The sequence below is a fragment of the Lactuca saligna genome, chromosome 6, assembly GCF_052625555.1.
Source record: "Lactuca saligna cultivar CGN05327 chromosome 6, ASM5262555v1, whole genome shotgun sequence".
Classification (NCBI taxonomy): Eukaryota; Viridiplantae; Streptophyta; class Magnoliopsida; order Asterales; family Asteraceae; genus Lactuca; species Lactuca saligna.
The window spans coordinates 33,410,777-33,482,865 of NC_136422.1; the positions used below are offsets into that span (position 1 = coordinate 33,410,777).

Consider the following 72,089-nt stretch of genomic DNA (forward strand, 5'->3'; position numbering starts at 1 on the left):
GGAGAAGTTAGCTGAGGTATACGTCAAGGAGGTCGTAGTAAGACATGGGGTGCCGGTTTCTATGGGTTCTGATAGGGACGTCTGGTTTACTTCCAAAATTAGGAAGACATTCCACGACGATTTGGGTACTCTTCTGCATTTCAGCACAAGATGGTCAGATCGAGCGGACCATCCGTACATTGGAGGATATGTTGCGGGTGTGTGTTATGGATTTAGGTGGTGGCTGGGATACGTATCTTCCATTAGTGGAATTTTCATATAACAATAGCTACCACGCCAACATCGATCGATCTCATTTTGTGATGCTCTATGGGAAAAAATGAAGGACCCCGATATGCTGGGGTGAGGTTGTTCAGCGAGTCATGGGGAGTACCGACGTGGTACTCAAGACCACCGAGTTAATACAACGGGTTTGTAGTAGACTACAGACAACTCAGAGTCGGTAGAAGAGCCATTCCGACAAGCACCTATCAGACTTGGAGCTTCAAGTTGGAGATATGGTTCTCCTGAAGGTATCATTCGATTCAGGAAGTGGGGCAAGCTGGGCCCCAGGTATATTGTTCCCTTTAGGGTTATATCTCATTAAAGGTAAAAAAAAAGTTTGAGCCTTGATCATTACAAGCTTAGATCTAGGTTCAGGGTAGAAAATTGTATCTTTTGGTCCTATAGTATGGATTCTTGGAGTATGAGCAACTTCAAGCCATATGAGTTGTCCTTTTCGACTCTTGGATGTGTCTTGAGTCATAAAAATTAGAGCTTAGTGGTTAAGACCCCACCGTGAAGTGCTAGTAACCATCCAAGTGAGTTAATGGACTTTATTCATGATGTGAGCCCCATCCTTGCATGCAAAAGCATAAAGTTTGCAACTTTATGGCTTAAGACGTTATTAGGGGACTTGGATCTAAGTTGTAGACGTTATGAAGTAATGGATTTAGTCATTGTAGTGTGTTTGGATTAGCAGACCAGTACGTTGTGCGTACTGGTTCAGCATCCCGACTCCAGGTCAACACCAGCGTACATTGGGCGTACACGCCAAGTACACCATGTGTATGCGGTCAGTGAGCCTAAAAGATTTTTGGGCTTATTTGATGTTAGGATTTGGACTTGTGTAAGTTAGGCCTCGGGCCCACCTGATTGTAGCAGGTCATTTTTGGGCCTAAGGCCATGTTTGTGGTTCTTGGGCCATATTGGGCCTTAGAGGCCTTATAGTTAGGCTTGATGCCCTTTTTGGACTTCGTTTGGATTTGGGCCTTGAGAGGAGGGAGGCCCAATGAGGCAAAAGTAAAGAAGCCCTTTTTCCTTAAGTCAAGAATTAGGGGTTTAGACTTTCGGTTAGAATGTGACCAAATTTCTAATTAGGGTTTTATGCTCATGCGATAAGGAGAGGAGTTCACGACACTCAATGCGATTTGATACCAACAGCATTAGGTGAATCTTCCTTCGCAATATCCGTGGGTCAAAGACACCAATGTTAACCCACTAGTTTATGATGTAGTGTGATGATTGTCTTTGTAACAATTGTCTGTTATGCCTGTATTTGCTTGATGACTCTACGATATATGTTAAGATATTATGTGATAGTAGCAAGGGGTGAAATAGACCAGGTATCCGGTTGAAATAGACCAAAAGGGATTGCAAGCACCCAAATATGCTTGATAGTATTCGGTTGAAATAGAATGAAGGGGTAGGCAAGCACCCATATATGCTTGATAGTATCTGGTTGAAATAGACCGAAGAGGTAGGCAAGCACCCCATATATGTTTCGCAGTATGTTTATTTAGTATGTGGTATTTTGGGGAAACTCATTAAGCTTTGTGCTTACAGTTTTTAGTTTATGTTTCAGGTACTTCCAGTTTGAAGAAGAAGGGCTCGGCTTGATCGCACCGCATCACCCTATGATTTCTACACTTAGTGATTTTGCGAATTTGTACTCTAATAACATGTGATTATTATACTCTTTTGACTATTTTGATATCAATTTTTTATGAATTGAACGAATTTAAAAACAAAAATTATATATGTATTATTGGAATGTTACTATATATATATATATATATATATATATATATATATATATATATATATATATATATATATAACAAATGTTATGAAAAAAGGATTTACGTCAAAAATATTATGATTAGAGCTTCCTCTAACATTTCCAAAACTACCTTGTCGAGTATTAATGTCTCCATTGCCTTGTAATGATGTCGATTCAGATGCCACTATTCTTTTTTGGAAGCTTGCATGTATTCATCAAAACATGAAAAAATAGCATCCTTAACCTTCTCCAGTTGTAACGAACCTTCACCATACAACTTTCTATAGCTAAAGTCAACAAAAGTGAACTTATTGATGAGTTTTCTTGGTTACAAAACAAATAATTGTGCAATAGAAAAATCATAAAAACTGTTTTATAGGCACATACAACCTAACAATCTATTTCGTTTCTCATTATAGCAACATACTATGAAAACTATCAACTAAATAGGTATAATCGAAAATAAAATATATTGAAATACATAACTTTTGTTATAATCATATATAACACTTCCTTGATCCTCAAGTCTTCCTTGGAAAGCTAGCATGAATAGTGTGTGGATGCTTCTAATGGCTTACACCTAAAACCATATAATGCTAGGAACGAAAAGGAAAGATGAGAGAATTTTTGGATTTTACTTCTCAAGAGGTTAGAGCAAAAAATTTAATGCCTAGGTTCTCTATTTATAGCTAGTGGATCACCAAGATAAAACCTAATTTGAATAATAAAATATTCTAGTTTTACCTAATTCAAAGTGGTTACCCTTATGAGATATAGAAGGCTTCCATAACCCTTCTGGAACTTCATAGAAACCATCCAAAGCCAGAAGGGCTCTATTCCTTAACAAATCATTTTCTCATTCTCCTAAAATCATTTTCCATAAGAGTAGACCAATTTAATTATGACCTTAGACACCTAATCCAAAACTTATATCATAGATTAAATACCACATCTATAGCTAACAGAAGATTGAAATCAACCTAATATTTGTTAAACTTAGTCCACATTTCAGAAGTTATGTTCTTCATATAATCATTTGGTCTATCTGATATCTTGAACCATATTTTTGCACACACAATATAGGGGAGCATTTGGTTTTTGTGGGAGGAGATCAAAACTCTTCCAAACATCTGAAGTTAGTTTTCTTTTTTTTTTTCTTTTACATTGTAGAAGTCCTCTCAATAACTTGTCATCCACTTACCAACACTTCCATCATTAACGTTAAAAAGGATTGGTGTTACTAGTATCTTCCATAACTCAACTACAATAAAAAACAGAGATTAAAATTTTACAATTCACATATACACATTATATTATACATATTACAAGTTTACAACAATCATCAGTAAGCATTTAACAATTAATAGAAAGAAAGAATAACATTTTACACATAAACAGAACCAATTAACAATTTGGAATTTACACATACACAAAACCATTTAACAACTTGTGATTGACACCCATATACACTAATACACATATTAACAATTTAAGAAAATTACCCATAGTGTACCTTTGAATAAATTACAAGCTGTGAATAGGGTGAAATGAGTGAAATAAAACATGTTAAAATAGTGTAACATCCCAAGTTCAGGAATATAAGTTCGGGGTGCTATGTGTAAACAAAGGAGTAGACTCGACGAGTAGGTGTCTTAACTCTTCGAGTCGGAGCGGGTGTTGGGCACGTGTTAAGTGATCTAACTCGCCGAGTCGGCGGCGGGACTCGATGAGTCAGCACTGGAAAGAGAAAACCCTAAATTTTAGGGTTTGCACCCTATTTAAAGGACATTATGTCCTCGCCTCATCCTCTTTGTTACCCCTTGAGAGTCAGTAAACCCTAAATCATGTAAACCTCCATTGCTGATTATTTTGAAGCTTTGGAAGAGGACTATAGTGAAATAAACTTGTATGTCAAGAGGCTAGCATCAAAGAATTCATGTAGATCCATAATCTACTTCATCTTGGGCACATTATCGAGGTAACAAGTCGTTGATTTGAGCTCTTTCCTTCTAGATCTATTCTTGGATGATGATTTGGGGCTATTTAGCATGTTTGAGACCCATTTCGGGTTTTGGGACTAGATCTGGGGTTGCAACTTCAGATCTAGACTTATCTTGGTCCATGAAGGCATAAAGTATCAACATTTTAGCTTTTTTGTGAGCATTCTTGTCTTGAACCTTCTCTCTAACTTTTATTGAGCCAAAATCATGTTGCATGCACGTAAAGTTGGAAAGCTTACGTGTAAAACTAGCCCTACGAGTCCAAATCTATGAGTGGGAAGCAGTAGGATGGACTGAAATCGTCTGAATAAGGATGACTTAAGAGAACTCGGCGAGTCTGTTCGTGGACTCGACGAGTCAGATCGCAAACCCTAACCCAGCTAGTTATGATAAGGATCAGTGAGTTGAGTGGTGACTCAGTGAGTTGGACAAGCTAGGACACAGGGATTCATGAACTCAACGAGTCATAAGGTGACTCGGTGAGTTGATTCGTGATATGAGGATTTTCTGAGTATAGGAACTCGGCGAGTCAATGGGCTGACTCGGCGAGTAGGGTCAATCAAGAAGGCTGACTTTGACCAAGACTTTGACTTTGACCAAGAGTTGACCAGTTTGACTTCTAAGGGTATTCTCGTAAATTGAGAACTTATAGATATGGTTTCATCAAGTGATAGGTGGTGGAGTTCGTGGCCGTGAGTAGAGGATTTGATCTTACCTCTTAAGTTAAGCATTTCAAGGTGAGTTATCCTCACTGTACTCAAGGGTCTAAGGCACCAAGGCCGACCCTTTGATTTGTTATTTGAGATAGTTACTATTGTGATATGATAGCTCGGTATTCTGGTGGATAGGATGGTTACGTGATAGTATGATCGGTTAGATCAATATCCTAGTAGATCAGATGTGGTTATGTTTAGTGACTTATAGTTAGGTCTGACTGCCTGCATGCTGGTAGGGGATTACCTGTTATATGTGCACATGCTTGTTATGGTAGTTGAGGACATTCCATCCCGAGGATGATAGGGGCCTAGTATGTTGTCTGTTAGACTGTTATATGATTATCTGATATAGGTGCACATGTTTATTTGATAGTATGTGGGTAATATAACCTGATGGTTGTGGGCCAAGAGTATTCCATCCCGAGGATGATTGGACTCATAGTAGGTGGGCGTTCCAACCCGATGGTTGTGGGCCGAGAGTATTCAATCCTGAGGATGATTAGACTCGTATTATGCTGGCATTCCAACCTGATGGTTGAGGTCCTACGATATTCCATCCTGATGGATGATTGGACCCATAGTAATTGTTGTATGTGTAGGAGTGTGGGCATTCCAACCTGATGGTTGTGGGCCAGGAGTATTCTATCCCGAGGATGATTGGACTCGTAGTATGTTGGCATTCCAACCCGATGGTTGAGGCCCAGGGGTATTCCAACCCGATGGTTAACTGGACCCATAATATGTTGTTCATTGATGTATGTGTGTGGTTGTATGTGTATGTGTATTTTAAGGGTAACTCACCAAGTTTTCAGGCTTACAGTTTCTGTTTATTTTTTCAGATACATCAGGAGATCATGGCAAGGCAAATGCGTGATTGTACCGCTACTCACTTTTATGATGTTAAATCTAGGATACACTGATAATAAACTATTTGGAAACCTTTTTGTAATAACTAATGGAAATTGGGTTGTTTTGAAAGTTTAAATTGGTTTGAAATTTTTGAGTGTTACAGGTTGGTATCAGAGCCTTGGTTTGAGTGAATTGGAGGAACATTCGTGTGAATCCAGTCTCAAACCAAGGGAAGTTTTCAAAATGATTTCAGAAAAGGGCTTTTCAAAATAAGTAAAAGAGGATGCAAGGTGTACGATCAGCCGGAGCCAGAAAGTAGGCCCCAAAATACCATACGATTATTTTATTTTGTGATATGATAGAATAGCATGCTAGTACTAGGTTAGGGATCTTCAAGAATTGCATGATAGAATTTCCTGATTACATGATGCCTACTAGCCTAGGGTTCTCTTTATATGGAATTGACATCATTACTGTAGTTATTTAGTGTATGCATCACGGTTATACATAACTAAGATCTTATAGCTTGAGAATGTTTGATTTGGCCTTATGTTCTGTTCTTGTCTGATTGGGAGCTTAGTGTAGGATTGGATATTCGAAAGTCTATAAGGACCAGCGTTACGTATGACTAGCATACACTAGTGTTGCAGGGTTGGTCGAAGTTTCATGGATGGGTAGGTTGTGGGACCGGTAGGTCAGTATGAGATATTTAGCACTCCTCTAGGAGTGAGGATTGAGTGCTCGCTATGTCTGTGTATGTTGTTAGGGTGTTGTGATGATACTTGAGACAAATATGGGTAGGTGTGGAAGGTAGTATGGGCCCGTACTACTGAAAGCACATGACCCATACGCGTATCAAGGAAGTCACAACCCCTAGGGTTTTGGTTGGGAGCTAGTTTCTTCTGGGCTGTTATGAGGAATGTCTAATGTCCTTTTTAGATGTATTTCATTATGGTGGTTACGAGATGCTTCAGGGCGGGATCTGGTTCAGGATCAGGATTAGGAGAGGGTGGTCATGATGGATCAGCACCACTTGAGGTCATTGGTCAGATGAGGACAGATGAGTTGGATGCCAGGGTTCGTGAGATCCTGCATGATGAGGTTCTTGTTATGTTCCGGGCTCAATTATCGGAAATGTTTGGGTCGATCAAGACTGCCATGGTTGAGTACTTTGATGAGTGTTATGTAGCTCTTGCAGAAACGACTACCGCGACAACTACAACGGCTGTAGCAGCGGCAGGGGGAGGAGCCAGTCGGGGCTTTCAGTATCGGGATTTCGATAATACGAAGCCCCCTAGTTTTGATGGGGTTCAAGATCCGATCGTTGCTATGAGATGGTTGTCGGATGTGGAGGGATGTTTCTTCACATGTCATGCCCTACTTATCAGAGGGTGAGGTGTGCTTTGTGTTGGATTAGTGTCTAAGTCCATAACTATTTTGGTATGTACTTGACCCGATGGTGCATAGTCCTTTTGGGTTGCCTTCACCAAAGCAACTTGATTGGAGAAATAAATAAAGAGAGAGAGATTATTATGATTTATTAATATGTTATAAGAATAATATATTAAAGGAGAAATCATATTTGCTTAATTAATATTGGTCAATAATTAATTAGGAATTAATTTTGTGATCAAGTGTAATTAATTAAACTAGAGGGGCTGAATTGTAATTATGTGATAGTTACAAAATATGGTAATGGTTATCCTAAATATGGGTTGAACGAATTCAAGGAGATAAGGATCCTTGAAATCGTCCAAAGGATAAAGGATAAGGGTTTTCAAGGCTTATTGTGACAACCATCAAATTCTGGTCAATTCAAAGTCAAATAAAGTCAACGAGTCAAACCGGTCAACTCAACTAACCCTTGTATACTAGGGCTTACGTTATGTATTTACTAAACAACTCGCTATTCTGATGAGAAATCATAAATCGAAAAGTACGTACAACTAGATCTCCTTAACCTAAAAACTGCGGTAAGTGGCAAGCTAAACCGATAAAACCATGTTGCATACTCATCGGGAGTGTGTAGGATCCTTAATCATGACTTAACGGGGCTCAAGAACCATGCATTGCGGGGCCAAACACTCATAATTGTCACATATGAAACATCTCCCAATCGTTTTCACTTAATCTCTCTCAAATATCCCTTTGTATGAGAAATCTCTCCAAGAATGTCAAATCTCTCCCAAATCTCTCCAAGTATGTGAAATCTCTCTCAAATATCTCTTTGTATAAGAAATCTCTCCAAGAATGTCAAATCTCTCCCAAATCTCTCCAAGTATGTGAAATCTCTCTCAAATATCTCTTTGTATGAGAAATCTCTCCAAGAATGTCAAATCTCTCCCAAATCTCTCCAAGTACGTGAAATCTCTCTCAAATATCTCTTTGTATGAGAAATCTCTCCAAGAATGTCAAATCTCTCCCAAATCTCTCCAAGTATGTGAAATCTCTCCCAAATCTCTCTCAAAAGTTCCCGTAACTTTTTAGAATCATTCGGGTCATTCCGACCCTTAACCGGGTCAAAAACGGCTTAAAACGGGGTGAAAACGAGAAAAATAGGCTTTAGGAACCGAAACCAAGAAGAGAGGCCTCTTAGGACCAGAACCGAGCCTCTGTTGGCTGAGGCATGCGAGACCGAGCCTCGGTCTCTGCCCCTCTCGGTCTCTGCTCCTTCTCGGCCTCCGCCTCTCTGTCTCTCCTCGGACTCTCGGTCTCTGTTCTCTTCCCTACTCTCAGTCTTTATTCTGTCTTCCGCCTCTCTGTCTCTTCTCTTCTCTCTGTCCCTTCGCGCCTCTCTGCTCCTTCTCTCCTCTCTGTCTCCTCGCGCCTCTCTGTTCCCTCTTCTCCCCTCTCGGTTCCTACTCTCTCTCTTCTCCCCTCTCGGTTCCTACTCTCCCTCTTCTTCCCTCTCGGTTTCTGCCCTCTCCTCTCTCGGTTTCAGCAGCAGAAGGCCGAACCTCGGCCAGACTTCGGGATTTTGTCACTTTTAGCCCATTTTTGATATTTTTAACATTTTAAGCCCGTTTTTCGTGATTTTAAAGCGGGATTTTCTCCAGAAATTATATTTTAACATAATAAACTCTAAATATTCATAATTTAACATATTTTGATGAAAATCATTATCTAAATAATAAAAATCAAATGGGTGAATTATTAAAGGTGGAGTGTTGACTTTGCCTTATCCAATGTCACAAGCAACCACCCCACACCCACTCTTTGACTAACCACACCTCCTCACCTTACCTAAGTCACATCAATGCCCCTTGCACTCATTTTCCACCCATTCCCACGTTTTTAGAGCTGGAACAAACATCCTCTCTCCTCATTTTCTCTCATTTGCCTCATTTCACTAAGCATCAAACACCACTATTCTCTCAAAATTTTTCTCTACCAAACTCAAGATTCAAGGTTGATTATCAAGTGTTCTTCCACATTTGGTAAGCATAATCCATTCTCCTTGTGATTATCTCACTTATTTCCACACAAATCAAAGATATCTTACACAAACTCCGTCATATTTATGTTAGATCTTCAAATCTTCAAGCAATCTTCCCAAGTGTTCTTGAGTTGAACACCCCTTCTCTCCATCATACATCCACTGAAATCACTCAAGGTTAGTTCATACCCCTACATTTTCATGTTTTCTCAAGTTTTCAGGGGGGGAATACAAGTTAAAACACCAAGAACATAACTAAATTTTTCTAACAGCCTTCGTCAGAAAATTTCAACTCCATTCACGGACTGTTTTGGGAATTTTAAACATTTTGGTTTTCAAAACTGTACAAGGTGAAAATAGTTCAAGTTCTTAGCTTTAAAATGACTACTTGCACATCTCCATACAATTTTTCTATAATTTATGGTGAATTTTACAAAACTGCCTATCATTTCAAACACCAATCCGGACCAGTCTGTGATTATGGACGTTTTCACCCAAATTTGAGGTCATTAAAAATCTTGATAAAAATTATGAGTAAACTAAACACATTTTGTGAACTCTCAGAATTTACGGATCTAGTTTTCGACTTCGTATGATTTTTCTATGATTTTTCTAAAACAGTGCTGAAAGACTAAGTATTAATTAACAGCTTCTAACTGTCAAAACACTTTGTAACATGTTGAGCAAAGTGTTAAATCTTTGATAACTTCATATATTACATGTATTTCTTGGTATGATATATTTATATAATAGGAAATTACTTGCTGAATTTATAAGAATCCTCCATCATAATCATTAGTACAAAACAAAGTAAGTTAATTATAGTTATATCGTGCTATACGTTTGACTTACATAGAGTGGGATTCTTAAACACCACAAAGAAATATACTAAACTATAATAGGTATAGTTAGGGTACATATACATTTCAAACATTTTAATAAACTATAATAGGTATAGTTTATGATCTTTTACATAACATACTCGTACAAAAAGGGGGGTACAAATACAAAGTACCGGGTTTTTATACAAAAGGGGGTACAAATACAAAGTGCCGGGTTTATATACAAAAAGGGGTACAAATACAAAGTGCCGGTTTTTACACAAAAAGGGATACAAATACAAAGTGCCGGGTTTATATACAAAAAGGGGTACAAATACAAAGTGCCGGTTTTTATATAAAAAGGGGTACAAATACAAAGTGCTGGGTCTTTATACGAAAAGGGGGTACCGATACAAAGTACCAGGTTCACTTAAGATAGTTATTATGATATTAAAACTATATTGCATCTAGAATTGTTAGACTTCAACTATAATCGCTGAGCGTACATGTTTGAGTCTTATAAGAATTTTGTCTTGATTGGCCTAGAATTGGTGGTGCCCGCCTCATCTCCTGTTCCTTGTTTGGTTGTGGACCTAGGGCAGACCCACTATATTCAACGTTTTATCTAATTTAAACCTTATATAACGTATATTCGCTGGACGATTATAGAGGAACTCTACGGGTCATTCTAGGGTTCATTAATGCATCATATAGGAATATTTCTATTCACACTTAACTAAGAAAATATTGGATTTTCTGGAAATCAAACTATATCGATTTTACAAGGAAAACGGTTTCTACCTCAAAGAAAACTCTTATGAACTCACCAACTTAATTGTTGACACTTTTCAAAATTACTTGTATTCTCAGGAAATCAGTGAAACAGGAAAACTTCATCGCTTTGAGGATGGGACGTTAAACCGTCAACAATTTATTTTTGTCATCATAATGTAATTGATTTTGAAACATGTAAACATATACTTTGGTGTAACTTTTTCAATTATATATATGATGGTTGTATTTACTTTGAGCACTATTATATACGCTGTTGTGATACTGTACATGAAGTCCTCCACCCCCGGACGTTTCCGCCATCCTTGGTTTGGGGGTGTGACACTTATCTTATGGTTGCTTTGTGGATAAGCAACTAGATAAGGATAATGACTGAAACCCTATCTCTACACCTATATAAAGACCCTAAGGCCTTAGAATTCGTGTACTTGTTCCCAAGGAGTCCTAAGGACGAATTCTAACCTCTCTCCTCTCTCTTTATACCTTCTCCATTTGCTCTTGGTGTTTGTAAGCCATTAGAGGAGTGACACTTGTGACTCTAAGCATTCCAAAGTCAATTCAAGGTGGAATTAGGATTGTTATTGCTACATAACAATCAAGGTAATATCTTAAACCTAATTATATGTTAATATCGATTTCCATATGCTAGAATTAGGGTTTATAGTCTTGGATTCAAAGCATGTACAATAGAGAAACCTAGATCCAAGCATTAGGGTTTGTATGAGCACATAGGATGTCTTATGACCAAAAACCCATCAGTGGTATCAGAGCCATTGGTTTGGTTTCAATTGTGTGAACTTGATATATTAGGGTTTATTGCCAATAAACCCTAAGAGGCTAGGGTTTTTCGAGATTAGGGTTTGCAAACCCTAATTTGCAAGAGTTTGAATAAGATCTTCAAATCCTTTCCTTAAACCCTTAAATTTCAAAATCTAGGGTTTGTTATAATCCCTTGTTTTTCGAAATTTGCCTCCTCCCCAAGATAAGATCCTAATTTTTTGGGATTTGGATTATCCCATATCTTGTAATTATCCTTTAATTGTTATATATGGTAATTCAAGATCTTGCATTATCCATCCATGTTTTCGAAATCTATATAGATATTTAAGGGATTAGGATAACTTAAATGTATAAATGGTAATTATCCTCATTATTTAGATAATCCCTTATGATTTAATAATTAAATTAATAGTCTAATTCAAGATAATTATTAAATCAAGAGTTTTAATATTTAAAATTTTAATTTAAATGTCATAAATTTGAAATTTTAAGATAGATTAAAACTAAATTGTTTTGAGATGTTTCAAAACTTGCCCTCAAGTTTTAGAATTTAAAAGTTGATTAAAAAGGTTTAATTAGGAGTGTTAAATTCTAAAACCCTAGTAATGTTTTGAAAGTTCAAATCACACCCTTATGGTTTTATTAATCAATTAAGGTGTATAATTAAAAGAAGTTTAATAAATCCATAAAAGTTTAGGTTTACAATTTAATTGAATTAAAAGTATAATTGTAAAATTTGATCTCCTAATATTTTAAAAGTGTAAAATGCACCCTATACTATATATATAACATTAAAAGTCTAACATTATATATATGTATGAGTAAAAGTCAGTCTTACCGTTAGTAGACCTCATTCACGAAGCTGGTCTATAAGGGGTGTTTAAGGAAATTGCCTATAATATGGCGATTGAATGGGTATCCACTCTTACCCACCGCACTCTTGACTAGTGGAGGGTCGTTAGCCGAACGGGTAGGATAGGACGAAACCTTCCATTATAAGTATAATCAAATACAAAGTAACTAAATGTTTTTCAAATTCCCAATCTTAGTTACTTAGGCAAAAGTGAATTGATGCAATTCCATGAAATTACACTTTGTGCCCTTGCAAAGACGTTAGTGGAGCGTGTGTAGTTTACCGGCACACTAAATGGTTCTAAGCAAAGGTAGCAAAGGGTGACTCAATGTTTGTCATAGTTCGGTGGAGCGTGTGTGGTTTACCGGCACATCGAATAGGTGACTGTAACATGTGAGGGCACCATGTAATTTTGCATGGTTATTCACACCCGCTTTGTGATCCTCGGCACCCCAGTCACAAACAAGAGGGGCATATCGAGATTTAAACATGTCATTGAAATGTTCAATGAATCTCAAAGGATCTAGGTGTTTTCATAGATTTAAAACTTAAATTTCTTTTTCGTTTTTCGTGGTGGAAATTAGTGAATCGTCATTCACTTACCTTCAAATATTCTGCAATTAGGGATACGACATCCCTCTCCCAAGTTGTAGAATATTGTGTTGGGTCCTAGCCTTAGTATTTCATTTGGGTGATTTACTAAGGACTCAATCTATCAACTAACTTGAATTTGTTTTTCTCCCGTTTTGTAGATGTCAAAGTTCGACAACTATGGTCTTCCCAAATCCCGTGGAACAAACATTCCACATGAAGATGATATTCCACGATTCGATCGAGGAACAAGAAATCATGCTTCACTTCCTCCTCCTCCTCCAATTATTCTCTCTAACCCACAAATTCAAAGGCTTGAAAAGTTCAAGATCGCTCAAGCCCTTTTGGCAAGTGAACATAAAGAAGGAAAGTCGGTGTGTGCACACATCCTAGGGATGAAGTCACACATTGATAGGTTAAGAATGTTGGGATCCATTGTCTGTGAGGAAATGGCTGTTGATTGGGTTCTTCAGTCACTTCCTAACTCATATAGTGAGTTCGCAAGAGAGTACTATGTGATAAACCACGACGTGGCCCTTATAGATCTCACCTATATGCTTATTGCTGCTGAATCAACAATGGTTTGGCGCAATAGAAAAGAAAAGTTGATTGGTGAATCTGCCTTCAAGACCTCTATGGATATAGACAATGGCAATGAAAGACATGCAATGATCGAAAAGTTTGATCACAAGAGAAAGGCGATGTCTGAAGTAGTTCCATGTGCTGTTCCAAAAGAGTCAATTTGCTTTTATTGCCAAGAGAAGGGGCATTGGAGACGAAGTTACCTTATTTACCTAAGAGATCTAAGAGATGGGAGAGTCAAAAGTATGACCACGCTTCAGGTAAAATCCACTATCTAACTCCGTTAAGTTCATATTCACTGATTCTTAATACATGATGTGATAAGATTGCATTTGAATGTTTTGAAGGATCGGTGAAAAGAAAGGAAGGTTGATAAGAGAGCAAGATGAATCTAATCACAAGAGATGGATCTTGATCGGATGGACTTGAAGATTGGATTATGAGCTTAGATAGTTATGATAGAGTTGTTAGAAATTTTCCTTTTACATAGTTTTTCAAATAGATTTTGCATTGTAAGGACAAATGTTTTTCCGCTGCTTTTATAAATAAGATAAATTTTGTTTGACTTATTTATTTATTTGTTTACTTCCTTGCAATGAAATCGTTATGAAAATTGATGTTTGCATATTTCTACAACGAATGGATATGATTCTTAGTTATGTTACTTATGGAAATATCGAGAATTTACCAAATAGGGAGAGTTTCTCATCGCCCAAAGTTTCAATTGGACTGAAATTTGGAATCACGCAACTTGGTTGCATGGTGAATGAGAAATTTCATATTTGGAAATTAGACAAATTCGTTGACAAAGTGTCAAGTGAAGGACTAGGAGATCGAGTACACAAAGTTGTGTGTTGATCAAGTTCACCATAAGAGTAACAAAGATATTTTTCATAATTTACTAATGGCTTAGTAAATATGATTACACTTACAAGATTAAGTGTAAGTCTGAATTGATTAAAGGGTTTAGATCAATAGTAGAACGAACAAGAAGAATCAAGTAGGCAGAAAGATAAAAGTTTCTTCATTCTAAGAAGAAGGGAGAGTAGCTTTTATGCTTTATAATGGGTCTTAATGATTAAGAACCATGTCTCGATTGATCCTCTAAGTAAGTCTTAGTATAATTGTATGTTTAAGAAGAGGAATCAAGGATTGAAGAAATGGTTAAATCAAGAAGTTTATCATACTTCGTTCCAATAACAAGTCTTAAAGTTAAGATTGTGGCAATGAGTGAAAAGTATTAAAGGTTTATAACATTCATAAAATGTGGAAAGTTGTGATGTCTTGAATAAGACAAAGACCAACTTGGACCAATTTATGAAGTGTTTTGATAAAAGCTACACTAACTCTTGAATATTTGGTTGTCAAGAAATGTTTATTGACAAGAGAATCTTATATGTCAAGTAGTCAGTGGAAGTCTTAATGGTCTTGAAATGTTTCAAGAATAAATCAAATAAAACTTATCGATCATCACTAGCACACGAGTTGAGTTTTACAACATATCGTGTTGACGATATTTTGATTCTGTGCTGTTCCAATTGAGTTAATTATGCATGTGAGTCCTATGAGTACTCATTTTGAACACATAAAAGGCAAAGCACCTTGATCAATGAAAGTTACATTGATAGGAAAAGGGTGAGATGCTTAACTACTTGGAAGACGTGGTGGACAGCTGTGCTACCATAAGGCAAGAAATAAAGATTAAAAAAAGGCTCGGTCCATATGAGTTTAAATTTGTCATAAACTTTGGTTTTAACAAATTCACATGGATAGGAACAAATACACCATTTAAATCTAAGTGTCATAAGATTTCCTCCTTCATGAAAATGATTGTGAGGAAATGCTTTCACTAAGAAAGATTTTAATAAGATAGTGATTGTAAAATTGCATTCTCGAATTCGATCATGGTTACGATATCCCTTTCCATAATTTGAATTGTGAGGTTTGGCAATTAGTCTTAATTGTTGAGACACACATATGAACTATCTAAAGGCAAAGGTGTATAAGTTCAAGAAGCCTTGATAAAAGATTATCGAAGCACTAAGTATTAGAAACATGAACTTAAGAAATTCAATAGGTATTGTCTCTCTGAAAGTTAAGATGTTTATGAATACATGTCGAAGCTAGTGGGAGCATAAGTGTTATGTTTTATAGTAATCATCATGATAGTGGGAGCATAAAAGTTATGATTGTATGATTATTATAGAAAGTATTGCAAGTTGGCAATATTAATTATAGAAAAACAAGAGTTATACCTTGCAAAGTCGTAAGGGTTGTAAAGTTGTTTTGCTATAATTAAGGGAGAGAATATTATGCTTCATTTCAAATCTAAAGGATTAGGTTGAGAAATGTTGATAAATTTAGTCAAAGGTACATAGTGTGTTCTTAAAATTTCGATTATGATTACGACATTCCTCTTCACAATTCGAATTTTGAGAACATAGCAAATAAAACATTATGCGTCGTGTCCCATACGCTTCGGGTATAGGATCGATTGCAAATGCTTTAATGTTTGACCATTCTAAAATTTTCCAAATGTCTAGCGCATTTAGAGGGAAAAAGGGACTAGAATTGGTTTTGACTAAAATAATTAAACAACTATCAAAGGACAATCCAAAGTTCGACGAGGATTGGTCGCTTATGAGTAGTTGGAAGTATAGTATTGGAAAATATGGAAATGTTTCCATATTGGATGGACCATATCGACATCATTACAAATAGAAAAGATTCTATTAAGAATGAGTTGTCATGAGGAAAATATGGAAGCGTGTTCATATTAGGAAGTAAATATTGAAAATCTATGTCTAGATTAGAAACTTTTATGCAAAAGGATGTTCAAAGGAATGTACTTTGACTGAGAGACATCATATCTAAGGAATTGTCTTGTAACAATCTACGTTAGAGGACTTTGTAATATCATTGGCAATAGTCTTTGAGACTTTGGTGCAGTGACATTACAAAAGGATCGTTACATAAAGTGTTAGAATCTAGTATATTCTATAAGTAACAAGAATTTGATATTCTTACACTTAAGAAAATGGATTTGGAGTTGTAAAATGAGAATGATTGGAAATGTGTTCAATTTGTCTATTTCACAAAAGTAAGAACCATAGGTAAACATTGTGTGCATGCTAGGAGCATGGGACAAGTGTAATAATTCAAGTAAGAAGTTGATTACCCGAAATGACAAATAATGAGTAATCGATATGGTGATAAATAAAACGTGTTTTATTTATGCTCAAAGGGTTGAGGCCATATGGGATTAGTATTATTCTTGTGTTTCACTTTGCATGTTTTGACTTCTAGAATAATTGAGTTTATTAAGAATAATCGAATTATTCAAACGGGCCACAGTCGTTCATATGTTGGAAGTAGATATGAATGAAGACTGTCGTGAATTGGTGTGTGGATTGTCTAAAAGAGTATTAGACATAAGCAAATGTTTGCTGCAACATTCATGAGTGCTTATGAATATGAATTTGAGCATTGGATTAAACCCACGCTCACTTGGATCACTCCATGAATTGTATCACGAGTGATTGGTGAGACGATAACATCTTATATTTTTGAAACCGAGATGTGTGAGTTGTATCTTGCTAATCGGTTGCACATTGATAATATGAAAACGCACTAGTAACTTGGTGTTATAAAACATATTGATGTGTGTGATTTGGTTAGTGAGTGCAAGCAAGCATTGTATCAAAGTTTATCCGTTCCTTTTATCCAAAGAAGGATAAAAGCGATATCTTTGGGCCCCTCGATGGTTTAGTGATGACAAACGTAAATGCTCGGCCGGGCTAGGGCTAATTTGATTTGTTCAATTAGTCTGTCGTCATAAATCAGAAATCGAGAAGTAGTACAAAGAGAATGATTTGAAATCATATCTCATACGATATCTAGAATGGAGGAATATATGATTCCTTATCTAAGGACACGCGTATCTGATAGGATCAGAGTTGACAGCGGCTTTGGAAAGCTATGACTGCAGATCAGGATCTGAAGTCATATGCAAAATAGTTATTAGACTTATCCAAGTGGGAGACTGTTGGATTAGTGTCTAAGTCCATAACTATTTTGGTATGTACTTGACCCGATGGTGCATGGTCCTTTTGGGTTGCCTTCACCAAAGCAACTTGATTGGAGAAATAAATAAAGAGAGAAAGATTATTATGATTTATTAATATGTTATAAGAATAATATATTAAAGGAGAAATCATATTTGCTTAATTAATGTTGGTCAATAATTAATTAGGAATTAATTTTGTGATCAAGTGTAATTAATTAAACTAGAGGGGCTGAATTGTAATTATGTGATAGTTACAAAATATGGTAATGGTTATCCTAAATATGGGTTGAACGAATTCAAGGAGATAAGGATCCTTGAAATCGTCCAAAGGATAAAGGATAAGGGTTTTTAAGGCTTATCTTATGGTTGCTTTGTGGATAAGCAACTAGATAAGGATGATGACTGAAACCCTATCTCTACACCTATATAAAGACCCTAAGGCCTTAGAATTCGTGTACTTGTTCCCAAGGAGTCCTAAGGACGAATTCTAACCTCTCTCCTCTCTCTTTATACCTTCTCCATTTGCTCTTGGTGTTTGTAAGCCATTAGAAGAGTGACACTTGTGACTCTAAGCATTCCAAAGTCAATTCAAGGTGGAATTAGGATTGTTATTGCTACATAAAAATCAAGGTAATATCTTAAACCTAATTATATGTTAATATCGATTTCCATATGCTAGAATTAGGGTTTATAGTCTTGGATTCAAAGCATGTACAATAGAGAAACCTAGATCCAAGCATTAGGGTTTGTATGAGCACATAGGATGTCTTATGACCAAAACCCATCACTTTGAACCTGTTGAGGCTCGGGGCAAAGGATTGGTGGAGATTGACTATGGGATCATACTACGACGCGCAGCGGGCTGCAGTTACTTGGGATCAGTTCCGGGACATGTTTAGTACTCGTTATGTTCCACAAGTTGAGCGGGGCTCAGGAGTTTTTGGAGTTGAAGCAGGATTCAGAGTCGGTGACGGAGATCACCATGATGTTCATGGAGAGGGCGATGTTTTTCCCTGAGTTTGCTTCGGAGCAGGATCAGATGACCCGGTATCTGAGTATGCTCAAGAGGGATATCAGGTAGTTTGTGTCCACGCAGAGATGTGATACCTTGTTGGAGCTGCAGGAGGCCGCCAGGCGGCGCGAGTTAGAGATCGAGCTCTAGTTGAGCGAGCAGAGGCAGGCCCTGGTGCAGTCTCATCCTGCGCCGAAATGGTTGAGGGCCACTGGTTATCGATAGGGAAGTCACGAGAGTCGCATTTGTGGGAAGTGCAGCAAGGTTCATGATGGAGGTTGCCGGTCTTCTTTTGGGTGCCACAAGTGTGGCAAGGAGGGTCACATAGCCAGGGACTGCAGACAGCAGACTCCAGCTGTCGGAGTCCGACTTTGTTATCATTGTGATCAGGTGGGCCATATGAAAGGCCCAATGTCCTCTTTTGGCTGCCAGGCCAGTGTAGGCCCTAACACCAACCACTTTGAGACTTACTGACGGGGGTCAGGGCAAAGTAGAGCCTCCGAAGGCTCAAGGACGTGCTTATCAACTTATGTCCGAGGAGATCGGGATAGCACCAGAGGTGACGACCAGTATGTCTTTTCTCTTATCTTTTGTCCATATTTGTATTATGAGTTTCCGTTTCTCTCTGCATAAGTTATTAGGGCATAGGAGATGCTAGGGAGGATTTAATGTTAGGGGATCATAGATGTTGGGCTCCAGTGGTGAATTCAAGAGGAAGAGATAGGATAGAGAATCGCCAGATCAGGACGAGCAACTGTGATTCAGGGATTCAGAACTCATCAGATGGAACTTGGGTACTTTGAAGTTCGTTTCCTCGGATAGGGACAATTGATTCGCGTATGAATTTCGCCGCCAGTAGACAATAGTTAGTGCTCTAAGTGGGGGAGAATTGAAAATTCTTAGATGAGGCGTTTGCGTCGGAAGATGTTGCCTGATGCAATTGGATGGCAGTTACTAGAGTGGAGTAAGGAGACAGCCCAGTTATGCTGAAGACTCTGTATGAACGGTATATCTATGTGCAGGTATGAAGTATATTGCTATGCTAATAGCAATCAGTGGGTCTGTCTTCAAGTGATGGATATGTTGAGGAAGTGTGATGAGGACTTTGTATAGGTTATCAGTTGCGTGTTCAGGTTCTGAGTATATCTGTTATGGAAGGGATCATGATCTACAAGTGGATAGTGTAGATAAAAGCTTCGATGTTGTGTCAATGACTGATGCTGCAAGGTTGGGGGTTAAGCCTCCTTGGAGTTGAAGGAGGTGAGTATCTCCATAATGGAGTTTTGGACGACAGAAGTGGAAGTAGCGAGGTGGACAAACTCGGAAGCAATCCAGACCTATGTTGAGGACCATGTGAGGGTATTCCAGTCATGGGCTGTGGGCTTAGAGATTGTGTGATTATGTCTGTTGTAAGAGCACGTTCGGATTGGACGTATTGTTGAGATTTGGGTGAGCTGTGCTCGGTTATGTCGAATCAGAGAAGTTTGAAGGAGATGAAAGGATAGATACTTGGATACCAAGTATGGTTGTAGACATGGGTTATGTATGTAGTGGTATTCCAATCTAGGGTATTCCATCTTGAGGATGACCAGACCCTATGATTGATTGGACCTGATGTGTTTGGTATTCCAACCCGAGGGTTGATTGGGCCAAACATGCGTGAGGATACGAGGGTATACCATCCTAGGGATGACTGGACCCATCGTAGGCGTACCTGGTATTCCAACTCGAGGCTGATTGGGCCATGTATGAGTATTTATGCGATATAGATGGTTATTCATGATATTTGCTTGGAAGCTGAAGGATGCATTATCCTGTCAGTGTGGAAAGCGACTAGATTCATGAAGGGAACTGGATGAGTTTCCAATATTGCAAGTTACCGGGGTTATCGCTAGTTTTGGAAAGGGAAGGACATATTAGTATTGAGAAAGAGAGCCCAGTGAATTATAGTAGTATCCAACTTTTGCAAGTCATGAAAGTGTGTGCATGATAGGAAGGTGGAAGTACCATCGTGTGATACTTAGATTGATGGGTGTGGATGTTAACGTGAAGAGGCCGGTGGAAGGCTTGGAGTAATAGGTAGGGATCCTGCTTAGGAAGGAGTTGTCCTTAGAAGGGACGCGGTAGTAGTTCCTGAAGAGATTTGGGCTGGTTTGGGGGATCGGAGGCTGCAATGTAGGAGTGTTATCCAAAATCGTGTGTTGCACCAGACTTTGAGGATAAAGCCTAATTTAAGTAGGGCTGAGTTGTAACATCCCAAGTTCAGGAATATAAGTTCGGGGTGCTATGTGTAAATAATGGAGTAGACTCGACGAGTAGGTGTCTTAACTCGTTGAGTCGGAGCGGGGGTTGGGCACACTTAAGTGATCCGACTCGCCGAGTCAGTGTTGGGAAGAGAAAACCCTAAATTTTAGGGTTTGCACCCTATTTAAAGGACCTTATGTCCTCACCTTAGCCTCTTTGTTACCCCTTGAGAGTCAGTAAACCCTAAATCATGTAACCCTCCATTGTTGAGTGATTTGAAGCTTTGGAAGAGGATTATAGTGAAGGAAACTTGTAGATCAAGAGGCTAGCATCAAGGAATTCATGTACATCCAGAATCTACTTCATCTTAGGCACATTCTTGAGGTAAAAAGTCATTGATTTGAGCTCTTTCCTTCTAGATCTATTCTTGGATGATTATTTGGGGCTATTTAGCATGTTTGAGATCTATTTCGGGTTTTGGGACTATATATGGGGTTGCAACTTCAGATCTACACTTATCTTGGTCCATGGAGGCATAAAGTATCAACATTTTATCTTGTTTGTGAGCATTCTTGTCTTGAACCTTTTATCTAACTTGTATTGAGCCAAACTCACCTTGCATACACGTAAAGTTGGAAAGTTTACGTGTAAAACTAGCCCTAGGAGTCCAGATGTATGTAGGGGTGTTAACGGGGCACTTCGGTTCGGATAGTAATAAAATTGTGAACCGTCATCACGGGGCGGGTACTTCATGTGCACTAACCGAAACCGAACCGAATTAGCAAAAAAACCGAACCAAACCGAACCGTATAAAGGCGGGTAACCACGGTTCGGTTCACGGGTACCCGCTAAATATAAGAATTCAAATACAATTAAAATTACAAACTTCATTCCAACGATTTCTTTCAAAAATTACTAAGTCCAAAGAATTATAAATACACAATGAAGGTCAAATAACATACATTATAATTGGTATAATAAATATTAAAATAAAAATAGAAGAAAACATAATGTAGAAGTGTAAAATTAGAATTCGATCGTGATTTTTGTTTGGAATATGGCTAAAAGTTCAATGAAAATGAATAATATACATACATATATATATATATATATATATATATATATATATATATATATATATATATATATATTATCTGCGGATACCTAAGTATCCAAACCAAAACCGACCCGTTGATATCCGGTTTTTTCGGTTTCGGTTTTTTTATGTTTCGGTTTTTTTCGGTTTCAGTTTTTTCGGTTTCGGAACGGCCGGTTCGTCTCGGTTTTTCGTTTTGCGGTTTTTTTGCACACCCCTAGATCTATGAGTTGGAAGCAGCGGGATGGACTGAAATTGTCTAAATAAGGATGACTTAAGAGAACTCGGCGAGTCTGTTCTTGGACTCGACGAGTCAGGTCGCAAACCCTAACCCAACTAGTTATGATAAGGATCAGTGAGTTGAGTGGTAACTCAGTGAGTTAGACAGGCTAGGACTCGGGGATTGATGAACTCGACGAGTCATGGGGTGACTTAACGAGTTGAGTCGTGATATGAGGATTTTCTGAGTATAGGAACTCGGCGCGTCAATGGGCTGACTCAGCGAGTAGGGTCAATCAGGAAGGCTGACTTTGACGAAGAGTTGACCAGTTTGACTTCCAAGGGTATTCTGGTAAATTGGGAACTTATAGATATGGTTTCATCTAGTGATAGGTGTTGGAGTTCGTGGCCGTGAGTAGAGGATTTGATCTTACCTCTTCAGTTCAACATTTCAAGGTGAGTTATCCTCACTATACTCAAGGGTCTAAGGCACCAAGGCTGACCCTTTGATTTGTTATTTGAGATAGTTACTATTTTGATATGATAGCTCGGTATTCTGGTGGATAGGATGGTTACATGCTAGTACGATCAGTTAGATCAATATCCTGGTAGGTAAAATGTGGTTATGTTTAGTGACCTATAGTTAGGTCTGAGTGTTTGTATGCTGGTAGGAGATTACCTATTATATGTGCACATGTTTTTTATGGTAGTTGAGGACATTCCATCCCGAGGATGACAGGGCCCTAGTATGTTGTCTGTTAGATTGTTATATGATTATCTGATATAGGTGCACATGTTTATTTGATAGTATGTGGACAATCCAACCTGATGGTTGTGGGCCGAGAGTATTCTATCCTGAGGATGATTGGACTCATAGTAGGTGGGCATTCCAACCCGATGGTTGTGGGCCGAGAGTATTCAATCCTGAGGATGATTGGACTCGTAGTATGCTGGCATTCCAACCTGATGGTTGAGGTCCTACGGTATTCCATCCTGATGGATGATTGGACCCATAGTAATTGTTGTATGTGTAGGAGTGTGGGCATTCCAACCTGATGGTTGTGGGCCAGGAGTATTCTATCCCGAGGATGATTGGACTCATAGTATGTTGGTATTCCAACCCGATGGTTGAGGCCCAAGGGTATTCCAACCCGATGGTTAACTGGACCCATAATATGCTGTTCATTGTTGTATGTTTATGGTTGTATGTGTATCGGTATTTTGGGGGTAACTCACTAAACTTTCGGGCTTACAGTTTCAGTTTATTGTTTCAGCTACACCAGGAGATCGTGGCAAGGCAAAGGCATGATCATACTGCTCCGCACTTTTAAGATCTTGTTTCTGGGATACTCTGATAATAAACTATTTGTAAACCTTTTTGTAATAACTAATGGAACTTGGGTTGTTTTGAAATTTTAAATTGGTTTGAAATTTTTGAGAGTTACAAATAGGTATTAAAAAAACCAAATCTTCCGAAAACTCTAAAATCCCAATATCTAGATTGTAGTTCGAGCACATTAATTAACAACATAAGTTTTCCTAAATTTTGATTTACGTATGATTAGTTTCTGTTATTTGATATTATGTAAGCTCATTCATAATAATGTCTTCGTTTCATAGCATACAATTTTTCTAAAATTTCCAACAACTTAGAGCATGGTTTCCTTCTTGATTTATCTTCCAATTGATCGATTTTGTTTGTACTAAACACTAGTGATAACCCAATATTTTTTCCGGTTTAACCCTATTACTCCTAATACGGGTTAAAAAACATAAAGAAAGCGACGACAACTACGTTAAATCCTCGATCAACACCACTGAAAAATAAATAGTGAAAGCGAATAGGACGAAGGAGAGTCGTAGACCTGGTGAAGTGGGCACTTGGATTTTTTGCATTCATCTTCATCTTTTGTGGTTGGGTGTGGTGTGGGTATTTTGGATTTGGATGTACGAATACGATTAGGGAAAATGAAAAGGGATATCAAGTAACATAAGGGAAATTTGGAATGGAAAGGGAAATCATAAATGCACAAGCACAAACACATGCACTTTTAGTGTGTGTGTGTCTGTATATATATATATATATATATATATATATATATATATATATATATATATATATATATATATATATATATATATATATATAGGTTCATGTGTTTTCTACATCTCTTATGTGCTATAATGGACCAATAAAAATTTAAGAAAAATTAAATTATTATATAAGTAAATAAATATAGATATCAAATGATATCTAAAATTATTATTTTTTATGGAAACTAATTCAATTCGTCATTAATATCAGCAATAATATATTTTCAAAATGAATTTGTATATAGGTTTTCATATATGGGTTGGTGTTTTGTTTCATAACTCACCCACTCAAAAAGTACAACAAAGTTGCATAGAATAGGAAGAATGAGAGTGTATTCTACTAGAATACACTCTCATTCTGCTAAAATAAACTTTGATTCTGCTAAAATACACTTTCGTTCTCCTTGTTTCAAGCAACTTTGTTGTATTTTGAGTGAATGAGTCATGAAACAAAACATTAACCTATACATGAAAACCTAGATGTGAATTCATCATTAAAGAATATTATTTCTAACATTAATGACTAATTTAATTGGCTTCCATAAAAAAAATATAATTATGGATGTTATTTAATATATATATATATATATATATATATATATATATATATATATATATATATATATATATATCCTTATACTAATAAAAGAGTAGTTCTTTTGCTATGTGTCATCATATTAGACTTTTTAATCAATGTGTTGCCACTTGTCAATCTATTAGTTCTCTATTTTCAATTTATTAGACATCCTCATTAATGTGATGTTATTTGACAATGTATTTATTCTCTATTTTATATTTTAAATTATAAATTTATATTATTGTTTTCATTAATTCACAAATAAAAAATATCTAATATATATTAAAAATTAATTTTACATCTTTATTTGAATCAACGATTATAATTCACATAACTAATAAAAATATCTCTTAAATTAATAGTTTATTTAAAATAACTGATTAATAATTTTGAGTTTTACTATAAAAGTTTATTTAATTTTGTAACCGTGATTCCAACGGGTTATAAACTAATATATATATATATATATATATATATATATATATATATATATATATATATATATATATAAAGATGTGGAGAACACACACCCACACACACACACACACACACACACACACATATATATATATATATATATATATATATATATATATATATATATATATATATATATATATATATATATATATAGGAGAGTGAATATACTCATAAAGATATATGAGTTTAGGTATCCAAACTCATTATAGTAAATCATTTTGTATCATACATGTATTGTAATTGTCTAAAGTTCTTTAAATTCAAATTTATCTTCATTATTTTTAAAATATTTATAAATTTTACCATTTTTTTTGTTGGGTTTAATCGGTTTGTCATAGCTCATGTCTATGGTGAAACTTTAGATTTTATGAGTATTTATTGTTTGATATATTATGTTTAGTTAGTAGTTTTTGTATTCAGAATTGGTCTTTGCTTTTGATCGGATTCTATGGAATTCTACGGGTCTTTCGGTAGAGTAAGTAGCATGGGTTGTTTCATGCTTTACGTGGGTATCTAAGAAGCTATATATACAGTCTTTGTTGATATGAATAATAAGAGGTTTTAGAAAGATGTAGTCCCACATGTGTTGTAGCAGCAATCTGCCCCACCCCATTAAGTTGTTATGATTGCCCCACCCCATTAAGTTGTTATGTTTTTTTTTCTCACTCTGTGCATGCATACATAAACACCATACACAAACCCATCTTCTCCCTTTATTTTCTATTAAGCTATAGAGTAGAGAGCTAATATCCAACATTTTTCTTACATAATTTTAATTTTTAACTATAATATAGATAGTCTGGTAGGTGTTTAACACAAAGATTTAATGTAAGAAAAAGATAATAGTGAAATTTAAAAAATATTAAAAGTAAAATCAAGTTAGAGGTGTATTATGTTAGATATGGATATCTAAACTTTTATATATATATATATATATATATATATATATATATATATATATATATATATATATATATATATATATATATATATAATGTTTTTTTATTTTATTTATTTATTTTTATTCTTAGCTTTCAGATATATAATACTTCTTCCGGTCCAAAATTATTTAAAAAGTCAAACATGGACAATAATCTTGGGACGGAGGAAGTATAAGGTTTTTGTGATCTACAGCTTTGTTCAGTGTGGAACATGTCAAAGAATTTTATTTTTTTTATTTTTTTTTTATTATTTTTTTTGTATATTCAACTAAATTAAAGTATGAGCTTCTGGAAAAATAAAAAAGTTTACCACACCCTTGGCATTATAACAAAAACATTGAATAAAAACAGAATATACAACGTTAAACACTCCTTTTCATAAATCTTTTTTATCAAATCTACTTTTACGATGTCGAAGACTTGATTTTTTTTCTTAAGATTATCTAACTAATATAAATATATCGACTTGCAATCATCTAGATAGTCACCACTAATTAATAACCATCCCATTTAAACCTAAACCGAACCCTTATTCTGTCAAGAAAACCTTTGTTTCTAGTTGGTAAGCTTTTGTGAAGAAATTGGGCCAACAAAAATAAGTAGACATGATGCTACTCATGGTTGAAGCCCCAATGAGCATGTTCATAACCACCATTTGAAGTTGAATGGCTTCCACCGGAGAGGCTCCCCCCATTATTAGTCCGGTCATTGCTCCGGGAAGTGATATGAGACCCACAGTCTTTGTGTTATCAATAACCGGTGACATTGCAATCACTAAAGACCTTTTCACTTGTTGCAGTGTAGCTTGTCGTGGTGTGGCTCCAAGGGCTAGGGCTGTCTCCACCTTCACAATAATAAACATAATGAGTCGTATTAATTGTGTGTTAGAAGACTATTAAGCTAAATGTACATTTGTTGTATATTTTACTTAATTTTACATGTTATTACAATACTTGTATATATTTGCAAAAAGAAAAGTTTATTACAACATGTTTATACTTTTCTCCATAGAAACAACAAACTTCAATTTTGCTATGAATATGGGTTGCACCTTGTTATTATCAGTTAAAAGATGTGCTATTAATCATTTAATCTTTAAATAATTGTATTTAATCTGTAAAATAAATATACAAATTACTACTATAAATAATTGTAAATCACTTTATATTTCTAGTAATTTGTTCTTCATATATTTTAACTCTTGAATAAACGTTTTCTCTAAAATCAAATATACCTTTTCATTAACAAATCATACACGAAAATGGGTGGTGGGAAATATCAAGATGAAGAAAAAAAGACATAAAGCAGATAATCGAAAACCAAATAAAAAAGGTTGATAATCGGATATGCCCCCTTCTAAAAAAAGCACTTATCATCTTCCAATCATAAATTATTTTGTATGTATGATTTGCTATAGCCTAGATGACCGGTTTGGTTTGGTAGATAGTCATCAAAATTGCACATTTTTATTAGAAAAAACTAGAGAACAATCTATATATGAATATATATTAAGTCATTTTGTATAAAGATTCGTTATATAGAAAATTGTATTTAGAACAACCAACATATATATCCATTTAATCGTATACATAAATTTACATCTTTTGTTTATCTATCATAACACTTGAATCATCAACAAGAAATACATATTCAATACCTATATGGATAGACCAAAAAGCCTTTTTTTTATAAAATAGTTCAAATATTCTTATACCCCAAAATAATTATGAATTGTATAGTTTTAAATATGTAATGCACTATTGTCTGTCACATTTAAAGCATTTTTACACTTTTTTCTCATTTTATATTGTTATCTTTTTAAAAGAAAACCTCTTTCTGTGAATAACATATGTTATTGCACTATGAAATTTTCTTTCCTAGGAAAATGGTTTTAATATATCTCCACAAGAAAAATAACTTACAAAAAATGTTTTTATTTTATAAAAATTATGATTTTTGTAAAAATATGAACACGTTCACAAAAATATTATTTGCATTTTATATTATTATTATTATTTTTAATAATTTTTTAGTGAAGACAAAACAAAATATTATTTTGGTAGTGAACAATAATTTTCTCGTAGCTATTGTAAAATCTATGATTACTTTTAAGCATAACAAAAAATTTAGGCTATTTTATAATAAATGTTAAGCAAAAACTGCTAAATTAATTAGTTTTTTTTTCTAATTAACAGCCGATTAATTAGAAATGTATGAATTATGAACTATTAGATCAAACCAGTTTGCCGATTAATGAGTTTTCAAGCCATCAAACCATCAAATGTATAAACCAAAAGCAAGATAAACACTAAATAACTTTAGATGTTTCTTGATTTTTTTTTTCTTTTTCTTTTTCAAACTAAAAGTTGATTTCTACATTTTCACCGATACTTACCAAATTCATCTGTGTTCGAATATCGTCCCGAAGTCTTTTCATCGTAACTCCGGTGACAGTCATTGCGTTCCCAACCATCATTCCGGCGACCGGAATTATGTATTGTGGAGTGAAAGGAAAAACTTTCAACAAAACTAACAGCAACATCGTTATGGATGTGCCAACCATTATGGAAGCTCCGGCAATGTATTTCCCATGGGGTACGTGTTTGGCTCGCTGGCCGGCGGTGTACCCGGCGATGGAGACCTGAAAGAAACGTTGATCTTGATCAGTAAAATTTTCTTTATCTGTCGAAACAATTTTACTAAATTATAGATGGGAATAAAAAAAGAGGATCAAAGAATATATATATACCATGAAGAGATAAGCAAGAAGGATCCAGATGACGTTGTTCTGATTGAAAATGAATCGAAGAACAAAGCCAATAACGGAGAGCTGAATGAAAGCTCTAACAATGGCGTAAACCATCTCTCCCTCAAGTTTCAGCTTCTGAAAGTAAGATAACACTGCCGCCAGCAACACCACCGCCGTGGCCGCCGCCGGCTTCACCATCCCCTTCAAGAACTCCGACAGCCACTCCCACTCCATATTTAAGTTTACTGATCAGTTTTATCCCCACATACATAAATACGTTGTCTCTCATGACATATATATAACCGAGAAAGAGTTGGGATTTGAGAGTGTTGCCAGCGGTCATCAATTCCATGTCTACCTACCTACAAAGATTTATTATTTATTTATTTAGAACATATCTGGATTATTAAAAATCAATTAATTATTGATTTTTGGTTTAACTTTTTTTTTTTTTTTTTTTTGATCGGCACATGATTTCATAAAAGAAAAACTAGCAAGGATCTATAAATAATCCATTACAATATAATAGAAGTTAAAATAAGATTATGAAGTCAGGGTCCGACATATCTTAGTTTTAATATTTCTATTAGAAATTTAGGAAAAACGATCTATCAATAATATCATCAAAAAGAATACATTTCTTAGGATTAGTCATTCCAAAAACAATGGAATCACAAAAATTCCACAAACACCAAAAAGTCATCAAAATAACTGCATCCAAAATCTTGCGTTGACCTCCCCGCATTTTAGTCGAATCAGCCCAAGAACAAAGAGAATGAATAATCAAGTGAACAGACAGTTGCACATTCCACCAAATAGAAATTTGTCTCCAAATATCATTTAACTCCATACAACCAAAGAAAATGTGGTCAATCGTCTCCACGACCGCATGACAAACACGACAGAGGATCGACTCCACCTTGATACCCCTATTCGATAATCTCTCCCTAGTAAGAATGCCAAGATGGTTAATTCTCCATATAAGAATATTAATCTTAATGGGGAATAAATTATTCCATCTTTTCTCCAAACCAGTCACATCAAGCATACTACTATCAATGAAATCTCAAGCCAACAAAAGAGAGAAAGTATTAGAAACATCACTGGTCCATCCCATTCTATCAGGTCTACGCTGAAGCTGAAGATCCTGCATAATAAACATAAAATCTTCCAACTGAGTCTGCTCAAGTCCACCGCTAGGTAACCGACGAAAGGTATCAGGACCCCATCCAACGAAAAATCGATCTCTGATAGTCTCCAAATTATCGTTATCCAAAGCAAAAATCCTCTGAAAAGTATCTACAAGAGGTAAGTCACTTACCCATCTATCCTTCCAGAAGGACGTGTATATCCCATCCCCCACTCTAATAGGACACATAGACATGATGTCAATATTACGGTCACACAAACTAGAAAGCATACGAATAATATTATTCCAATGCCCATTGCAAGAACTACGAGGATTTAAAGAAGAACAACCACCATCCGAACCATAAATAGTGTTAACTACTCTCACCCACAGTAAATCTGGGTGATGAAAGAATCTCCACCTCCATTTAAAAATCATAGCCTTGTTAAAAGCAAACAAGATACCAACTCCCAAGCCTCCAACACGTTTAAAGGCCAAGATTCTATCTCAATCTAATTCAATGCAACCACCTCTCATCCAAATCAGCACCCCAAAAAAAGTTGGCTCTCATATACTCCAAAGATCTAAGAACCGTGATCAGAGTAGGGAAGACCAACATCAAATAGATACCTACAAAACCAAGAACCGACTTAATCAAGGTCAAATGACCACCCATCAGAAGACATTTAGCTTTCCACCCTAGTAATCTTGAACAAAATTTATCTATAATGGAAGACCACCCATTAACACGTGACATGTTTTGACCCACCGCTACCCCAAGATGTATAAAAGGAATAGACTCAGAAGCACAACCCATGCAACCAGCCATACTCGAAATTTGGGAGGAAGAGACCCCAACTCGAATCAATTTGCTTTTTTGCAAATTAATTTTTAAACCGGAAGCCATATAGAAACATCTCAAAATATGGATCAAATGAGTCGCATTATCCAAACTCCAGGGAGAAAGCAGAACAACATCATCCACGTATAAGAGATGGGAAATCGCAATTCCACCAATAGAGATCCATTTGAAGGCATTAGACATCCGAGCCCTCTCTAAAGCCACATGTAAGCCCTCCATAACTAAAATAAAAAGAAAATGAGACAAAGGGTCTTGCTGCCTCAAGCCTCTCTGAATATGGAACTCTGTAGTATGAGAACCATTAACCAAACTGAGTCTCTTGCAGATCTCAATAACTCTAAAATCCACCTACACCATTTAGGACCAAAACCCATAATCTGCATGATCTCAATAAGATAGTCCAAAGAAAGTGAATCATACGCCTTTTCAAAATCGACTGTAAAAACCATAAGAGGATTTTTCGAACCCTTTCACCAAGAGAACACCTTATTAAGAAGAAAAGGCCCATGCAAAATTTGTCTACCTTTAATGAAGGCACACTGCTCCAAACTCACCACCAACCCGATAACCTCAGTTAACCTATTAGCCAACAGTTTGCCAACAATTTTATATTGGTGTCCTATTAAACTAATAGGCCTAAAATCTTTGACATTTTTCGGATCTTTGACTTTTTGGTTAAATTAGTTATTTCTGAAAAACTGAAGGTGTAACCCGGTTACCCCTTGTCTTGTCATTAATGAAGTGTTTTGTAGAAAATTAAGATGATCCACATCAACGCAATGACACTAATCTTTCAACTATGCCACGCTAGCTTTGCAATTACCACCTACATCAATACAATAAAAATTATCTTTTCAAAGTGGATCCCCGTTGACACATCAACTAATTTATAAAACTTAAAATATATCTAAAATTAATTATAATTAATAATTATATATATATATATATATATATATATATATATATATATATATATATATATATATATATATATATCCCCTATCCTAATAAATGAGTACAAAATTGCCACGTGGCAATTGCTCAGCCCCTCCGCAAGTTTTTTTCCCGCTTATAATGTCTAACTGAAATACCAAAACTACCCTTATTGATGAGAATTAAACTCTAGATCGATTAGATCTTTCACAGGTATGAATATGAAAATCAAACAAGACAAACACAGTAAGAGAATGAACACATATCAGAATCAAATATGAACTTATGATTCAATAAAGTCACGCCTCAGCAGAGCTCGATGAAGAACTTCCACTGTATAGGCGAGCTACGGTTTTACAAAACTCAAAGAGAAAATTTAAGAAAGCCTTAACTACAAAGACTGCATGCATGCAACTTATATACTAAACCCTAGAACAAAATATTCACGAATGGACAGGCCCAATACCGGCAATCAAAACTGGACTAAGGATCAAGCCCATGACGCAACATAATAATCCCAACAATCTCCCCCTTTGCGTCAAATGAGGTGAGAGATTATTTCTTCTGTGTCGTCTTCACTGTCTTTATTACTTTGAACAGCCGAGGAATTATTGCAAGAAGTGTCTGCCGAAATTAGATATACCACCTCAGCATATCGGTGAACAAATTCTTGTCAGCTGCACTGTTCTGATCACACCTCTGAATGATCTCCAAGATATACTCTAGGCAAGAAGTTGAGAAGAGGTGTTTGTCAACGAGAGCAAACAAGCATTTCTGACCTTCTCCTCTGATGAACAAAACAGTGTTGTAATTTGTATCAATTTTCCCCCTGACCATTGTCTTGATATTGCCTGCTTTGCCCATAGTCTTGATCGTGGTTCGCTTGTGAATGGCAGAGGCAATCTCTTGGTCCATCTTCGCTACCTCATGAATGTGGCACACAAGCATTCGCTTGATATGGTCAATTATTGGCTGGTACTCCTGCGGATTTGACAATAGAATATTGTTGAGGAGTATCCAGACATGGGGGTTAAGGTTCGGTAGACATTAGACGAATCGATTTACAACACACTATTTCCTAGATTGTCTATAACCATCACAGTTTCATACACGCTATCATAAGGTAATGCTTCAAAATAAAATACAACATTATAATAAGCATGAATAAACCATTCGTATTATCAAAAGAATATCTAAAACCTTTTCTATATAAACCATGAAATGAAATAATATTTCTTGTCATTTCTAACGAGTAGCAATGATTATTTAAATCTAAACGTAACCCACTACTAAGCACTAAAGAATAAACACCACTCTTGGTAATAGACAATGATCTCCTATTGCCCATAATTAGGTTCATCTTCTCATGCTCCACATCTTCACTTCTTTTTAGTCCCTACAAGTTAGAGCAAATAGGAAAACCACACCCTTTATCAAGAACCCCAAGAATTTGAATGTGATGAGTTTTAAGATAGAATAGTGTAAATACCTGCTAAGGTTGGATTAACCATGCCATCCTTTATGTCTTGCAAGTACTTGGGGAAACTTATCTTCCAATGCCCCTTGTCATGGTAGTAAGTAGCCTCCTTTGGATCAAAGGCAGGGGGAGCTTGAAGTGTTGATTGAATCGAGTATGAATATGAAATTAGAGTTTATAAAAGATTTAGAACACTTAATCTGAATATAATCTGGTTGGCTCAATATATTGCTTTCAGAGAATACAAGAGGTTGCAAAACGAGTTCAATCAGAGAGCAAAAGTTTTCCACTAAGACATGTATCCATCCTATATTTATAGGGACAAAGAAAGCAAAAAAAAATATAAGGGACTCGACACTATAGCTTTCAAACTAAAATGACTGTATATTAAATTTACAAACAAATATTCGACACTTGGAACGACCTAGACACATTCGACATCTCACAAATATATTCGACCCCAACATTCTCCCCCTTTGTGAGAAATGTTGAATCCAAGCCGCCAGCATAAAAGCAGCTTGGTGAATGACCCTTTGAATCTCAGCATGCCAATTGACCACTTTTCGAGTTTCAGCCTTTTCATTTTCATTGTTTTTGGCACAACTGTTCATTTGAACCATAAGATTTGTATAATGTGAAGTTGTATACCTCTCAACATCACACACTTGGGACGAGAATTTATTATTGTTTCCCTTCTTATTTTTTTTCAAAAAAACACTATTCCAAGTGGTTTCATACAGATCTCACCATCTTCAAAAAATTTCAAACTTGCCTGAGTTTTTAACATAGATTGAGGAACAGTGATCAGTTTTCCTAATGCTTGAGCTAATTCAACATCTGTCAGAGCCAATGAACCATAATAACCATCAATGAATACCTTCAAGTGTGTGAATCCAATTAAGAAGTCTTCTTTGTTTGTCACTTGTAGCTTCGAGCCATTAACACTCTTCAAAATCTTTGCAACATACAACAGATCATGAAGTTTCATTATAGGGAAGTCTGTAATCGAGAAATCAAATCCAACATTGTTGGCTCGGACTGCTTGATATTGATAATTCTGCAACATACCCTCGAACAAAATATCTCTGGATATGCTAAGAACATGAACTATCTTGACAAGAGACCATCCTTCCTCCTCCTTTCTCCCAACACAACATGGAAACGAAACTTCATGCGATTGAATTCAATTTTATCTTTGTATTTCTCTGCAACCTCAAACTGCTCATCCATAAACATCATGTTATTGAAAGGAAAGTCCAACTAATTGAAATTAGTATTCTCGGTATTATAACTCTTCTTAGGAACCTTTTCAAAATCATGCATCTCCCCTATCACAACCAAAGCTTCAATGTTTTCATCAGTATAATGCTTTGTAGGATCACCTTTTTTGAGACCATGAGGATCCTTTGCCCTTTGTCGAAGAATGCTATGGACTTGTCTTTGTTTCTCCGTTTCTTTTTCGAGAACATCTTTATTTTATTCTTTTGAAGTCTCTGTAAAAATACCATTTCCTTTGTTTTGCATTTCTTCAGTGGAAGGAGGTGGTTTCGAAGAACTTGACCCTCCCCCAACATACCCAATCATAACTTCTTTGATTATTGATTTCGTTGTTGTTGTTATCAATGTTGTAATCATGGATATCTTTGGTAATGAGGTGTAAATTTGAGTAGTTATCACCTTTCCAACAACCTTTGCATCTTCATCTCCTTTCTTCGAACTCACCCCAATGACAACACCAATTCCTTCTCCCCCTTACACCCCTGTTTTAACAAGTGGGGAATTCATTGGCATCAAATTCAATAAATTGGCTAATGGAGCCAATTCAGCTTTGAGTGTTGACTGCAAAGCATCAAACTTTTGTGATAAAGAATCAAGAGTAAGCAGTGAAGATGAATAACCAATCTTTGACACTAAATCCTTAAGATTAAGCAACGAATCTTAAACCTTAGAAAAACTTTATGTATCAATCTCTGCTCTTTTAACAACCTTCGGAATTAAAGATTGATACCATTTGACAACATTTCTAACTGCAGATACAATGATATCTACTTTGGTGTGAAGATTAGAAAAATCATGAGATATAGCATCAACTGCCTTCGCCATATCTAACCGTAACTCCTCTAGTTTGAGATTCACATCTTCTCGAACTTTATTAACAGTTTGAAAATATAAAAGATGCTTTTCTTTCAACACAAATTTCATTTCTTTCATTTCCTGATCAAAAGATGATGATTGAGCATTGACACGTTTTTTGTTGTTTCTGTCAAGAATTTCTAACTCATCCCCCAGACGATGCTCTTGAGCCTTAAGCATTACGTCAACTTCTATTCCCGAGATCGAATGACGACCCCCTGTATCCACCTGAAGTTGTAATAACGAGTTCAAATTCATGTTAAGAACTTTAAACTATTTACCAGACATTAACATGTGATCTAGTATGTTTTCTTCCTTCGGATCAAACTCAAGGTCAACAAATGTACCTGTGAATTAACCATCGTCAGTGGTGGAATCATCATTATTTGTTTTAGGGTCAGTGGATTGGGATGGAAAAAGAAAAGTAATAGGTTGTTGAAGGATTTGATCAAAGGTTGGAAAATGAGTAGTTGATATTAAATTGGTGGAAACAATAGAAACAAATGGTGGTAAAGAGAGATTGGGTGAAATGGTTAATGTATCGAAAGTAGAACAAAGAACAATTGTAGGATTACCTTGAGTGTCGTTGGTCAGCACTCCTTCACCCATGATGACATTTGTATCCATATTAGATACGTTAACATGGATTCCTGAAGTGCGAACCTCCTCAGTAACTGATTCGGTATTCGATACTCAAGGTGGTATGAAAGTAGTCTTCTCAGGAGAATCTCACTTCGGTGAGGAAACAATCGTATCATGATCATGAATAGGTGATGCCGCTACAACTTCATCTTCATTCTCAATTACCACTTTCTTCGGTGAGGAAACAATCGTATAATGATCATGAATAGGTGATGCCGCTATAACTTCATCTTCATTCTCAATTACCACTTTATTTTTCCTTTTAACAAGCTTTTTAGCCATATCTCCAGCCCTTTGCTTTTTAGACACCAGAGAGACAGGAGTTGGAATCTCTCGAATCACAACACCTTTGCGATTAATTTGGAACTTACGAGTGATCTGCAAACCAACCTTAGGAGAAAAACTGCTAGACCTATCTGAAGAATGACGAGGCCAGTGAGCCATCTTCTTCAAGAGTTTTAAAATCCCAGATTTCGAAGGCATGACCTCCGACATAGGTGAAAAAGATTCATCAACAATAAGCTTGTGTATTTCCTTCGATGGTTGAGCAGACTTAACCACCTTTATTGAAGTGACTTTAACAACATTCTCCACTTGCTCTAGTGTTGAAGGACTCTCCTTAGCCTGTTTCTTGGACTCCTTTCTCTTTTTTGATGTGGTAGCAGTGCTTTTTCGAAGTAAAACCCCCATTTCAATCGAAGGATTGATAGTTTGCATGTACGCCACCAAAATAGGATTAGTGGGATCAACCTTTTTAAGCATTCAATCTGGAATTCTTGCAACAAATGGAAATGAATCTGGATCATCTTCAACAGTCTTGGGAAAATGGTATAATGAGAATTCAACCACTTGTTCATCTTCAGGAACCATAATACCTTCTTTTTTATAAGCAAATGGAATAATAAAGATCCAGTAACGAGCACATGAAATCCCATGAAAAACATTTATGTTCCTAATACTCTTCACAAACTCATCCCATAATTAAGTAGCATCGTTACTTGATGACTCAACTTGAGTCTTTCCCTTCCAGTTCTGTTTTGAGGGAGATTTACTCTTCTTCCCTTCCCTTTTCCCTATGGCCAAGACAGGAGCAAGAACAGCAGGAGTGGAGGCAATACTCTTTCCATTTATCCCACTTTCGGCGGTTCTCAGCTAGTTTTGGAGTTGACTCAATGTAGTTTCCTCCATGTTCAGATAATAACTCATAACAAACTGATCATAACAGCTATGCTATGGGTGTAAGACTATATCAATAGCCAATTCCTCATCGAAGTTAAAATTGAGCTTCAACAGACAATCCACATAACGTTGCAAGTGGTGTAAGTGGGTCATGACAAACTCTCCATCATTCATATTGATGGTTATAAGTGACTTGGCTATTTCATACGTTTCTTGATGGGTTACTTGATGGGTTTCTTGATGGGTTACTTCTCCATCAAGTCCTTGCACATCTTATAAGGCCAATAGTCCTCATAGAACCTTTAAAGTTTGGGAGTCATAGTAGCCACCATGATGCATGCCACTTTGGTAGCATTATTGCAGTGTCTCCTATATTCTACAATTTCTTCAGGAGTAGATTTAGTTTCATCAATCTTGTTCAGCTCCTTTTCAAGAACGTATTCCTTGTCCTCGGAGCACAAGGCCATTCTGAAGTTACAGATCCAATCCTTAAAATTAGAACCATCAAAGGTGATCTTCGAGCAGATGCTCAAGAGTGAGAAGTGGTTGGAGTTGTTGTTGGTGGAGCCGAAAGCATTGTTTGAAGTTGACATCTGAAAATGAAAAAGGATAAGATTTTATTAGATAAGAAAATCCTTAATATAACACCCAAATGAAATATTAAGGCTAGGATCCAACTAAATAATTCACAATTCAGAAGAGGGATGTCGTAATCTAATTGCAAATTATTTAAAGGTAGGTAAATGACGATTTACCAATTTCACCATCATGAAAAACTAAATTTAAGAGAATTAAGTTTTAAATGAATTCCTAGATCTTTTGAGATTCATTGAACCATTCAATGGAATATTTAATCTCGATTATGCCATTTCTATTTATGACTGGGATACTGAGGATCACAAACAATGTGTGAATAACCATGCAAATTAGCTTGGTACTCTTGATGTCATTTATCATCTAATCAATGTGACGGTTAACCACACACACTCCATTAATCAATGATAATTTATGAGCTACCCATTGCCATGCTTTATTAGTCCATATTAGTGTGTCAGTTAAACACACACGCTCCACTAACGTCTTTTATAAAGTGCAATGTGCAATTTCATGGATTAGCATCAAATTCACATTTTCCTAAAGTAATTAAGATTGGAAATTTTATAAAACATTTAGTTACTTCATATATTCCATTATACTTACTAACGATAATTAAGTGTCCTATCAAACGCGTTCGGATAACGACCCTCCTCTAGTCAAGAGAGTGGTAGGTAAGAGTACATACCCATTGGCGGTTATTTTATAGGATGCTTCCTTAAACTCCCCTTATAGATCGGCATCATGAATGAGGTCTACTAACGGTAAGACTGACTTTTCTTATACACACACACATACACACACACACACACACACACACACACACATATATATATATATATATATATATATATATATATATATTACGTTTTAATTTTACAATACATATATAAGGGTTTATTTTAAACTATTAAAATACTAGGGTTCTTTAGTTTAAAATTTTAAAAATTAAACTATTTAATTTAAATTTTAAATTTTAAAACCAATGACGTATTTTTAAAACTGTTCAAAAATACTAGGTTAATTTTATAATAATTAAATTAACAAATTAATTTTATCTTTATAAAAAATTTAACACAATCATGAATTCATGATAATGATACAAAATTACAGATTAAAATATCCAATTTTAAACAATTAAAACCAATTTAATGTAATTATCCTAATCAATCCATGAGACAATTATCAAAACCGAAAATCTTGGATCTGACAATGCAATCGTCGAGTTGGGCAATTACCACGTCGACTTGCATGTCAACTCGTCGAGTTTGAAACCCAACTCGACGAGTTCGATGAACAGAATGACGATTATATTCTCTTATCCTTTGAACAATTCCCAATTGCATCATATTCAACAGAAAAGTAATCCTAAGGTCTGATACCACTGATGGGTTTTTAAGCATAACAACAAATTCCTATGTGTGCATGGAACCCTAATGCTTTGGATTTTTCTCTAATTGAACATGCAAACTTGAACACAAAGGAGAAATCTTAGGAAGTGTCTATAATTTTTCAAAATCTATATAAAACTAGGGTTTGGTTACATATCTTGATTGTTATATTGTAATAACAATGATTCCCTTGTAGATCTTGAAGCTTGAGAACTTGGTGTCACAAGTGTAACACCTCTAATGGCTCAAAAACATACAATGCAATAGAATGATATGAGAGAGGAGGGGATCACATTTTCGGTTTTTTTCTTCTTCAAAAAAGTGGCCGAAAATCTTAGGGTTTAGGACTTTATTTATAGTGCACCAATGATGCTATGGATAACCCTAATCTCAAATATGGTAATTATCCACCTCCTTTGATTATTCATATATGATAAGATATTCTAGAAATTCTAGAATAATCTTACATATACCATGTAATTTCGTCCACCACCTTCCCTAGGAAGGTTATGGATCCTTTTGCTCAACTATTGAACAATTTCACTTTTAGTCCCTACACTTTTAATTATTTCCTTTAATCTTAAAATTGATTCTAAATTAAATTTTAAATAAATATTAATTAAAAATATGATTACTAATTAATATATTATTTCCATAACATATTAAAAAATCATTTATTCCAATTTATCAATCAATTAATAAATTCTTCCTCTTCCTCCATTAATCATCCTGTCTTGTTGCAAGTATGAAGGCAACCCAAAAGTGTGACATCCCCAAAATCTCGGCAAGAAAAGACCGATTTCATTTATGCTTTTTAAAATAATTTTCAGAGTAAATCCTTTTAATTTTAAAAGAGATGCAGAATTTGTTCCCAAAACCAAAACATGATAAAATAGATATTTATCAAAACATTTCATAAAGAAATATGATTTCATTTCACAATCAAAAGTCGGGATGTCATGTTCCGATACAGATCATAAAGCATAAACGATAGCATTACAAGTCATTCAACAAATATATACATATACAGACTTGTAAACAAAACAACTTGATGTTCGCCCATCTTAAGCTCTTGCGCCACTTCCTGTAAAATAAATCAACTGAGTGGGTCAGGCTTGGGAGCCTGGTGAGCATATAGGGTTTTCAACCCACAATAATTATATTTAATTTCAACAATCAACAATAAACCCGATTACCCATTCCCGTTATCCTCACCTTACGTTCCTAAAAATAACGTCTATTATAAGGAACCTATTTCAGGATTTTTCATCGGGACGGACATTACTGCAGAGGGGCTTCCTCAACAATAAGTGTCCTAAAGGCAACCATGTGGGGGATAGAGTACACCGGTGAACACGTCGTTCACAACACCTACAGGTAATGAGCCTGCTAGTGTTCCACAGGACAGTCTAGAATAGTCTGTGGTCGTCATCCATACTCTGCTGAATGACTAGAATAACACCAATAACACCGAGGCCTCTCATCTGTTTATTACATACCAATTACCTACCCATGTTCTACCCAACATATTAGTAGATAAAAATATACATTTTTATACATTGTTTAAAAACCTGTATAACATGCTTTAAGCAATACATATTCCACATAACAGATGAGGCATACACACATAACATGTATTACATAGAGAATACATCAGATCTATAAGATAGAAGAGAGTGAATATACACTCACACGTATAACAACCAAATATATACACATAACACGTATTTTATAGGAAATACTTCATAATATTGCGTTGGAATGAAAATAACTACACACTCACTTGATCAGAAGATGATCGGGCAGCACTACGGCTTGCAGAAGAGGTGTTTCTCCGTAGATCTGGAAGATCTTCACAAAACCGGGCTCCTCGCGGGCAGCGTTTCGGCTCGGGAATAACGCTCTTCGGGATCCTCGGGGCTTCAGATCTTGCTTCGGGGCTCGGGAATGATACCGGGGCTTCGGGATATGATTGGCACGCAAATTGAGGCAAAGGACCAGAGAGAATGATGGAATTTGCAAAGGAAACTCTGCTGCTTCGGGTCTCCTTTTATAGGTGCTGAACCCTCGCACGTACGTGGGGCGTACGAGGCTACGCGGGGCGTACGCCTCGGTGGTCGTCAGCGCTTACGTCATTGGTCCATCTACGTCATTGCATACGACTCACTACTCCGTAGAACTCGAGTGCCCTACGCTGTACACGGGGCGTACAACAGTACGCGCTGCGTACTTCGGATAGACCGCCTCTCCTCTCTTCGGATAATATCGGAGTAAAATAAAAATAAATATTAAATATTTTATTAAACTTCAGAAATTCATATCTCCTTCATACGAACTCTGATTTCGACGTTCTTTATATCCACGCGAAGGTGAGACTACGCTCTACAACTTTCGTTTAGACTCCGTCGGCTAATTTTGAATTTTATTTTTATTAATTATTTTTAGAAGGCTCGGACAGGAAAACTTCGTTATAAAATCATAACTTCTTCGTCTGACGTCCGTTCTCGCCTATCTTTTCATCGTTTCGATACTAACAACGAGATCTTCTATTCTCATTTAGATTGTTTCGGCTAAAAACCGCTCGATCTCAAATCGAGTATTCGGGTTGCATACTGCTAAGTCGAAACTTTAGAAAATCATAACTTCCTCATACGAAGTCAGATTTGGGCGTTCTTTTTATGCACGCTCTCGGTTTAACGAAATCTACGACTTTCGTTTAGATCGCTAAGGCTAAATATCGCTCTATCTTAAATTCATATTTTACATCACTCGGCGTCGTACCGGTTCTGTCTCGAAACTTCGACAGGTCATAGCTTCTTCGTTATAACTCGGATTTTGGCATTCCTTATATCTCCGGAATCCTTGTTTCAACCACTACAACTTTATGCAAAGATATCGGACGTATCTCACACTTTAATTTTGACGCTTATTTTATTCTTAATTCATTAAATTATAAAGATCAAGAAAATAAACACATAAATCACATAATTCACAAATAATACATTTTTATTATTTCAAATTTAGTTACAAAGGTTAACCTAGACTATTACATTGCTAAAAATGGCAAGACCAGAAACACGGGCGTTACAAAAAGGACCATGCCTCTATCAATTCAAGTGCCTACCAATAATATTTATGGGCTTAGACACTTAATTCAAAAATTATTGCTTCATATTCTGCTTCATTGTTGGTTACATTGAATTTACAACTAATGGCCTAGGGTAGTATGTCCCACTGTGATACTTTTAGTATGATCTTAAGGCAGTTCCTCTATGGTTGGATGCTCTATCTATGAAGAGTATCCATATTCCCATATTTTCTTCTTCTATAAGTTTTCGAGATTCCATTTCCACTTCGTCTTGTAGATCATCACTTAATTCAACAACAAAGTCTGTTAGTTCTTGTAACTTTGTTGTCAATCTTGGCTAATACTTTATGTCATATGTAATCATCTTCATCGACCATTTATCCTTACATATATGGTTTTCTCATAACATTCTTAATTGGATAATTAGTTTATAAATTCATGGTATGATTCTCAAAATAATGTCTTAACTTAGTAGAAGTTGTAACTAGTGCAAGCATTAGTTTTTCGTGAGGAAAATACCTAGCCTCATCATCTAGGAGACTTTTACTTACATAGTAAATGAGATGTTGGTCCCCATCAAGAACTTGGCCAGAAATAAACTTACAACATTTTAGGATACTAAGAAGTATAGGAGGAGTGGCTCTCCATCTAATGGTTTTACTAATAGGGGTGCTGAACTTAAGTATTTTTTTCAGTTCTTGGTAGGCGTTTTCGTGCTCATTAGTCCACTCGAACTTTTTTTTTTTCTTTAGGATGTCTTAGAAAGGTTTGCACCTCTATGAGGATCTTGAAATGAACCTATTTAGAGCCGCTACTCTTCTAGTCGTCCTTTGGATATCTTTGGTCATAGTTGGAGATCTTAGATGAACTATGGCTTTGATCTGTTCAGGGCTTGCTTCTGTCTCCATCTTGGTGACCATATATCCAAAAAAACTTTCCTGTCTTCATCCCAAAGTTACATTTGGAGGGATTCAACTTCATGTTGTATTCATTTAAAATGTCTAAGGCCTCTTGAAGATTCCTAATGTGATCTTCAACTCTTTTAGACTTGATCGCCGTGTCATCAATGTAGATTTCTATTGCGTCCCCTATTTTTTCCTTGAACATTCGATTCACTAGTCTTTAGTATGTTACTCCTGCATTTTTAAAACCAAAAGGCATGAAAATATAGCAATATATACTAGTAGGGGCTATGAAGCCAATATCCTCTTGATCGGATAGTTTCATATGTATTTGTGGAAGCCGAATGAAGCATCCATGAATGTTAGTAATTCATGTCCTGTTGTGGCATCTATCATTGAGTCAATATGTGTTAAATGGAAAGGTTCCTCAGGACAAGCCTTATTGAGATCCATGTAATTCACGCATATTCTCTATTTTCCATTCTTCTTTTGTACTACCACCATGTTAGTTAGCCATCTTGGGAACTTTACCTCTTTAATCATTCTTGTCTAGAGAAGTTTTTCAACTTCTTCTTGAATGATTTAGTTCCTCTAAGGTGTAAATTTCCTTTTTTTGTTGTACAGGCTTGAAAGAATGATCGATGTTGAGTTTATGAGTTATAATCTCTTTATTTATACATATCATATCCTCGTGTTTCCAAGTGAAGGTTTTATTTCTATCCTTTAAGAACTTTACTAGTTATTACTCGATTTTTTCATGTAATAAGCATCCTATGAGGACTTTGACTTTTGAATCCTCAAGGTTTAGGGGTACTTCCTTTACATCTTTTTCTCTTGCTTCTAGAACATCTCGTGCCCTCTGCTTTAATTTTTATGCTTTCCATGGCGTCGTTGAAGACTTCATCAAAGTCTTATAGTACTCTTTAGATTCTTGCTGATCCCCGACAATATTCATTGTCCCCCATAGGGTAGGTCTATTGATGCACCCGTGGTACGCATATAAGACCGCTTTTATGTCATGGATACATGGTCTACCTAATATAACATTATAGGAAGACAAAGCATCAATAACAAAAAAACATTGCATGGAATTTACACCTTCAATGCAGATGGGTAGCTAGATTTCTCAAATGGTGTGCTTTGTTTCACCACTGAATCCTATTAGGACCAAGGATCTTTTGATTACTTCTTACTTTGTGTTGTTCATCCTGGTTAGAGCATCTAAAAGTATGATGTTCATTGCGGATCCTCTGTCTAGCAGGATCCTTCTGACAAAGTTATTGGCGATATATAGAGTAATCACCAACCCATCATGGTGAGGATCCAGGATGTTTTCTCAATCTTGTTCATCAAAGATGATCTCATTGTTGTTTGCTATCGATGTGTTCTTTCAGTGTCTTTCTTCTTTTTCAGTCTTGGATACTCTGACATGCCTTTTAGCTACATAATAAGAAGTTCCAGAGATGTCAGATCCAATGAAAATAACATTGATTACCTTGGCATCTGAGGGAGGGGATCCTGGCTTTTCCAAGATGTTCATAGAGTCTTTCTATTTTTTCCATAAATCTTTTTTTTTCTCCTTCCTAGAATCTCTTCGAGATATCCCTTGCTTAGGAGGTAACTAATCTCCTTCCCTAGGGCTATGTAGTCCTCGGTGTTGTGACCAAAACCTAAAACATCCATAACGAAGTAATAATCAGTAATCTTAGGAAACTCGTCTTCCTCTCCTTCATGATCAAGGGAATTAATCCTGTGACGATAAGGTTTAGAATATGTTTTTCACTTATAAGATCTCTAGGCCAAGGATTCGGCCTTCCTGTTAGAGTTTTCAGATGAATTTGGCGTGATGTCCCTCTTTTGTATTTCTTTGTCTTCCTCCAATCTGATGAACCTTAGTGCTCTACATCTAACTTCATCTATTTTTTTTGCATGGAATCATCACAAGGTCTTGATAGAATGGGGAATCCTTCTTTAAGACCGTATTAAAGGCTTCCACGACAGTTACCATGTCGATGGTTGGTATATTTAGTGTTTCCCGGTCAAACTTGCTTACAAAGACCCTTAAGGATTCTTTGGGATCGTAGAGCACCCAATAGAGATCAATAGTGATCCTTTCAAATATTATGTTGCAAGAAAACTAATTATTGAAAAGATTAACTAGGTGAGCAAAAGAGGTAAAGGAGTATGGAGCAACATTAAGAAGCCATGTTAAGGTTGATCCTGTAAGAGTCGATCTGAAGCCTTTACACAAAGAATATTTAGTAAGTGTGGCAGAATGGGTAGGAACTCCTTTCTCTTTTTATATTATGCAATATGTTCTTCAGGATTCGTTGTTCCGTCGTAAGGCTTCATGCTAGGAGTTTGGAAGCGCTTTGGAAATTTGGTGTCGGCTATCGAGGAGATAAATCTTGAGATTCGATGACTGTTGAGGGATGCTTCCAGTATAGGTTGCACCACCCTTGGTATGCTTGAGATCATCTGTCTTAGTTGTTGGAGTTCTTTCGGCATAACTAGACTAATTCCTTCATCAAGATCCATAGAGTTAGTATTAATAGTGTTACCGTGAAAGAAGTTACCGGTATTTATTTTATTTGGTGTATTGAAGGTCTCATCAAGATCCTGGGTCACAGGAGTTTGGATGTTTGGAATCGCTCCCCCGATTGTGGTAGTAATGTATGTTGGAGCTGTTGATTTTGAACGTTTTCCCAGGGATCATGTATTTTCGAAGATTAGGATCCTTGGTTGCAAGATTGAGGGTGTTGCCTCTTGGGGTTTACGAATGTCCTCCCTTATCCTTTTCACCTCCTTAAGAAGTGTTCTATTGTCTTATTGTTGCCGAGACACCTACTGCAACAACATCTTCATCATGGAGAATAGTTCGTTATTAGAGACCGAGGCAGGAGGATCTTGGGATCCTAGAATGACTAGATGGGTTCGCTTCTTCGGCACATTGGAAGTTTTCCTTTGATCAGGGAGTCTGCTTGGAGGAGGTGGAATATTATTCGGAGGAACAAAGGGAACAGAGAAAGAAGAAAGGGTCTGTTGTGTAGACATGGTTTTTGAGGATTATAAACACCATGGCCCCACAGTGGGCATCAAATTGTTTTGGTCAAAAATCAAACAAATGAATATCAACCAAAGTGAATAAGAAGTTGTGGTGTTGTAGTTGAAGTTATTGCTGAATTGAGAACAAAATTGTACAAGTGGTTTACAAGGAAAGCCCTTGATCCTTGCTAGGATCTTCGGCATAAAACCTTGTGAGGTGATAATGATCACCTCCCTTGTTTAATTGTGAGATACAGAAATTGAAGTAAAAAAACAAGTACAAATGTTGCAGTCAATCTAGCTATGGGTCATGTGAAGAATACATGTGTATTTATAGTCTAGTCTAAGTAACAAAAAAATACAATATTTCTAGGATCCTCTTGAATAAGTATGAGCACGTTGGTTTGACTTGGTGTTCGCGAGTCAAACCCTTACGAATCTCAAATCATATGTCTAGTTTTTATTCATAATTTCAGGTATAGAAAAATCTTACCAAGCTCAAATATATTGGAATTAAGATTGACACAAATTGAAAGACCCACACTTTCATATTTAACAATTGTTACTCCAAAACATGCTAGATGCATATTCATAAAAACAATATTTTACATAGATAAAGTGATTACAAACGACTGGATACAAACCGACTATTACAAAGTGTTATATATTACATAACTACACAGAATACTATACTTTTATACATACATGATCCCAAAATACAAAAGTAATATTATAACTATTCTAAAACTTCCAACAATATAAGACTATACTGGTTACTTATCTCCTGGAATTTGTTAAACATTGAGAGGGGTAAGCGGTGACGCTTAGTGAGTTCAATAATAGATACAATATAACGTTATGCCATATATATACTTCAATATGGCAAAAGCAAAGAGGAACAAGGAACAATAACGACATATACAAATCATGCGACAAGCCCTCTATATCAATCAATTATTTGATTCAATGATATACAATCAATGAGACATAACAATTTCCATACTTGATATATATATATATATATATATATATATATATATATTAATAACACTTCGGCCCAAATGGCACAGAAGACATACAATTTTGGATTATCACTTTCCTAGAATATACAGGCTTTCAGCCCTATATAGCCCTATGCCAATAACAGAAGTTATACGAGTCATGCTCTATGATGAGATCAACAACTCTTAGATCGATTAGATCTTTCACAAGTACAATAAAAGTAATCAAACAGTTTAAGATCAATATGAGAAAGAACACAAAACATAATCAAACTTATGCTTATGATTCAAAACTGAGTCACGCCTCAGTAGAGCTCGATGAAGAACTTCCGTTGTAGAGGCGAGCTAGGGTTTACATTAGATATGAAATAAAAACAATGAAAGCGATCATCTTTAAGTCTGCATGCATGCAGCTTATATACTAAACCCTAATACAAAATTATGCACGGCTGGACAGGCCCAATACCGGCATTCAATCTAGGCTATGGACCGAGCCCATGACGCAACCCAATAGACTCAAAACTCTACATGGCCAAAGACACAAAGCCAATACCAGAATAATACGAGACATGCTCTGCATGGCCAAAGGCATAAATCCGATACCAAAATAATACGAGAAACGCTCTACATGGCCAATGATATAAAAATCATGATAACACAGGAAAACACATAGCACGTATAACACATAACATACAATTGTTCCTATATATTAAACTCACCGTGAAATAACCAGGGTTAAAATAGTAATTTGGGCAAAAGTTCGTTACTATAATTAGCTTTCTTTGATGAAAAACCGAGAGCTTTCTTGAAAACCGGGTCTTGCGAAGGTTGAGCTTCAAACCGAAAAAGATAAATTTCTTGGGCTCTTCGGACACTTCGGGGCGTGTTTTGGGTGTTGGGAATGATCCAGGGGCTTCGAGGGATGTAAAATAGCTTAAAAGAGGTTTTAGGGGTGAAAAATGTAAGATTTCCTAACTTACCCAGGAGGGTTTGCACCTCTCTATATATAGTGCGAAGGCTCAGACCGAAGGGGGAGGACGGGAGGACATGCGACAGCTTCGCATGCGTCGGGGGGGGGGGGATGCGAGGGCGAGACACGAGGCGACAGATAGCTTGGTTGCGAGGGGTTGTGCTTCGTGGCTCAACAGTTTCCGACACGGGGCAGCAACGAAGCGAGGGTGATGTGGCCGATTACTGTTCATGCGAAATTTCTCGGTTCTTGGGATTTTCTCAGTTTTTGTGCCCCGAACTTCAAAAATCCATAACTTTCGCATACAAACTCCATTTTTAACGTTTTTATATGCATGCGTAAGTGAAATTATGCTCTACAACTTTCGTTTAAACTTCGTTGGCTAATTTTGAATTTATTTTTAATATTATTATTTTTAACAGACCGAGACAGGAAAATCCGTTAAAAATTCATAACTTCTTCATCCGATGTCCGTTTTCGTTTGTCTTTTTACCGTTGTACTGCTATTGATGAGACATTCGCTTCTCATTTAGGTTGCGTCAGCTAAAAATCGTTCGATTTTTATTTCAAGTTTTTAGTTGTCTATTGTTATTCTGAAACTTAGAAAAATCATAACTTCCTCATACGAAGTCAGATTTGGACGTTCTTTTTATGAAAATTATCGGTTTAAAAAATACTAAAACTTTTTTTAGATCATATATACTAAAAAGTAGTTTATCAAAAACACACTTTTTACATCATTCGGTGTCGTGTCGGTTTTGTCGCGGATCTTCAATTAGTCATAACTTCTTCGTATAACTCGGATTTCGATGAGGTTTTCGCCTAAATATTTCTAACGAGATTCTTTACAAGTTTCAATAATAAAATTTTACTTATTTCTAATTTTATATTTACGTTAAATTTCAATATTCAACTTTTGATTGGAAACTATCCGTTAGAACTCAATAATTAATATCACATAATATTTTATAATATTATTCACTATTAAAATTACATAGCATGATAACTGAACGTGTATGTTACACAAATGATCCTTGAAGCACCTGCAATTCTTGCACCTTGAGCGGCTTGATCACAAAGAAAATTTATTAGCTTTCTTTAGCCATGAATGGCCCTTCTTGAGAATGTTACAAATTTCAGAAAACTCACAGCAAGCCTAGTAAAGGGTTAAGTTATGCATGAGATTCCTCTTTCAAAAATTATTTTCCACAATATTTCTCTATAAAAAAATATGCACCGCATTTCTCTATAAAAAAATTTTCACAAAATTTCTCTTTCAAAAAAAATTTTCCCAACAGATTTCTGTTTCAACTTCAGATACAACAAAATACAAGTAGATAAAAAAAATCGGACCTCCAACATCAAAAAATTTAAACTTGAACAACAATAAATCACAACTTGAACAGGAATAAAATCGAAACTTGAACAACAAAAATGGGAACTTCTAGCAAAAACAACGCAATTGAGAAGAGGGAGAACCATACCTGATGAAAAGAAGCCGCAAAATTAGAAATCAGTAATGATGTAGATGTGCAAATCGCTGATCGATGGGAGCATAGTTTCGTCGATCGATTAAAAGATAGAAAAATGGGATAAGGCGCTGGAGGTGCTGAAACTTAGAACGTATTAGGGCAAGGGCTCTTTTGGAAATTGTCTCTCCATTTCTCTGTCACTAGATATCCAAAGTCTTTTCCACTCTACTCTATCTTACCGATTCAGACATCCGAAATATGTTTAGTTCAGCTGACCGAGTCAGCCAAAAACGTCTAACCCGACTCGTTCAGACGTATATCAAACGAGGCCTTAGTTTCTTCTCTTAGGTTAACGATTATCATTGACCCTTCCTAATCCATTACAAGAAAAAGCTTATATAACTACAGAAAAATTTCATAGCTAAAACATGATATTTCGTAGCTAAACATGATTAGAGACAAAATTAATTTTCGATCTATTCCAGTAGAAAAATTATGTGTTAATTCCAAATCAGAAGAACTCGTTTAGCCTCTCTCTACTTAAAAAAATCAAAATTTAGAAGTTTTTAATTTTTTATGTTCTCTTTTTCTTTTTTTCTTCCCATTTCTTACTTCTAAGAAATCATAAGCAAATTATAATTTAGTAGCTACAATACTCTTGAGCTTCGAAAATCAGAAAGTATTCTCGAAAATCAAAAAAAGAGTTAGAATTATTTATGATTTTTTTCTCCAATTCGGAAATAACAATTCATATTTAGGTTTTGAAAATCAAAGCCAACCGGAATTTCAAAAGCAAGCAATCATATTAAGGTGTTTAATGTTGATAATGCCAATTTTGATAATGTTAGTGTTAATATAGATGGTAATGATCATGTTAATGTTAATGTTGATGTTAATGATAATGATGAATTTTATATATTTGATATATTTGATCCAAGAAATTAGGACATTCTTGACTCAAACATGATAAATATTTTAGCATTAAAATGTGATAAAAAAGATTTATTCATTATAAAAGGTCCTAAAGAGAAATAGTTAAAAAGGTTTTCTGCATCATATTATGTTATAACTTTACCAAATAGGCAAAATATGATACCATTTGGTTTGTGTATTCTAAAGAATATAAAATTTGTTTTCTTTGTAAAATATTTCTACAAGGGTGTACAAAGGATCAATTACAAATAAGGTTTTGGGATTGGATAGATAACACTAGACTTAAGGAGTATGGAACTAGTAACCACCACATTAAAAATATATACATCTGGTATGATTTGTGTTTAAGATTACAAAATAAAAAAAAAATTGTATTTTTAATTTCGCAAAAAGACAATTTAAAAAAAAAATCAATAGAAGTCTTAGAATTATCTATGTTGTGAAATTTCTTGCTAAATATAATCTAGTTTTTCGTGGTACTAATGAGAAATTGTATGAAAATAATAATGAAAATTTCTTAAGCTTAATCAAAATATTAGTTTACTTTGACATGGTTATTCATGAGCTTGTTCAACGTATTACAAATCAAAATGGTACCCACAATCATTTTATTAGGCATATGATGCAAAATGAATTAACACTTTTAATACGATTATTAAGAAATTAAAAAAGTAGAATATTCTTCTATAATATTTGATTCTACTCCCGACACTAAGTTACCAATAGAAAATGATATTGATCTTAAGATATATAGATGTCTCATCAAAGTTTTTAGCATCGAAGAATCCCTTTTAGGGGTTTAAATACACCTAATACAGCCGGCAAAAGACTCTTTGATGTTTTACAAAATAAAATAAATTTATTTGATCTTGACATTAATAATGTGAATGGACAAAATTATGAAAATGAATAAAATATGAATGGAAAAATATCAAGGAGCTAAAAAAAAATTACATATAAATTCTTGAGCTTTTTATACTCATTGTGGTTGCATAGCTTGAACTTAACTGTGTTTGATATGATTATTACTTGTGGTAAAGCTAAAGTTTTTTCAAAATGATAAAACATATGTATACAATATTTGATAATTCTACTAACATATGTCAAAATTTGAAAGATAATGTGAAATAATTAACTTCTAAATGTTTTTCATCTACTCGTTTAGGAGAGTCGTGTCAATAATATTATAACTATAAGATTTCATGTTTTAGATATACGAGAAATTGTATTTGAAGTAATGAAAATGATAATCACTCAAAAATAAAAAGTAAAGAAATTGGATTTTTAAAGGCTTTATAAACTACAAAACAAATTGTCTTGGAAATGAGCATTCATCCAATATTTCGTTAAAGACGTGAAATTACAAGGAAAAAAACATCTCGATGAGATTTCAAATGGTACGTCTTCTAGTGTTTCATAATCCGCATAAAAGTCTTTTAGGGTAAAATATTTCATATATATTGTTGATCAAACAATTACTTCTCTAACTACAAGGTTTGAACAATGTCAATAATATGATAATATGTTTTTTTTTGTCTAATTCTAAAAAGTTACTTTCTTTAAATGCCATGAGCTTAAAGTCTTGTTGTAAATCCCTTGAAACTTCACTTAAGAAAAACAACCAATCATATATCAATAGAAATTACTTATATGTTAGAGTTAAAACTACTTCTACATTTCATGCTTAAGGAAAAATGACAAAAGTTAATATTCTAAAATTTTTAAAATGTATTGATTGTTTTCCTTATACATCTACTGTACATAGAATTTTGTTGACCCGTTCAAGTACTGTTGTATCTTTAGAAAAAGCTTTTCCAAATTTTAGGGTTAAATATTCAATATATATTGTTGATAAAACAATTACTTCTTTAACTACAAGGTTAAATAATATCAATAATATGATAATATATTTGGTTTTTTGTCTAATTGTTAAAAATTACTTTCTTAGATGATATAAGTTTAAAGTCTTGTTGTAAGCTCATTAAAACTTCACTTAAAAAAGACAAACAATCAAATATCAATGGAAATGACTTGTTGAGTTCAATTTTCATGTACATCTCATGTCTAAGGAAAAAAAATAACAACTAATATTCTAAAGTTTTTAGAATGTGTTAATTGTTTTCCTAAGACATCTATGCATATAAAATTTTATTAACGCTTTCAAATAATGTTACATCTGTAGAAAAAAAGTTTTCCAAATTCTAGATATTGAAGTTTTATTTACGATCTACAATGATATAAAAACAATTTAATAGATTGGTTTTGTTGACGATTGAAAACAACTTTTTGAATAAAGTTATTTATGAAAACATTAGTGAAAAGTTTATTTCAATGAATATTGAAAGCATGTGTGTTTTTAAGTAGAAACATTTTTTTGTGTATTATTTTGAAAGAAATTTTAATCATGTATTTTTTTTTTTATGGTCTATTTTTTTTTTTATTAATTTGCATTGGACATTCAAAATCTCGTAGCCGTCCTTGTTGGCACTTAAATGACTTTCTTGAAACCATTTTTTTTATATTATTTTTTATTATTTTTTTTTTAAACGGAGAATAAACAGTTTTATCAAAATTGCAACCAGCAATTAGTTAGAGGAAGACCAAAAAAGGATACGTGACTAAAGTGATGGGAAAGAGGAAAAATTGAAATTACACCAAAAATCCAATCTAAGGAATTTTGTGATTGTATTTTATTCATTTTAGATTCTGATTGGTGACCCTGTTTTTATACACATTATCACTTTTGATTGTATTTTTTTTTCTTCCAAAAATCAATTGATTCTGAATAAATATGCTTGATAAAAGGGCCAAGTGCATGCCTGATTTGGAGTTGATTAATTTATCATTGGAATCTTATGCTTTTCTACCATCTTTTTCAAAAAAATAAACTTTACACACAAATTGTTGTGAATAAAAAGGGTTTAAAAGATTCTTGATAGGTCAGAAATAACAATTGCTTAGTTGAAGAATGAGACGACAATCCACCTTCACATCTTTATATCTTCTTTAGTCTATTTGTTTATAATATCAACCCATAAACATGAAACAATATTCTAACAAACTACAAAATCAAATTATCGTAAAAGTTATAGTAAACGAATATATAAATATACACTTATAAATTTTTGATGATTATACTTAAAAACATCGTTTCAATATATTATAAAGAAACTATGAGGCTTCTGAATTTTAATGCTAAGAGAACATACATGTAAAAATAATCAACAAGCCATTTAAAAATATTACTATATTACATTTGAACATAAACCATTACGAAATCAAACATTATCAATGTCCATTTCATCACGACTTTAGTATTGTTATTATAGAATGGCTTATACATACACATAATACTCTACTATGAAATCTACACATTTTGTTGTCCTATTTTGTTGAGGACAGGACTTCAATTCTCAACCTTTGGCCAAATGACACATTCTCCAAATCTACTAGGTTAAATGTCCTTTGATACTTGCTGAAGTATTCTAATGCGAAAAAAAAACCCAATGGTATATATATAAAAGAAAATCATATATAAATTTGAATTAGAATATGATGATACAGAAAGCATTCCAGATTCATTAAAAACGTTATTAGAACACTTACATAAACGTAATATTTGTAAAAGCAGATTAGATTTTTGACCCCTTTTGTAAATGATATATAATGGGCTAAATAACAAACCAAAATAGGAACTTGTTCGAATATGGGTCGAAACGAAGAACTTAAATCAAAGTATCAAACCCTCAATGACAAAACGCCCAATCAATCGCTTCTATTAAAAAAATGCATAAGCAAAGTTGAGCCCAAGAGAAACTTAACCCGAAGTCTCATGTTTAAATAATAAATTTGGATCGGATACCACACCTCCACCCGTAGAATTTTAGGTTGGACAGTTTTAGGTTATGTTAGCTAGGATGGAGTATTTATATGCATTTAAATGGGAATGAATTTCTAAAAATCATTATAGAATCCTTTTAAATAGGATAAAAGTCATCATAATATGCATTTAGGATTGATAAAAATCATCATTATGTATTTAAAAAGCTAACTGTTATTGAAAACCAATTCTATACATATGATTAAGCTACCAACTATTTTTATCAAATTGTCAAGTTGCTAATTAAGCTATCTCAAACGTAACGATGATAGTCCCCAATGATCCAAGGTTCCATTCCTCTTTTCCATCTGTCTAAAATTTGGAATAAATTAACATCTCAAAAAGAACAAAGATTTATTGATAAAGAAGCTGTATAATGATTTAAACCACAAAGTAAAACTTTTATATTACCTAGAAAGTTTTTAATCTTTGACCATATTCCAATTATAATGATTTAAATTAACTTTTTAAAACATGAAAATCTCATTACTTACAAGTACCCATTCTTAATATTACCTTGCAATTAAATCTCACAAAGCAAAAATTGCAAGTTTGTAACATAATTCCTAGACAAAAATAAATAAACACCTAGGACTTGTGTTGCGTCTAGATAGCTATCAACACCCAGCGAATGAAAAATGCAAATTTCAACAAATGGATCAATAAAGTCAACCACTAAGGCAACAAAATTAACAAAAATCAATTCATATTGCAATAAGATAACTATATTCACACGACAACAAATACCATCATATCCTTTGAGACTAGAGAATAAAATGTGATTAATTTAATCGAGAAAATGTAAGAAAATAAAGAGTTGGGTGTACCTTGTTCATGCAATTTGATGAGACTCAAGGGATCGACAAGACGCGATTGCTTACTTACTTCCGCATTGATGGATAATAGAGCTCCAAAAAGTTATCAGGGAGAGTAGAATGCCACTATTTCTTACCAATACCATTTATGAGCTGTTAAATTGATATTGTCTTAGCCTAGGAAACTCTTCGATTGCTGAAATAAGTTAATTAATCGCACCTAACAATTATCTCACAAATAATGGAAGTAATTCGTTTAATTAATAAGTTTGTTTTATGGTTAACAATAATCCTAGAAATAATATAAGACTCACTTAGATATATTTGACAAAGTAGTTCAATGTGAAAACATCTATGACAACAACCGTAAAGACAAGATATGGACAAACACTATAAAAATATGAAAAATTGAGAAAAGTGAAAAAGATGCAAAATTGAAAAAATATCATAGCCAAAATACCAAAAGAAACGAAAACCTATTTTGTAAAAGCCTGTGATTTTCAATAACTGAAACAATGTATTACAATAGAAATAGATATATAGGTAAATTAGGGGTGAGCATGGGGTGGGTTGGGTCAGTTTTGGCTTAAACCCAAACCCAAAACCGACTTATCGTGTAATATCAAGTTTCGAAAAAACTTCCTACATTATGGGCATTAAATGGATCAAGTTGGGGCCTTGGACTTCAAAGGTTTTGGTTTAGACCCAATTGGGTGTGGAATATATAAGTTGGGTGATCCAAGCCTTTATTTGTGTTTTAGGAGTCCAATGGTATAATGGTAAAAGTGATGCTTCAGACCTTTTTCTGAATTAAGGATTCAAGTTTGGAAGGTTTTAAGTCGAAAGAGATTAGATGGGATTATAGGATTTTTCATTACCTTTCCGAGCATATAAAGAACGCCAGAATCGGAATTGGGTCGAATAAGTTATGACCTTCGGAAGTTAGAATGAGAGGGTATTTTGCCTAGTATATTGGGTGTATGTGGCACATACAATGGGCGTACTTGGCTTAAGTTGGTCGCGATGTTCTCCCTAGTACGATGGGTGTAAGTGTGGCAGGGTCAAACCCTAATTTTTGGGTCTCGGACCGTATTTAAAGGCCTTAACCTCTTGGAAACCCTTCTTAACTTCAACCTCCACCCTCTAAAGTAGTTCCCACGAAAACCTAGCCACATTTTTATGAGATTCTTAAGCCTTTGAGTGTTTTAGAATGTTCTTGGTGCATCTTGGAGCTTGTAGATCCAAACCTTGTTCACCTTGATAATTCTTCTGGAGGTATAAAATTTCAATCTTGATGGTTCTTTAATGTAGATCTACTTTTAGGTTATGTTACGAACTTATTTTGGTCCCATGGCTTGGATCTTGTGAGTAGAAGTTACTTCAGAACCTTTGAGCCTCATTTCTAGTCATTTTTGAGGTCATTAAGTTACAAAAATCAAATTTTGATGGGTATATCTCTTCCATGCATGAGTTAGTGGTCTTTTGATGAAGTTATGAATCTAGGGCTTTGGTTGACACCATTAAGCCATGCAAAGTCATAAAGTCAGGAACTTTATGACTTCAGATGTCCCATAGAATCAGATCTGGAAGTTAGATGTTTTGTCTTAAGGCATTAAGAGCTTAGAATGAGTTTTTGGGCTTCAGCCGGTAGTACGCTGGGCATAATGGGCGGTACGCGGGCGATACTCACCAAAAGCCTATATGGGCCATTCTTTAACCTTGGGTCATTCAGGTTTGTCATTAATTGTTGGGTCATGTATAGGAAGGGTAAAATGGTCTTTTACCCTTAGTATGATAGAATAAGAATTTGACCCTTGGTAATGGGTTATTGCTTAGTTATTGACTAGGAATGATTTTGGATGTGTTAAGTATGAGGTGCCCTTGTAGCAGCAACGTGTGTGTTATTCGACTATCATCAGATTAAGTTGAGTTTCCTCACTATACTTGTGGGTCGAAGTCACCAATGTCGGCCCACTAGAATGTGTTATGTAGAATGTTAGTTGTCTTTATGACTCTGCATTGTATGTTGGGTTGGGCCCAATGAGCATGCATGTAGGGCTGGAACTAATTGCATGAGAGGGCTAGGCCCATTGTATGATAGGCTAAGCGCAATTGTATGATTGGATGAGCCAATGGATTAGGAAGGTCTAAGCCCAATGTTATATATGGTATATGGTATTTTGGGGAACTCACTAAGTTTTGTGCTTACAGTTTATGCATATGGATTCAGGTACTTCCGGTTCGAAAGGGAAGGGTCTGGCGTGACTGCACAACACCCCCCAAAGTTTTCCACATTAGCAACGTATGATCTTTACTCTGATGTTTAAATAATATATTCACTTTGATCGGTTTTGGAACAACTTGTTTGTATGGTTTATTGTTTTAAAAATGAAAATCTTTCTATGGATTTTCGGGGCTATTACTAGTTAGTATCAGATCCTTAGTTTGAGGAATTCCAGCACACTCTCAGGTGTGACTGAATACAATATGAGGAATTGGTAATCTTTTGAAATAAAATAAATTTCTAAAAAGATTTTTTTATAAAGAAAAAGGGTATGGAAATTTTTCTATGGAATTTCAGGACGTTACAAATTAGTATCAGAGCCTTGATTTGAGAGATTCAAGCATAATCTCGGGTGTGACTAAACTTAAACCGAGGAATTGGTAATCTTTTGAAATAAATAAAATATCTAAAAAGATTTTTTTACAAAGAAAAAAGGGTTTGATGTGTGCATTAGCCGAACTCAAGTAAGTGATTCTCAGAATACCCATACATATTGATATGTTATATGATATGGATGCTTGCATGCTAGAATAAGGCTAAGGATACTTTCAGGAATTGCACGATAGATTTTCCTGATATGTGATGCCTTGTAGCATAGGAGGAATTTGATGCTATGCTAGATTTGGAAACTGTATTGGTAGAAGTGATTACTAAGTTTATGCTTTAAAACTTGTATACGATTAGGATCATATAGCCCTAGAATTATTGATTTAGCCTTATTTCACGCTCCTCGTCTGGTTGTGGTCCTAGGGTAGATTCGTTTATTCAATAATATATTTGATCCTATATTATGTATAATTTGCATGCATAAGAAAACCGATAGTGAGAACATAAGTTCCTAGCATGGTAGTAGCAAGTGAGCTTGGGATGTCCTTTGTTTGTTTTGCGGCTTGGAGTATTACTACACGAATGTTGCTTGCTTTATGCTTTTTGGGACCCTTATTGATATGAGTTAACTATTAAGTGAAGACGTTTCATATGAAAAGGTTAAGTAATCTTAGAGTGATGGATTTGGCCCTATTGTGCAGCTCTCATTTGAGTCTAACCGTTATAGGGTTGAATATTTTACTCGAAGAATTATCTAAGCTTTGTTGCATGTGATTGTATTCATGAAGTAGTTAACTGATATTAGTGTGAGTTCTTCAGCAGCCGATGGCAGCATGAGGACGGGAACCTAGGAGAGCTTAGGAAGTATTTTAGTGGGTATGGATACGTTGTTTACCGAGTATTTGGAATACCAGTTTGAGAAGGCGACTTGGAAGATTCGGGATAGATCTTCAGGAAAGTATGTATTGGATTAAGGTGTCTAAGATAATAACTAAATTGGTATATTCTTGAATTAGAAGCAAAACCCTTTTTAGTTAACCTCAAAACTAGTAACTAATTAGAATGACAATTTGATATAGAGGATAATTTGTTAGTGTATTATATGAATAGTAAACTAATTGAAATTTAAAATATATGATTTGTTAATATATTATATTATTGATATATTAATTGGAAATAGTTATGATTAATTGATTAATTAGATTTGATCTGGATTTAATTCTAAGATTAATTAGAACTAATCATTCAAAGGACTCTTTGGTTTCAATGGAGTTTCCTTAAGCAATATAAATGAGATTGAAAGGTCTAGTATGCTCAAGAGTCATATTAAAGTGTTATTGCTAATTAACATATGATCCTAAGGGTCACACTAGCAACAACTTGATACAATTTATTATTTATTTTAATAAATATTCAATAAAACTCTTATAATTAAATTGGAAATTATTTATTTCATGGAAATAATAATTTTCATTAGCAAGTAATATTACATAATTCATATGGTATGAATTAATAAATTGTGTACAACTTTTTGGACTAACTGAAACCTTTTTGTCTTTTACTCAAAAGACAAAGTTTATATTTTATAAAACTTGAGTTTATAAAATATAAACATACTCTTCATTTTATATATAATTTCCGAAAATTGAATAGAAGTAAAGAAATGATGACTTTCTTCTTAGTTTATTCAAACGAATTCAAGCATGGGAGACATGTTTATGACATGGGAACATATGTGCTTAAAGCGTTAATACCTAATGGTTAATACCTTCACTTGATGCATATAAATAAGAGGCTTGCATTCTTGAAATGATGCTAATTCATTCCTTGAAGAAGTGGCCGAAACTTCTTCTCTGCCTCCCATTCTCTCTTAATTAGTTAAAAACACTTGAAGTTACTTGCATCTTCAAGCCCTCTTTAAGTTCATATTGGTTATCAACTTAAAACTTAAGGTTTTAAGAGTTTATAGACTAGAATCTATATCAAGTTGATTCATTGTTCGTGTCTCAAAGGTTCCACATTCTTCATCAACTTCCAAGCCTCCCAAGAGGACCCAAAGAACTACAAAGGTTGTTATTTCTTCATCCTTTCTATGGTTGGTGTTTTAATCTTTCTATAACATGCAAGAAGATCCTTGGTGGGTATAAAATGTTTGCGTTATTTCAAAAATTAAAGTCTTCCGTTGCTAAATTTTCAAGGTTTATGAAACTATTTTTGAACTAAAACCTAATAATTGGTATCAGAGCCACCTTGCAAGTTTGGTTAGATTTTTTATTTTTGGAAATCTTACTTTCTAGAGAATATGGATAACTTGTTTTTGTATAAAAATAAGTTCATACATATTTTCTGTGACAACTTTATAATTTTTTTTTTATGTGACAAAAGTTCCATACATCTTTTGTTGTTTAAAGCTGTCTTAGAAAAACAAATATTGTTTTATATGTATGTTGATGTATATGGTGTGAATAAACTAGCCAATGATCATTGTGTTTGTTATGTTGTTGTGTTCGTTGTTTTATAAAATGGTTGTAATAATTTATTTATTCATATGGAATGTAATAATTAAATAGATTAGTTTTTTTTTTTTTTTTTTTTTTTGTAAAGCAATATATTAGTTTTTATATATAATTTTTTTTCACAAAGATGTAACAAGAAATCAAGTTGGAATCATTTTCTGAAGACAAAAGAGCAATTTTCAAGTCTAAAAGGTGTGTGGGATTTTCAGTGATATTTTCTAAAAAATATTGTTAATGTTGTTTACAAAGGGCTGTTGGGACATTTAGCGACAGTTGCTGAATTTCAGCCTTCAAGAAGTTTTTTTCATTTTTTGCAAGCAATGAGTATTTACTTAAGTGGGAGCTACTACAACAACATTATAAGAAGTTTTTGGTCCCTTAAATGTCCCTTTAGAAATAGACTTGACATTTTTGTGTTAGTTCACAAAATATCATTAGTTGACTATGTTTATGCACATATCATTTTATGCATGTTTGTGTTGTTTATGTATTATTTTGTGTGGTTGATAAAATGAGTTTTTCACATGCTAAAAATAATTTTAGACAAAATAAACATCACATGGAGTTTGAGTTTTCAAAATTAGACATAAGATGTAAGAAGTTATTTTCTTATTATTATTTTTTTTTTAAATAAAATCCAGTTTTATAAAATCGTTAATAACGGCAAATTTTGAAATACTCCGTTATAAGTTTTAAATTGGTGATTTTTGTAACTTATACAAACTCCAAATATATAAGTAATAATATTAAGTTTTATTAAATATATAAAATGTTCAAATGCACTCAAACTTAATACCGGTTATTAAAATTGAATTGCATCAAATTATATGAAAACTAGCTTTTTATATAGAACCTTTAAAAATGTAATTTTCTTTTGAAAATTGATACCATGGTTTATTATATGCATGTAATAACCATGATATCATATGTTTTTAAACTAGATTTATAAAATATATAAAGACCCCTTTTATAAACCTCAAATCTATGCAATCTTTTTGAAGAACACTCGTACGTCTCTTGTATGCACTAGTGGGATAAAGGATACCTAACACCTTAGTGTGATCTTTTGATGTGTGGGGTGTATTCGCGATTTCTATACCCAAGTTATAGGCCGATCGATTACACAAGTTTTTCAAATTTGACGATTTGATTGAAAATCTTTTGTGATAAAGGATACCTAAGCAAGAGAGTTATGAGGCATAGTTGGGATCAAACATGTCTAATTAAATTTGTTATTAGAGATCCCATAAATCTAGGAATTATATAGTAATATATAATTGATAATCGATATTTAGCAGGTTGAATTCAAATAGATTGGATAAAGGATACTTAACCATTTATTTGTCTTGCAACTTGGATAATAGACTTTGATAATTAATGTTTTTGGAAACTAAAAGGGTATTAATTATTAAAGATTAAGTATTAAAAATACTAAATGAATTTTGTTAAAATTTTATAGCTATATAATCCATTCTTATTATCATGAATTGACATTTTCTTTAATGACTTAATGAAACAATAGTATTCAATAGATACAACTTCAATGAATGAGTTCATGTCTTAAGAGACAATCTTGTAAGAGATATGGAATTGTATACACTTAAAGATCCTAGTCCTAAACTATTTGTTTTGAACAATGAACCTGAACATGATACCTAGTAAAGGCATCACTGTGATGCGAAATACGCTTCTAACATCAAGCTAGGAATACTTATTCATGACTTCTAGGAAGTCTTGGATAATTTAAACATATATCTGATGATATAACAGACCGAGCAATATTCCAATAAATACAATGATATTTTATTTAAAGCTAGTTTAAACATTGGAATAATGCAAGGCTAAAAAAGTCACCTAGTATGATCTAAGAGGCCCATATTTTATGGACTAAACACATTTAAGCCCAAGAAATCTACTACATCCCACATAGATGGATCTTGTTTCTTTTGTGAAGAAACTGGACACTGGGAGATGATATACTCCTCTTATTTGGAAATAAAGTCCGGAAGAGACTAGTACTTTTAGTATCTACTAGATAGAACTCATATTTTTCATGTAACACTTAGGTGCTTGATACTCAAATGTTAATCTAATATTTGTAAATGACTTACAGATATTTAATGAAGAGTACCAGCTGAGCACAATCAAGTTGGAACTATACTCTCGGAGTTTAGTTTATTATTTATGTTGAGAACATAAATTATTTGTAATGTAAAACAATATTTGTTTTGGAACAAAGTATGTTTTAAATTAGCATGTGTAAATTTATGTCTCAGTTATTTTATTCAAATGTTTGATAATTTACTTAATATTTTTTCATAACGATAATATTCACATTCTGAAATGATTAACTTCTATTTATGAGACTAGATCTCCTAATAGAACTGTGAAGTAAATATACACATTTTTATAAATAAAATTAAGTTCTATATGCAAAAACTTTTAGACTTAAACTTGTTTTAAATCAAACTCATCTTTGACATTGTTATCTTTATGATATAAATGGCATTCACATATTTCAAATTCAAGAAATGGATCTTTGAAGGCAAATAATGTAGTTTATTTGACATATGTGAACCTTATTTATATGTGAAGGATTCCTAATGATATTTTCACTAAGGTGTAGAGAAAATAATGAAGAAACTATACACTTTGGTGTATGACTTCCTTTCTAATGAATGTTTGAAGATTAAACACAAGATACTAAATCAACTTTGTTAACAACTATAGTAGTTAAACATATTTTACGTGGTAAAGCATAATTGTGAAATCTTGGTTGAAGGTTTCAAAAGTTGAGGTACAAACCGGTAAGAACCATCTAAGGTCTTAATGATAATAAATGATGAATTAAATCTTATTTGGTATGATTTACTTTCGAATCGGTAGAAATATCCTCCTCCTTTAACATTTTTTGGGACAATACTTCAATCACTGTTAATTTTATCTTGAATACAAATATCAACTAATAAGTAGATTAAACATTTTATAAGACTAAGTATGGAAATGCTCCATCCTCATCTTACTTAATGTTTTATGGATTTGAAGCCGATGTTGGACTAAAGCTTCTAAACCCAAAATCTACTATATATATATATATATATATATATATATATATATATATATATATATATATATATATATATATATATATATATATATATATAGTACTCTAAATGTGGCTTAGATTATCATATGCAACCCCACCAAGAATAAGTTCTCTTATACCTGTGAAAGCTAAGTTATTAGAAAGCAAGCTTCTAATGACAAAGCAAGTGGGAGATATATGGAACTTGAAGCACCTCAAGAACCGTAACCTTATGTATTAACTAGTTGACACTAGTTTTAACAAGGATTGTGAAATTGAATACTAACTATTCACAAATACAAATTGTACGCATTAATGGTAGAAATCATCTATGATATGAGAAATGTGGAATCTCTCATTGATGAGCTTTTATTGATGGTTTCTGGAAAATCCATCAAATGTCATGTCAGATCTCGAATCTGATAAATGACTTAGAGTCATGAACATGGGATGTAATCCATGTATGAGAATCAAGTATGGGCTTGATTAAAATTTATCCCTATAGGAAGGCTAGAAGGAGTAAATTATTCATCTAGAAAGAATAAATTACATGGATAACCATACACATTGAAAGCAAGACTTGTAGTAAAATGATTTTTTCATACTCATGTCATTGACTATGGTCCTCATCATACTCATGACGTTGACTGTGATCAAACCTTTTTCACAAGTAGCTATGATTAGATCAACAATGATATTATTTACTATAAATTCATATTCTTAATATGAGATATAGCAAATAGATTTCAAAAAATACCGCTTTTTCTAATAGACATCTACTAGAAGATATCTATCTAGATTAGCCTGGAGGTTTTCTTAATCCATGATATCCTAATAAATTGTGTAGAGCTTGAGATCCACTTGTGGATATAAATCAAACATCTAAATATTAAAATCATCATTTTATGTAAAACCACAAGGTGTGTTTTTATATCAAAATGAATAGAAAATGTGTGTTTACTAAGAACTAGTGGGAGCATAGTGAAATTCCTAATCTTGTATGAGTGAGACATACTTAATCATTTGAAATCACATTCTGACTAAGCAAATTCGTTTTCACCTTGACTCATAAAGTATTTCTAAAATGAAAGACTTAGGAATGAGAAGATACATTCTTGGAATGTAAAATCTATAAGGGATAGATAAAATGAATGTTAAAAGTTTCATGTCCTTATACATATATTGGCAATATCTTGAAAGGGATTAAGACACAAGATTCTTTTGGAGAACTATTGGCATTGTCATATGGCACCATTTTGAGCTAGACTCAAAACTACATAGCTCATAGGTTTGAACTAGAGTGAAATGATTTATATTTGCTTGGCAAATGAATTCATCATTTACGCCACATTATACATAGGACATGGTATTTGATCATGTTGTAAGCTTGTCATAGGATGCTAATTGAATACATGGATACGTCACTAGATGACTAAGAGAGCATTCTAAGAGTACTTTAGAAGAACTAAGAAAATGTATATGAGACAATCAGTTTAGAAAGGATTTTTATAGAAAGAGCTACATAATATGTTAATTTCTATACAAATATAAATAATTATGAATATAATTGGATTTTGACTTCATTATGGAACGAAGAGTAAGTCTTGTTGGAATGAGGTCCAAGCAAAACATATTGATACAATCTACTAAAAAATAAGAATAAACTGCTTTAGAAGTTGAATTTAAATATGATTGGATGAATGGAATCATTGAAAAACTATGTTGATTTCTGTCATTCAAGGATCACATAGAAATCTTTGTGACTTCAAGAGTATACTTAATCAAGCTAAGAGACTCTATTTCATGAAAGGAAACCAATCATATTCTCCAAAATATTTAACTATACTTAGAGTAAAGTTAAGTATGGAGATAGTATTCACAAAATTCACACAAATTAAATTTTGTCAGATCCATTGATAAAGTCATTATTTTGAGTTAAGTATGAGTGGTCACACTTCAGCTATAAGACTTTATTATTCTAGAAATGGGTTTTTGATTTTGATTTAGTATTTGGATATTAGAACATTATAACAACAACTATTAGATAATGTTATGATATATTGGGATATAGTCATCGCATTAATACTTGTTGTGTTCTATATTAACATGTCTAATACATGAATAATGTTATTATTCTAAAAGTTCTTACTCTAGATCTAACCTCCTAAAGCTCGAATATCACGTAAAGCTTGCAACTTTACGTTCATGCATGGCATATTGGCTCAATAATGCCAATACAAGCTCTTATAAGGGTTTAGCACTCAAAAGCTTGCCTCTAGCTCCATAAAGCTTGGGTCTTTGGGCTCACAAGACCTCCTACAGTCCATATCTGAGGTTTCAACCTCAAGATATGCTCAAGGGACTCAATAACACAAGGTGGAGGGGAGAAAACCCTAAAAACTTCCCCAAACCAAGATCTACACAAAGAATGATCAAGTTAGAATCTTTTACCTCCAACAGAAGCTAACCACTAAAGAATATCTGGATCCAAACATCCCTCCCTGGACCAAGCCAAGACACTCTCCAAATCTTCTTCCAAAGTTGCACAGGAACACCCAAAATAGTCTCTTTCTCTCTTACAATGGATGGAACCGATCTAGGGTTTCTCACAGGGCTTCTGGAGATAAGGGAGGCGAAAATGAGGGCTTAAGGACCTTTAAATAGGAAACAAACCTGGAAAATTAGAGTTTCTCCAAACAGCTCCAACTCGCCGAGTTTGTCTCTCTACTCGCCGAGTTGGTCACTAAACCCACACGGCCAAAATGACTCCACTCGCCGAGTTGGGCATCCAACTCGTCGAGTTAGTCTACTAAGGAACATGAATTTCTCAAATATGATACCTGAAAATTTTGGCATGTTACAAAATGTCTCTTAAAGGTACATTATTTTACTTTGCAATTTGCTGTAAGTTTTGTCTTTTCATTTCCCCTAGTAGGACATCATTTTTTCAAATATTTTTTAAACTTTTTTTATCCATAAATCATTTCATTCAAATAGTATATAAAAACTAATAAGCTTGCTACATGTTTTTGATTGTTAATTACATCGTGTAACAGTCGTAGCTTTTTCAGAATTGGGATCTCAAAGCTTGAGCCTTTCTGCATAATTATGACCATGTGGTAAACTTGCGTTCACCGTGGCAATGAGATTATAAGAAAATAATTTGGGTTATCCAAGAATTAACCATCTTCAAATTTTAACCAAAATAGTACAACCATTAAAAATAAACCATACGTTTTAAGGTTCATATACAAAGTCAAGTAGCTTATGACATACACAAATAAGAACACCATTGTATTTTCTTAATTCGGTAATTCATCTATATGAAAACTGGATAAAAAAAGAAAAGATGAACTTATTTTTCTTTAGAAGATTGACAAATAATTGATGATTAAGTACCTTTCTTCTTTCTCATGGTTTGAATGATGTTATCTTTTGAATTTTGTTATAGGGCATCAAGCTTGAATTTAATCGTAATTAAATGAATCTGTAATCGCCAAAAAAAAAAAAAAAAAAAAAAAAAAAAAAAAAAAAAAAAATCAAAAACAGACGTCAATGATAATAATTTGCTAACTCATTAAACTCTGCATCTTTTCTATGATTTAAGATTACGACTAACTAATGTGTAAGTTTTTGAAGCAATAATTATAAAAATCTAATGTTTGTAAACAAAAACCATATATATATATATATATATATATATATATATATATATATATATATATATATATATATCATAACACTTGGCAAGTTGTGAAATATTCACAAACCAAATAAAATGGAGGTATCACAATTCTCACCATACCATATACACATTTTCTTCATTAACAGTAATTATGGTACTCAATTAAAAAACTAATTTTACAAAATAATATAGTATTAATGGTTTTAATTATGTTTTAAATACATCATATATTGTGAAGTAAATAAGGGATAACTTGATTCAAGCTTGTAGGCAACCTGCCGATCAAAAATAAAAGAAAAATAAAAGAAGCAAATTAGTAATTACATGAGGCAAAATGTTATTCACTTCTCAACACATTATCATCTTCAATCATCAATACAAGAACTTCCCAGGTGATGTAGCAAAAAGTTATTCCCTTCCATATTCAATCCTATTGTCTAATATCATCATACATTTCATCAAACACGTTATATACATTCATATAAAACTTACTATCTTCTCAAAAAACCACAAACTCATTTTTAACATATAAGCAAAACAATCAACACGACTTGGGAGGAGATTGTTTTTACACAAACTCACAAGTTAAAACAAATTTGGTTGTAGAATACCAAAATGATGGTGTCAGTTTGGATCATAATCGTAAGGAAAGCTAGAATGAATAATGGATGGGAATGCGTAGAAACAATCAAAAGAATTGATTGTATCAGATTACGTTATAAGTCTGTGTAACTACTTGTGGAAAACATGCCTTCAATAAGGATTTTGGGAAGATAAGGACGCTTGAAATCGTTTGCCATTAATCTCAAACCTTTGCAAAAAAAAAGGTTCAAAAAACAATTTCAAGAGAAGCATCAGGTTTCTATCAAAAGTACCAAACCAAGAAGGAGAAAAAGAGAAGGGTGGAGAGGAACTGAAGCAAAGAAGAATGCAGAATGCTTACAGAAGATAAGAACAACTCAATGGTTATCATTTTATGGGAGTGGTGCGCCATTTTTATGATCCAAGCACGCGAAGAGTGAATTAAAGGATTTGTGAAGCTATGGTTTTCTAGAGAAAATTACAGATGAGGAGGAGAATCACAACCATTAATAGAGATGGAAAAGAGGATTATGGCTTAAGCATAACTTGGCGAGCTTTAAAGATCTACAAGCAGCAAATCAACGTGATTTATGATATGAGAAACAACTATAACGTACAAATGGCTGATTTTAAGAGATTTTAGATCAATTTATTAATGATTAATTGGCATTATACATGGAAACTACATCAATCAATATGGTATGCAATTAGAGGAAGCAGGCATTATCGAAAATTCACTTAGATGCTATTGGCGGGATAAATTGATTCGAGTGGGCTAACCGAATGTCAGCAAAATTGATCTTATTTATTAGATTAAGGGATATATATATATATATATATATATATATATATATATATATATATATATATATATATATATATATATATATATATATATATATATATAGAGAGAGAGAGAGAGAGAGAGAGACTCCACTTGACCCATTTGTTGAAGGTGGAAAGATATCTTGTAAATATAAAAGATAGTTATGTATTATAATAGATTTTAGGTTGATACACAAAGATTTATCGTAATACTCATATTAATTACCTTGTAAAAATAAAGAAAAAAAAATACCCTACAAATTAAAGGAAAATTTCCCTAATAAGAAAGAAAACACTCAAATCATATTATAAAATGAAAAAAAAGTGAATTACAACTTGAGATATTATGCCTTTTATTATTATTCTTTTTTCTTTTTCGAATTTTATTTTACCTCCTTTTGTTCTTACTTCCCACCAACAAAGCAAAATAAAACAAGATTCTAAACAAGAAACCCAACGCTATGGTGATCCAAAAGCAACCCCATTTGCTAATATCAGTAACCCCTTGTCGCTTCAATATATCTGCACCAGTTGTCAAGCAAGTCGAGCTCGTAAGCGGCACACCAAGTGCCTGGCTCATGCTCTTCAAAAGCTTCAGTTTCATGGCGTCTGGAATCGCACCTAATGGCGAATTATCAAAGATTTGAGTTCCCCTCACGAAGCATTCCATAGGATCATCAAACTCGTTCTGCAAAACACCCTGATAAGGGTACTTAACCAGTGAAAGATAATGGAACCATAACCAATACGCCGGGATTCGATCACGACTGATGAAGAAACCACTGAAGAGAAGGAAATACGCCAGAACTGCAACCACAACGGTGTATCCAAGCATCACGTGAGTCACCACGCCGGAGAGGAAGGTGACGAAAGAGCTTCCGACCCAAAATGAGGCAAATATGAAGAGGAGGAAAGTGAAAAACCCCATAGTCCCACCTGCTAACCCTACAGCCCAAAAGGTTATGCATGCAAATACGAATGAGAGGAAGATTAAGGAAGGAATGGCCATAATCGAGTGAGACACAACGTATGATGAACGTCTGTAAGCGTTGTACGCAGTTTCTCTCATGAAAATGTATCGTTCTTGAAGGAACACAGGAATGGCTTCGGCACAAGTGTAGAACATTGTGGACATGGCAAACGCGAAAAACCCTATTCGTTCTTGGATTCCACGTGGCGAATTGTCCAGTTTCCGAAACATGGTTGCTAGAATAGTTCCGGTAACAATGATAGCGCCTAGACGGATCGCGTAAAGTTCAGGTGATCGCCATGAATTGAGCATCGAACGTTTTGCTATCACAAGAACTTCCACCCAAAAAGAGTTTGCAAATGTTGGAACTGACGAGGATAGATTCGAATCAATGTTCGTAGCGCCTGAGACTAACTTGCCTCTTGAAATGCTTGCACTTATGGCGTCTTTTAGTGACAGTTTGGCTTCTGCGACTGATCTCGTATCTTGGCTTTTGTTTCTTTGCCATGACTTGTTGAAATCAACTAGCTGTTTAGTTCCTGAATCCGACATCTCGAGCTCTCTGATGAAGTCGAGTGTAAATTCAGTTCGATCATCGTTTTCTGGGATTGGGTTTCCAAATTGCGCGAAGAAATCTGGTAGTTTTGATGGGGTATCACTGAAAACCATTTGTCCCCTTGAAAGAAATATCAATTTGTCGAGCAAACCCATGAGTCTGTAACTCGGTTGGTGTATCGACATGATCACTATGCTTCCGCTTTGAGCTATACGTTGCAAGACTTTTACCACCATGTAAGCACTAGTGGAGTCGAGCCCAGATGTAGGTTCGTCAAGAAACAGCACGATGGGGTCATGGATGATGTCGGTTCCGATGGAAACACGGCGGCGTTCCCCACCGGAAACCCCTCTATGACCTTCATCTCCGATGATCGTTTTGGCAGCATTTCTGAGACCTAACTGATCGATCAGTGCTTGAACTCTTGCTTTCTTTTTCGACTTTGATAGTGTCCGAGGAAGCCGGAACTCAGCGGAGAACATCAGCGTTTCTTCGACGGTGAGCATGGGAAACAACAAATCATCTTGCATGACGTAGGCGGATATAACTTTGAGCAACTTTGACTCAAGAATGTCACCGTTCAACGTCACCGTACCTTTCAAGCTCCCTCTCGCAATCCTGTTTGCAAGTGCGTCGATCAACGTCGACTTTCCCGATCCACTGGCACCAAGCACCGCCATGATTTCGCCTTCCCTCGCCTCGCCGGAGATATCATCCAACAAAACCTTGGTGTTCGACATCTCCGCCTTACCACCGACTTGTGAATTAGGAACGGCCGTCTTTCTAGAGACTTTAACACTGTATGTGAGACTATTGAATGAAAGAACAAAAGGTGATGCATGAAGTGGATCAGAAACGCCATGGCCGGCGTTGGGAGAAGAATTGGCATCTCCGACGAATTGCAGAAGCTCTCCGAGAGTTGGTGAGATATGGTGTTTTGGTCGTCGAGATAGTTGCTTAAGCTCCATGCTTGAAGGACCAGAACGTGGGCCTAGAAATGGCAGATCACTTGCCAGGGACATGGTGTCAAAAGACATGAGAGAGTAGAGTGTAATAAGATTTTAGCTTCAAAACAGGCTTTCTTTATAGAAATATCGGTGATGTGACTAAAATCTTTGAGCATCGTATAAGAAAAGAAGACGTGGTTGGTTTCTTGAGGCGATGAGATTAATTTGGTGAAGGAAGAAAGCGAAAAGGGGTTGGTGATAGTTGGCGAGAAGATGTACTGACTGGACTACTATGAACCATCTTTCAACATGCATACATCACATATTCACAGTTGATCCTTTATCTTAATATATCATCTGGCCTCGTCTAGTTTAATGGTTAATGTTACTAGTTAATATCACATTAGAAAGCAAAATTAAACAATAAAACAATAAAAAATAATAAAAAAATAATAAAAAAAAAAATAAAAAATTAAGTGTGGCAATATGGTCTATGTTTATGGACACGAATTGAAGAACTCTTTCTTTCTTGTTTCCAAAGTGATTCGACACATTGGAATGTATAACTACAAATACGTAGGAATATAAACAATAGACAAAATTGCAAGAATGGTCCCTGTGGTATGTCAAAACTAGCAACTTTGGTTCAAAACGGGTTTGGTTTGCAATGATGGTCCAATAGTTTCGTTTTGTTGCGATTTTAGTCCAATTTCCTATAAACTTTTTTATAATGATGGATTTGCCCCTTATTATTTTATTTTCTATTTTTCTTTTATTACAACAATTAAAGAACAATTAAAAATAAAACAAAAATAAAATCTCTCTCTCTCTCTCTCATAAACCAATACAATCAACACATATCCTTGTTCTTCCCTTCTGCATTCGTTCCCAGCCAAGAACACAAGAGCATTCTCGTTCTTTTCATGT

General features: G+C 34.6%; 2 protein-coding genes across 2 annotated transcripts; both read right to left on the minus strand.

Annotated features, from left to right (window-relative positions):
- Positions 1 to 26,483: 26,483 nt before the first annotated feature.
- Positions 26,484 to 29,238, minus strand: ALS3 (aluminum sensitive 3). Its single transcript, XM_078961355.1, has 3 exons — positions 28,940 to 29,238; positions 28,586 to 28,831; positions 26,484 to 27,034 (listed from the first exon to the last, which is right to left on the minus strand). The coding sequence occupies exons 1-3, from the start codon at positions 29,171 to 29,173 to the stop codon at positions 26,720 to 26,722; spliced, it is 795 nt and encodes a 264-aa protein (XP_078817481.1). The 5' UTR covers positions 29,174 to 29,238; the 3' UTR covers positions 26,484 to 26,719.
- Positions 29,239 to 68,970: 39,732 nt separating this feature from the next.
- On the minus strand, positions 68,971 to 71,355 carry LOC145001414 (ABC transporter G family member 20-like). Its single transcript, XM_078960787.1, has one exon. The coding sequence runs from the start codon at positions 71,250 to 71,252 to the stop codon at positions 69,078 to 69,080; it is 2,175 nt and encodes a 724-aa protein (XP_078816913.1). The 5' UTR covers positions 71,253 to 71,355; the 3' UTR covers positions 68,971 to 69,077.
- Positions 71,356 to 72,089: the final 734 nt, after the last annotated feature.

What these genes read in the sequence shown, in the direction of transcription:
- ALS3 (XM_078961355.1), bottom strand. Translation starts at nt 29,173, where the DNA reads ATGGAGTGGGAGTGGCTGTCGGAGTTCTTGAAGGGGATGGTGAAGCCG. An exon ending in TTCTTGCTTATCTCTTCATG is followed by an intron (nt 28,832 to 28,939) that starts GTATATATATAT and finishes CGTTTCTTTCAG; the next exon opens with GTCTCCATCGCCGGGTACAC. An exon ending in TTCGAACACAGATGAATTTG is followed by an intron (nt 27,035 to 28,585) that starts GTAAGTATCGGT and finishes ATTATTGTGAAG; the next exon opens with GTGGAGACAGCCCTAGCCCT.
- LOC145001414 (XM_078960787.1), bottom strand. Translation starts at nt 71,252, where the DNA reads ATGTCTTTTGACACCATGTCCCTGGCAAGTGATCTGCCATTTCTAGGC.